Raw genomic sequence first — 71,896 nt, 5'->3', positions numbered from 1 at the left:
GGAGGTCCCGGCTGCAGGCCACCCACACGCTCGCCGAGGAGATGGAGACCGCCCTGCGGGAGAAGCAGACGGAAGAGGACATCCGGAAAATCGAGGCGCTGCTGAGCCTCCCCAGGAACCCGCCCTCGGCGGGGGCGGCGGAAAAATCCTAGGCCCATCCCGGGACCCACCGGACTCGGCCGGCCCACCCGAGGCCGGGGGACTGGCCGGCGGGCGGTCACTCCGGGGCCACGGGAGGAGAAAGTTGAAGCAACGCCCCATTTCCCGCTCCCGGTGAGTCAGGCGGCCCCCTCGAACGTCCCCGGGGTCCGGCCGCGCCGCGTGGTGCCAAGTCGCCGGCCGTGCCTCTCCTCCCCACCCGCCGCCGCCACCCGAACAAAACAGCCGATGCGATTTCCTTTATGAAAAGCGTGTTTCCTGTCGACCAGAAGAGCGGCCGTCGGGGGTGGGGGGCAGCGGGGGGTCCCCCTTCCCGTCGGAGCCCGCCGCCTCCGCGTCCGGAAACGGCCACCCGCGAGCGGGTCCCGCCCGCGGGGAAGGGGGTCCCATCGGGAGGCAACTCTCGGTTCCCTTTTTCGGGCCTTCGGCGGACGGGGGAGGAACCACGGGGCCGACTTCAGGCCTGAGTCAGCGGGGGACTGGAGAGATGCCCGGGATTTTCGGGGTCGGCCGAAGGAGGAGGGGGCGGACCCCCGCTGCCCATCAGGAGTGACCCCTCGCCACCGCTCAGAGGGCGGAGACCGTGCCACGCACAGCGGACGCCAGTGCTCCACAAATATCAATGAAGACGGGACACCCCCTCCCACGCGGCGGGTGGGACACCCCTAAACCCACCGAAACCTCCTCCCCCCCCACTCCTTTTTTTTAAATGGCATTTATTAAGCACTGTTCTAAGCACTGGGGAGGTAACAAGGTGATCAGGTTGTCCCACATGGGGCTCTCACTCTTCATCCCCATTTTCCAGATGAGGGAACTGAGGCCCTGAGAAATGAAGTGACTTGCCCAAAGTCACCCAGCTGACATTTAATAATAATAATAATAATGGCATTTGTTAAGCGCTTACTATGTGCAAAGCACCGTTCTAAGCGCTGGGGAGGTTACAAGGTGATCAGGTTGTCCCACGGGGGGCTCCCAGTCTTCATCCCCAGTTTCCAGATGAGGGAACTGAGGCCCTGAGAAATGAAGTGACTTGCCCAAAGTCACCCGGCTGACATTTAATAATAATAATAATGGCATTTGTTAAGCGCTTACTATGTGCAAAGCACCGTTCTAAGCTCTGGGGACGTAACAAGGTGATCAGGTTGTTCCACGGGGGGCTCCCAGTCTTCATCCCCAGTTTCCAGATGAGGGAACTGAGGCCCTGAGAAATGAAGTGACTTGCCCAAAGTCACCCAGCTGACATTTAATAATAATAATAATAATGGCATTTGTTAAGCGCTTACTATGTGCAAAGCACCGTTCTAAGCGCTGGGGAGGTTACAAGGTGATCAGGTTGTCCCACGGGGGGCTCCCAGTCTTCATCCCCAGTTTCCGGATGAGGGAACTGAGGCCCTGAGAAATGAAGTGACTTGCCCAAAGTCACCCAGCTGACATTTAATAATAATAATAATGGCATTTGTTAAGCGCTTACTATGTGCAAAGCACCGTTCTAAGCGCTGGGGAGGTAACAAGGTGATCAGGTTGTCCCACGGGGGGCTCCCAGTCTTCATCCCCAGTTTCCAGATGAGGGAACTGAGGCCCTGAGAAATGAAGTGACTTGCCCAAAGTCACCCAGCTGACATTTAATAGTAATAATAATGGCATTTGTTAAGCGCTTACTATGTGCAAAGCACCGTTCTAAGCGCTGAGGAAGGTAACAAGGTGATCAGGTTGTCCCACGGGGGGCTCACAGTCTTCATCTCCATTTTCCAGATGAGGGAACTGAGGCTCAGAGAAATGAAGTGATTTGCCCAAAGTCACCCAGCTGACAACTAATAATAATAATAATGGCATTTATTAAGCGCTTACTATGTGCAAAGCACTGTTCTAAGCGCTGGGGAGGTAACAAGGTGATGAGGTTGTCCCACGGGGGGCTCCCAGTCTTCATCCCCATTTTCCAGATGAGGGAACTGAGGCTCAGAGAAATGAAGTGACTTGCCCAAAGTCACCCAGCTGGCAATCAATAATCAATCAATCGTATTTATTGAGTGCTTACTGTGTGCAGAGCATTAAGCACTTGGGAAGTACAAGTCAGCAACACATACAGACAGTCCCTTAATGGCATTTATTAAGCACTTACTATGTGCAAAGCACCGTTCTAAGTGCTGGGGAGGTAACAAGGTGATCAGGTTGTCCCACGGGGGGCTCACAGTCTTCATCCCCATTTTCCAGATGAGGGAACTGAGGCCCTGAGAATAATAATAATGATGGCATTTGTTAAGCGCTTACTATGTGCAAAGCACTGTTCTAAGCACTGGGGAGGTTACAAGGTTGTCCCACGGGCGGCTCACAGTCTTCATCCCCATTTTACAGTTGAGGTAACAGGCACGGGGAAGTTAAGTGACTTGAAGTGACTTGCCCAAAGTCACCCAGCTGACATTTAATAATAATAATAATGGCATTTATTAAGTGCTTACTATGTGCAAAGCACCGCTCTAAGCGCTGGGGAGGTAACAAGGTGATCAGGTTGTCCCACGGGGGGGCTCCCAGTCTTCATCCCCATTTTCCAGATGAGGTCACTGAGGCCCAGAGAAGTGAAGTGACTTGACAGTTGGGATTTGAACCCATGACCTCAGACCCCAAAGCCCGGGCTCTTTCCACTGAGCCACGCTGCTTCCCGAGGGCCGCGTCCCTGGCCGAGTTTTTCTCCACAGGACCAGCCCGGGGCCCGGCGTCGGTCCCGAGTATGCCGGTGGCCGGCGTTCGTGCCCACTCTGTGCCACGCGCTCAGAGCGCTGTTATCGGTTGTGAAATTGGCCACAACGCCTGTCCCCCACGGGGTTCGCCGTCTGACTCATTCCCGTTGACCAGATGAGGAAACTGAGGCCCGGGAGGGGGTGACACGTTTTAGGATCGAGGACTCAGTACATTCAATTTCCCAAGTGCATTTCGAGGGGCTTTTTGTTCAGCGGTATTAAGCGCTTATTAGAGAAGCAGCGTGGCTCAGTGGAAAGAGCCCGGGCTTTGGAGTCAGAAGTCATGGGTTCGAATCCCGACTCCGCCACGTGTCTGCTGTGTGATCTTGGGCAAGTCGCTTAACTTCTCTGGGCCTCAGTTACCTCATCTGTAAAATGTGGATTAAGACCGTGAGCCCCCCGTGGGACAACCTGATCACCCTGTATCCTCCCCAGCGCTTAGAACGGTGCTTTGCACATAGTAAGCGCTTAACAAATGCCAATTATTATTATTCTTCTTATTATTATTCAGTCAGTCAGTCGCATTTACGCAGAGCACTGTACTAAGCGCTCGGAAAGAACAGCGGGCTCACGGTCTAGGAGGGCGGGCTTATCAGTCATCGAGCACTGTTAGGAACACTGAAGTCGATCCAAGTTTATCGGGTCGGACGCAATCAATCAATCGTATTCGTTCATTCATTCAGTCGTATTTATTGAGCGCTTACTGTGCAGAGCACTGTACTAAGCGCTTGGGAAGTACAAGTTGGATGATGATGGTATTTGTTAGGCGCTTACTATATGGGAAGCACTGTTCTAAGTGCTGGGGGGGATGCAAGGTGATCGGGTTGCCCCACGTGGGGCTCGCCATCTTCATCCCCATTTTACAGATGAGGTAAATGAGGCACAGAGAAGTGACTTGCTCAGGGTCACACAGAGGGCCATCGGCAGAGCCGGAATCAGAGAAGCAGTGTGGCTCAGGGGGTGGAGCCCTGGCGTGGGAGCCAGAAGGACCTGGGTTCTAATCCTGCTCCGCCCCATTCATTCATTCAATCGTATTTATTGAGCGCTTACTGTGTGCAGAGCACCGTACTAAGCGCTTGGGAAGTCCAAGTTGGCAACATCTAGAGACGGTCCCTACCCAACGGGGGGCTCACGATCTAGAAGGGGGAGACAGACAACAAAACAAAACTTATTAACAGAATAAAATAAGTAGAATAAATGTGTACAAGGAAAATAAATCACAGCCTTCGTCCCACATGGCGACCACAGTCGAAGTCGGCGCGAGGAGGTTTTGATCAGCCCGCACCCTCCGCTCCTCCACCGCTAATCTCCTCACTGTACCTCGTTCTCGCCTGTCCCGCCATCGACCCCCGGCCCACGTCCTCCCCCGGGCCTGGAATGCCCCCAATCCCTCTGCCCCTCCGCCCAGCTCGCTCTCTTCCTCCCTTCAAGGCCCTGCTGAGAGCTCACCTCCTCCAGGAAGCCTTCCCAGACCGAGCCCCTTCCTTCCTCTCCCCCTCATCCCCCTCTCCATCCCCCCATCTTACCTCCTTCCCTTCCCCACAGCACCTGTATATATGGATATATGGTTGTACATATTTATTACTCTATTTATTTTTTTATTTTACTTGTACATTTCTATCCTATTTATTTTATTCTGTTGGTATGTTTGGTTCTGTTCTCTGTCTCCCCCTTTTAGACTGTGAGCCCACTGTTGGGTAGGGACTGTCTCTATGTGTTGCCAATTTGTACTTCCCAAGCGCTTAGTACAGTGCTCTGCACATAGGAAGCGCTCAATAAATACGATTGATTGATTGATTGATTCATTCATTCATTCATTCAATCGTATTTATTGAGTGCTTACTGTGTGCAGAGCACCGTACTAAGCGCTTGGGAAGTCCAAGTTGGCAACATAGGCAGTCCCTACCCAACAGCGGGCTCACAGGCTAGAAGGGGGAGACAGAGAACAGAACCAAACTTATCAACAGAATAAAATAAGTAGAATAAATGTGTACAAGGAAAATAAATCACAGTCCTCGTCCCACATGGCGACCACAGTCCAAGTCGGCGCGAGAAGGTTTTGATCCCCTTTCGCAGATGAGGTAACTGAGGTACAGAGAAGTGAAGTGTCTTGCAGAAAGTTCACACGGGAGGAAACCGACAGAGGCGGGATCTCCAACTCCCGGGCCGGGGCTCTTTCTGCTAGGCCTTTCTGCTTCTCTTTTATTTTATTTTCAATGGGAGGCCTGGTCCCCCACCCGGAGAGGAAATCCTCCAAACCTCTTCCCTTTACTCTCATTCATTCATCTAATCGTATCTATTGAGCGCTTCCCGTGCGCGGGGCACCGTACAAGAGAAGCGGCGTGACTCAGTGGAAAGAGCCCGGGCTTCGGAGTCGGCGGTCCGGGGTTCAAATCCCGGCCTCACCGATTAGCTGTGTGACGTTGGGCAAGTCACTTCTCTGTTACAAGCGCTTAGTACGGTGCTCTGCACATAGTAAGCGCTCAATAAATACGATTGATTGATTGATTGTTACTTCATCTGTAAAGAAGTGCAAGCGCTTAGTAATAATAATAATAATAATGATGGTGATGGCATTTATTAAGCGCTTACTATGTGCAAAGCACTGGTCTAAGCGCTGGGGAGGTTACAAGGTGACCAGGTTGTCCCAAATAATAATAATAATGATGATGATGATGGCATTTATTAAGTGCTTACTATGTACAAAGCACTGTTCTAAGCGCTGGGGAGGTTACAAGGTGACTAGGTTGTCCCAAATAATAATAATGATGATGATGATGGCATTTATTAAGCGCTTACTATGTGCAAAGCGCTGTTCTAAGCACTGGGGGGGATACAAGGCGATCAGGTTGTCCCGCGTGGGGCTCACAGTCATCATCCCCATTTTACAGATGAGGGCAACTGAGGCTCCGAGAAGTTAAGTGACTTGCCCAAGGCCACACAGCAGACACGTGGTGGAGCCGGGATTCGAACCCATGACCTCTGGCTCCAAAGCCCGTGCTCTTTCCACTGAGCCACGCTGCTTCTGTATGAAGACTGTGAGCCCCCCGTGGGACAACCTGGTCACCTTGTAACCTCCCCAGCGCTTAGAACAGTGCTTGGCACATAGTAAGTGCTTAATAAATGCCATCATCATCATTATTATTATTATTTGGGGCAACCTAGTCACCTTGTAACCTCCCCAGCGCTTAGAACAGTGCTTTGCACGTAGTAAGCGCTTAATAAATGCCATCATCATCATTATTATTATTATTTGGGGCAACCTAGTCACCTTGTAACCTCCCCAGCGCTTAGAACAGTGCTTTGCACGTAGTAAGCGCTTAATAAATGCCATCATCATCATTATTATTATTATTTGGGGCAACCTAGTCACCTTGTAACCTCCCCAGCGCTTAGAACAGTGTTTTGCACATAGTATGCACTTAATAAATGCCATCATCATCATTATTATTATTATTTGGGGCAACCTAGTCACCCTGTAACCTCCCCAGCGCTTAGAACAGTGCTTGGCATGTAGTAAGCGCTTAATAAATGCCATCATCATCATTATTATTATTTGGGACAACCTGGTCACCTTGTACCCTCCGCAGCGCTTAGAACAGTGCTTTGTACATAGTAAGCGCTTAATAAATGCCATCATCATCATTATTATTATTATTTGGGACAATCTGGTCACCTTGTAACCTCCCCAGCGCTTAGAACAGTGCTTTGCACTAGTAAGCGCTTAATAAATGCCATCATCATTATTATTATTATTATTATTATTACTAAGCGCTTGCACTGCTTCCCATCGACCCCACTCCCGCCCGGCCTCCTGCAGGGAAGCCTTGCCCCCCGCTCTTCCTGGACCCCGGGCGGGAGCAGGGCGATGGCTCTTTTTTAGGATTTCCCCCAATTTCACCCGAGTCCCGTCCTCCGATCAATTTTTTCATTTTCTTCCCAAGTCAGAGCGAAACCCAAAGTAGTTCCCCCCCCCCGGCTCCCTCCCGAGCCGTAGTTTTTTTGTCGAAAGGGTCAATCTCTTCCGAACGTTTCCTCCGCCCGCAGGCGACCCGTGAATCCAGGCCGATGGGGCCCAAATCAATCAGTCAATCAATCAATCGCATTTATTGAGCGCTTACTGTGTGCAGAACACTGGACTAAGTGCTTGGGAAGTACAAGTACCAGGCCGACCCGGGGAAGGTTGGGTGATTTTTGGATGTTCGGCCCGCAGGCGACCCGTGAATCCAGGCCGATGGGGCCCCGATCAATCAATCAATCGCATTTATTGAGCACTTACTGTGCGCAGAGCACTGTACTAAGCGCTTGGGAAGTACAAATACAAGTACCAGGCCGACCCGGGGAAAGTTGGGTGATTTTTGGATGTTCGGCCCCCAGGCGACCCGTGAATCCAGGCCGATGGGGCCCCGATCAATCAATCAATCGCATTTATTGAGCGCTTACTGTGTGCAGAGCACTGGACTAAGCGCTTGGGAAGTACAAGTACCTGGCCGACCCGGGGAAGGTTGGGTGATTTTTGGATGTTCGGCCCGCAGGCGACCCGTGAATCCAGGCCGATGGGGCCCCGACCAATCAATCAATCGCATTTATTGAGTGCTTACTGTGTGCAGAGCACTGTACTAAGCGCTTGGGAAGTACAAGTACCAGGCCGACCCGGGGAAAGTTGGGTGATTTTTGGATGTTCAGCCCGCAGGCGACCCGTGAATCCAGGCCGATGGGGCCCCGATCAATCAATCAATCGCATTTATTGAGCGCTTACTGTGTGCAGAGCACTGTACTAAGCGCTTGGGAAGTACAAATACCAGGCTGACCCAGGGAAGGTTGGGTGATTTTTGGGTGTTCGGCCCCCAGGCGACCCGTGAATCCAGGCCGATGGGGCCCCGATCGATAAATCAATCGCATTTATTGAGCGCTTATTGTGTGCAGAGCACTGTACTAAGCGCTTGGGAAGTACAAGTACCAGGCCGACCCGGGGAAGGTTGGGTGATTTTTGGATGTTCGGCCCGCAGGCGACCCATGAATCCAGGCCGATGGGGCCCCGATCAATCAATCAATCGCATTTATTGAGCGCTTACTGTGTGCAGAGCACTGTACTGAGCGCTTGGGAAGTACAAATACAAGTACCAGGCCGAGCCGGGGAAAGTTGGGTGATTTTTGGATGTTCGGCCCACAGGCGACCCGTGAATCCAGGCCGATGGGGCCCCGATCAATCAATCAATCGCATTTATTGAGCGCTTACTGTGTGCAGAGCACTGTACTAAGCGCTTGGGAAGTACAAATACAAGTACCAGGCCGAGCCGGGGAAAGTTGGGTGATTTTTGGATGTTCGGCCCGCAGGCGACCCGTGAATCCAGGCCGATGGGGCCCCGATCAATCAATCAATCGCATTTATTGAGCGCTTACTGTGTGCAGAGCACTGTACTGAGCGCTTGGGAAGTACAAATACAAGTACCAGGCCGAGCCGGGGAAAGTTGGGTGATTTTTGGATGTTCGGCCCACAGGCGACCCGTGAATCCAGGCCGATGGGGCCCCGATCAATCAATCAATCGCATTTGTTGAGCGCTTACTGTGCGCAGAGCACTGTACTGAGCGCTTGGGAAGTACAAATACAAGTACCAGGCCGACCCGGGGAAAGTTGGGTGATTTTTGGATGTTCGGCCCCCAGGCGACCCGTGAATCCAGGCCGATGGGGCCCCGATCAATCAATCAATCGCATTTATTGAGCGCTTACTGTGTGCAGAGCACTGGACTAAGCGCTTGGGAAGTACAAATACAAGTACCAGGCCGAGCCGGGGAAAGTTGGGTGATTTTTGGATGTTCGGCCCGCAGGCGACCCGTGAATCCAGGCCGATGGGGCCCCGATCAATCAATCAATCGCATTTATTGAGCGCTTACTGTGTGCAGAGCACTGTACTAAGCGCTTGGGAAGTACAAATACAAGTACCAGGCCGACCCGGGGAAGGTTGGGTGATTTTTGGATGTTAGAAATGTTTCCTACGGGGGTTTCCCTCCTTCCTCTGCGGTGAAAAGTCTGGAGTTTCCTTGGGTAACTCACGCCGGGGTTGGGTTCTCTCGAAACCCGTCTGAAATCCCATCTTTTCCAAGAGACCTTCTTCAGTTCGCTTCTCCCCTCCCCTGAGTGCCACCTCAGCCCCGTCCTCCCATCCAAGCCCTTGGATAATAAGAATAACGGCATTTATTAAGCGCTTACTATGTGCGCGGCGCTCATTCATTCATTCAGTCGTATTTATTGAGCGCTCACTGTGTGCAGAGCACTGGACTGAGCGCTTGGGAAGGACAAGTGGGCAACGTCTGGAGACGGTCCCTACCCAACGGCGGGCTCACGGGCTAGAAGGGGGAGACGGACAACAAAAGAAAACATATTAATAAAATAAATAGAATAAATATGTACAAATAGAATAGGGTGATAAATTCGTACAAACGTGAGCCGAGAAACATTAACAAAATAAAATAAGTAGAATAAATATGTACAATATATGTACAAATATGTAAATATATATAAATATAATATATAAACATAATATAATATACAAATATATATAATATATAAGAATATAATATAATAGAAATATGATATAATAGAAATATAAATATATATGTAAATATAAATATGTAAGTATATGTACAAATATGTAAATATGTACAAATAAAATGTTGCCAATTTGTACTTCCCAAGCGCTTAGTACAGTGCTCTGCACATAGTAAGCGCTCCATAAATACGATTGATGATGATAATAATAATAGTAATAAATAGTAATGATAGTAATAGATTCGTACAAACATGAGCCGTGAAACATGAGCCGATGAGGGGGCCGGGGGCACAGCACTGTTCTAAGCACTGGGGAGGTTACAAGGTGATCAGGTGGCCCCACGTTGGGCTCACGGTCTTCATCCCCATTTTCCAATCAATCAATCAATCAATCAATCGTATTTATTGAGCGCTTACTGTGTGCAGAGCACTGGACTAAGCGCTTGGGAAGTCCAAGTTGGCAACATATAGAGACGGTCCCTACCCAACAGTGGGCTCACAGTCTAAAAGATGAGGTCACTGAGGCCCAGAGAAGTGACTTGACACATCTGACAAGTGGCGGAGCTGGGATTCGAACCCGCAACCCGGGCCCGGGCTCTAGAGAAGCAGAGTGGCTCAGTGGAAATCAGTCAATCAATCAATCAATCAATCAATCGTATTTATTGAGCGCTTACTGTGTGCAGAGCACTGGACTAAGCACTTGGGAAGTACAAGTTGGCAACATCTAGAGGCTGGGCTTTGGAGTCAGAGGTCACGGGTTCGAATCCCGGCTCCGCCACTTGTCAGCTGGGTGACTTGGGGCAAGTCACTTCACTTCTCTGGGCCTCGGTTACCACATCTGTAAAATGGGGATTAAGACGGTGAGCCCCCCATCAGCTGGGTGACTTTGGGCAAGTCACTTCACTTCTCTGGGCCTCAGTGACCACATCTGTCAAATGGGGATGAAGACTGTGACCCCCCCCGTGGGACCACCTGATCACCTTGTAACCTCCCCGGCGCTTAGAACAGTGCACATAGTAAGCGCTTAATAAACGCCATCATTATTATTATTATTATTTCCACTGAGCCGCGCTGCTTGAAACCCCCCAGGACCCCCACAGACCACCTACGATAACGGTATCTGTTCAGCGCTTACACTGTGCTGAGCGCCGGGGTGGATCTAAGACCGTCGGGCCCCACGTGGGGCCCCGCTGCAGGTAAGGGAACTGAGGCACAGAGACATCGTGACTTGTCCGAGGTCACACAGCAGTCAATCCATCAATCAATCGTATTTATTGAGCGCTTACTGTGTGCAGAGCACTGGACTAAGCGCTTAGCGGTAGAGCCCGTGTTAGAGCCCCAGGACCTTTGGATCCTGGGCCACACCACACTAGACCACACCATTTCCCTTATCTTCCCCACGAATCTCACGCGTACGCTATCACTACCGTCTGTCTGCAATTTAATTCACAACAGCGTCTATCCAGTGCTTAGAACAGTGCTCTGCACATAGTAAGCGCTTAATAAATACCATCATTATTATTATTATTATTATTTAGCAGACAGATCCAGGAGAAACAGATCGGACTGTTCCCACACAGCCTAGGAGGGAGGGAGGGAGGGCAGGGATCCGGCCCCCAGTGCTTTGCACATAGTAAGCGCTTAACAAATACCATCGTTATTATTATATTAAGCGGAGGAGGAAACTGAGGCCCAGAGAGGGCGAGGGGCTTCTCTAAGATAATAATATATTATTATTATATTACATCACATTATATTATATTATATTATATTATATTATATTATATTATATTATATTATATTATATTATATATCATCATATCATATCATATTATATCATATTATATTATATTATATCATATTATATTATATTATTTTATTGCATATACATATATGTATATATGTTTGTACATATTTATTACTCTATTTATTTATTTATTTTACTTGTACATATCTATCCTATTTATTGTATTTTGTTAGTCTGTTTGGTTTTGTTCTCTGTCTCCCCCTTTTAGACCGTGAGCCCACTGTTGGGTAGGGACTGTCTCTAGATGTTGCCAATTTGTACTTCCCAAGCGCTTAGTACAGTGCTCTGCACATAGTAAGCGCTCAATAAATACGATTGCTGCTGCTGCTGATGATGATAATAATAATAATAGGATTTATTAAGCACTTACTATGTGCAAAGCACCGTTCTAAGCGCTGGGGAGGCTCCAAGGTGATCAGGCTGTCCCACGAGGTCCCACGAAGGCACATAGTAAGCGCTTAATAAATGCCTTTATTATTATTATAAGAGAGGGGAGCACGTGCGGGGTAATTTAAGGGCAGAAGGAAATGCTTCTAGACCGTGAGCCCGCTGTTGGGGTGGGGACCGTCTCTAGATGTTGCCGACTTGGACTTCCCAAGCGCTTAGTACAGCGCTCTGCACACAGTAAGCGCTCAATAAATACGATTGAATGAATGATTGAATGAAATCGGCCGGCCCGTTTCTGAGCCGGGGAGACTCGCGGTTCCAATTCTCAGGACCTGGGGGTGTGCGGGGGGCAAAAATACCCCCCCCCCCAAGCATTTAGAAGAGTGCTTAGTACATAGTAAGCTGTGAGCCCACTGTTGGGTAGGGACTGTCTCTATATGTTGCCAATTTGTATTTTCCAAGCGCTTAGTAATAATAATAATAATAATGATGGCATTTGTTAAGCACTTACTACGTGCAAAGCACTGTTCTAAGCGCTGGGGGGGATACAATGTGATCAAGTTGTCCCACGTGGGGCTCCCAGTCTTAATCCCCATTTTTACAGATGAGGTAACTGAGGCTCAGAGAAGTTAAGTGACTTGCCCAAGGTCACACAGCAGACTTGTGGTGGAGCTGGGATACGAACCCACGACCTCTGACTCCAAAGCCCGGGCTCTTTCCACTGAGCCAAGCTGCTTCTCTTAGTACAGTGCTCTGCACATAGTAAGCGCTCAATAAATACGATTGATGATGATGATAGTAAGCGCTTAGCAAATACCAGCATCATCAGTCAGATAGACCGGAGTCGGGCCGGTTGAGCAGGCGTGAGGGATTTGACTTAGACCTGGAACTCCAAGCCACCGGGAAGCGGCCTGGCTCGGTTGGAAGAGCCCGGGCTTGGGAATCAGAGGTCACGGGTTCGAATCCCTGCTCCGCCAATCGTCAGCTGGGTGACTTCGGGCAGGTCGCTTCACTTCTCTGGGCCTCAGTTCCCTCATCTGGAAAATGGGGGTGAAGACGGTGAGCCCCAAGTGGGACAACCTGATCACCTTGTATCCACCCCGGCGCTTAGAACAGTGCTTGGCACATAGTGAGCATTTAACAGATGCCCTCGTTACCGACGTACTTAGGGAAGCAGCGTGGATTGGTGGAAAGAACTTGGAATTGGGAGTCAGAGGACGTGGGTTCTAATCCCGGTTCCACCGCTTGTCGGCTGTGCGACCTTGGGTAAGTCACTTCACCTTTCTGGGCCTCCGTTCCCTCATCTGTAATAATAATAGTAATAATAATGATGGCATTTATTAAGCGCTTACTATGTGCAAAGCACTGTTCTAAGCGCTTCTTCTAGACTGTGAGCCCACTGTTGGGTAGGGACCGTCTCTAGATGTTGCCAGCTTGTACTTCCCAAGCGCTTAGTGCAGTGCTCTGCCCACAGTAAGCGCTCAATAAATACGATTGATTGAATGAATGAATGAATATGTTGCCAACTTGTCCTTCCCAAGAGTTTAGTCCAGTGCTCTGAACACAGTAAGCGCTCAATAAATATGTTTGAAAGAATGAATGAATATGTTGCCAACTTGTGCTTCCCAAGAGCTTAGTCCAGTGCTCTGCACACGGTAAGCGCTCAATAAATACGATTGAATGAATGAATATGTTGCCAACTTGTACTTCCCAAGAGCTTAGTCCAGTGCTCTGCACACAGTAAGCTCTCAATAAATACGATCGAATGAATGAATGAATGAATATGTTGCCAACTTGTCCTTCCCAAGAGCTTAGTCCAGTGCTCTGCACACAGTAAGTGCTCAGTAAATACGATTGAATGAATGAATGCTCTGCACACAGTAAGTGCTCAATAAATACGATTGAATGAATGAATGAATATGTTGCCAATTTGTACTTCCCAAGAGCTTAGTCCAGTGCTCTGCACACAGTAAGTGCTCAATAAATACGATTGAATGAATGAATGAATGAATATGTTGCCAACTTGTCCTTCCCAAGAGCTTAGTCCAGTGCTGTGCACACAGTAAGCGCTCAATAAATACGATCGAATGAATGAATGAATGAATATGTTGCCAACTTGTCCTTCCCAAGATCTTAGTCCAGTGCTCTGCACGCAGTAAGCGCTCAATAAATACGATCGGATGAATGAATGAATATGTTGCCAACTTGTCCTTCCCAAGAGCTTAGTCCAGAGCTCTGCACACAGTAAGCGCTCAATAAATACGATCGAATGAATGAATGAATATGTTGCCAACTTGTACTCCCAAGAGCTAAGTACAGTGCTCTGCACACAGTAAACGCTCAATAAATACGATCGAATGAATGAATGAATATGCTGCCAACTTGTCCTTCCCAAGAGCTTAGTCCAGTGCCCTGCACGCAGTAAGCGCTCAATAAATACGATTGAATGAATGAATGAATGAAAGAATGAAGCGCTTAGGCTCCAAGAGGACCGAAAGGAGCCTTCCCTCCCCAAGGAAAAAGGAGACAACAGCCAGAGGCGTTCAGAGAGGATTTTTATTCCTACTTAAGAATGACGTCGGGCTGAAGGGCAGTTTACTCGTCAGGGGTCGAAGCATCAAATAAGGTGAAAGGTCACCGCGTCCGGCAGCCAGAAAGGAGCACCAAAGGCGTCCGCTCGCTGCCTTTCCCCCTCCAGAATCCGTTTCTAGAGCAAAGGGGTCCAGGGCGGTGGCGGATTTTGTTCGGAAAACCACCCCCGGAGGTCAGGAACCGGGAATCGGGCCCGCCGGGGGCCGGACGGGACCTTTCCGGAGCAGGCCCGGGCCCCGGGAGGGGTGGGATTCCGGGGCTCTTCGCCGTGAGAACTTCCTCCAAGCAGCAGAAAAGGCTCCCCGGGGCAGCAAACGCCAATTCAATGTGAACCAGTTGGGCGCTGGGAGCCGTGGGCCCTGCCCGACGGGGCGGCCGGACGGTCCCGGCGGAGGCCTTCCCTCCTTCCTCCATCCAGGTCCCCTCGGGAGGCCTCGACGGGAGACCCGCGTTGGGAATACCCAACCCGGCGAGGGTCCGGTCACAATCAGCGGCCGGATCCCTCTGCGGCCTCGTGCTCTCGGCCCGTCGAGGCGAGGACGGGCTTCTCCGGAGAGGCCGACATTCCTACACGGTAGGAAACGGGATCGGCCCCCACCCCGGGTCCGGCGTGGGCACCCAAAAGGGCGTCCCTGTGGCTCAGGTGGGTGTTATTGGAAGTGTCTTCTTCATCGGCGGTGCCCGTCCCCGTCCCCCCGGACCCCCTTTGCCCACCCGTCGCCCTCCGGCCGCACGGTCCGTGTTCCGGCCCCCGCTGAGGGACGGTCATCCCTGACGGTCCGAGCCACCGGCTTCCCGGACCGTCGCGGTGGGAGAAGTCCAGCGCGGGCGGAGGAGGGATCGAGGGGCGGCCCGGAGACCTCGGGGGGCGGCCGGCGTCCTGGGGACCGCTGGGACCTGGGGAGAGAAGGGACTTGTGAGAAGCAGCGCGGCTCAGCGGAAAGAGCCCGGGCTTGGGAGTCGGAGGTCATGGGTTCTAATCCCGGTTCCGCCACTTGTCTGCTGTGTGACTTTGGGTAAGTCACTTCACTTCTCTGGGCCTCAGTCACCTCCATCTGTAAAATGAGGATGAAGACTGTGAGTCCCACGTGGGACAACCTGATGACCTTGTATCTACTCCAGCGCTTAGAACAGTGCTTGGCGCATAGTAAGCGCTTAACAAATACCAACATTATTATTGTGGGTTCAAATCCCGGCTCCGCCGCTTGTCAGCCGGGTGGCTTTGGGCGAGTCACTTCACTTCTCTGGGCCTCCGTCACCTCATCTGGAAAATGGGGATGAAGACTGGGAGCCTCCCGTGGGACAACGTGATCACCTTGTTACCTCCCCAGTGCTTAGAATAGCGCTTTGCACATAGTAAGTGCTTAATAAATGCCATTATTATTGTTATTGGGAGACAGAGGTCATTGGTTCAAATCCCGGCTCCACCACTTGTCAGCCGGGTGGTTTTGGGCAAGTCACTTCACTTCTCTGGGCCTCAGTCACCTCATCTGGAAAATGGGGAAGAAGACTGGGAGCCTCCCGTGGGACAACCTGATCACCTTGTGACCTCCCCAGCGCTTAGAACAGTGCTTTGCACATAGTAAGTGCTTAATAAATGCCATTATTATTATTATTATTATTATTATTATTATTATTGGGAGGCAGAGGTCATGGGTTCAAATCCCGGCTCCGCCACTTGTCAGCCGGGTGGCTTTGGGCAAGTCACTTCACTTCTCTGGGCCTCAGTCACCTCATCTGGAAAATGGGGATGAAGACTGTGCCCCCCCGTGGGACAACCTGATCACCTTGTATCCTCCCCATCATCATCATCATCATCAATCGTATTTATTGAGCGCTTACTGTGTGCAGAGCAGTGTACTAAGCGCTTGGGAATTATCATCAATCATCATCAATCGTATTTATTGAGCGCTTAGTGTGTGCAGAGCACTGTACTAAGCGCTTGGGAATTACAAGTTGGCAACATATAGAGACAGTCCCTACCCAACAGTGGGCTCACAGTCTAAAAGAAAAAAAGGAAACGATCCGTGCTCAATAAGCACAATTGAATAAATTAATCGTAACAGGAAAACCCTTCTTAATGAAGGCTTGCCGTTAATGACGTCACCGATTTATAAGGAAATGATTCTCAGTAAGCACAACTGAATAAATTAATCGTAACAGGAAAACCCTTCTTAATGAAGGCTTGCCGTTAATGACGTCACTGATTTATAAGGAAAGATCCGTGGTTCCCCATCAACATCATTAACAAAAATCAATAGAATAGTAAATATGTCCAAATAAAATAAATTGAGTGATCAATCTGTATAAACATCTATACAGGTGCTGTGGGGAGGGGAAGGAGGTAGGGCCGGGGGGATGGGGAGGAGGAGAGGAAAAAGGGGGCTCAGTCTTGTTTAAATACTACGAGAAGCAGCGTGGCTCAGTGGAAAGAGCCCGGGCTTGGGAGTCGGAGGTCATGGGTTCAAATCCTGGCTCCGCCACTTAGCTGTGTGACCTTGAGCAAGTCACTTAGCTTCTCTGTGCCTCAGTTACCTCGTCTGTAAAATGGGGATTAAGACTGTGAGCCCCGTGTGGGACAACCTGATCACCCTGTATCCTCCCCAGGGCTTGGAACAGTGCTTTGCACATAGTAAGTGCTTAACAAATGCCATTATTATTATTATTATATATAAACACACACATACACTATATCCAGCACTTAGAACAGTGCTTTGCACATAGTAAGCACTTAACAAATACCATCATTATTATTATATACACACACTATATATATATGTATATATATCCTAGAAGGAGACAGGGATTGCTATCCCCATTATACAGATGAAGAAACTGTGGCCCAGAGAGGTCTTGGAAGTCACCCAAGTGAAGTGAAGCAGCGTGGCTCAGTGGAAAGAGCCCGGGCTTTGGAGTCAGAGGTCATGGGTTCGAATCCCGGCTCCGCCACATGTCTGCTGTGTGACCTTGGGCAAGTCACTTAACTTCTCTGAGCCTCAGTTTCCCTCATCTGTAAAATGGAGATGAAGAATATGAGCCCCACGTGGGACAACCTGATCACCTTGTATCCCCCTTCAGCGCTTAGGACAGTGCTTTGCACATAGTAAGCGCATAATAAATGCCATTATTATTATTACCCAAGGTCACACTGCTGATAGACGTCTAGTTAATAATAATAATGGCACTTATTAAGTGCAAAGCACTGTTCTAAGCGCCAGGGAGGTTACAAGGTGATCAGGTTGTCCCATGAAGGGGGGGGGCTCCCAGTCTTCATCCCCATTTTCCAGATGAGGTAACCGAGGCCCAGAGAAGTCAAGTGACTTGCCCAACGTCACACAGCCGACAGTTGGCGGAGCCGGGATTTGAACCCATGACCTCTGACTCCAAAGCCCGGGCTCTTTCCACTGAGCCACGCGGCTTCTAGTTGGGGCGTCTAGAACCAGTTTCCTATCTACCTTTCCCCGTGTGCTTTCCACCGCCTTCTCACTTCTTCCTTTTCTGCCTCAATAATCCGTTTCTCTTTCCTTTTGATGCCGTTTCCAGGAATCCCAACACTTCAGGGAAGGACCGTTTAATAACATTCCTTCAAACTGTGAGTTCATTGCGGGCAGGGAATGTTTCTGATGCTATGGAGTACTCTCCCAAGCGGCTAGTGCTTTGCACCCGGCGCTCAATAAATAGGATTATTAGTAACAATATTACTAACTCCGTGGCATTGAACCATCTCTATATGTTCCCAACTTGTACTTTCCGAGCGCTTAGTCCAGTGCTCTGCACACAGTAAGCGCTCAATAAATACGATTGAATGAATGAATGAATGAATGAACTCTCCTGGGCGCTCAGCCTGTCGTCTGGTAGGGATTGCCCCGATTTGTTGCCGAATTGTCCTTTCCCAGCGCTTAGTACAGTGCCCTGCACACGGTAAGCGCCCGATAAATACGATTGAATCATCATCAATCGTATTTATTGAGCGCTTACTATGTGCAGAGCACTGTACTAAGCGCTTAATGAATATCCGCCCACAATAAGCGCTCGATAAATACCACTTTTCATTCATTCATTCAATTGTATTTATTGAGCGCCTACTGTGTGCAGGGCACTGTACTAAGCGCTTGGGAAGTCCAAGTCGGCAACATATAGAGACGGTCCCTACCCAACAGCGGGCCCACAGTCTAGAAGATGGATTAATAGCAGTAAAAACCGTCTCCCCGGAAATCCGAGCGGGAAAACCTCTTGGATGGAAAATAATAATAATTATAAAAGACTGATCATGGTACTTGTTAAGCACTTACTATGTGCTAAGCACTCTTCTAAGCACTGGGGTAATAGGTTGGATACAGTCCCCGTCGCACACGGGGTTCACAGTCTTCACCCCCCTTCTACTGCTTCCATTAGAGAAGCAGCGTGGCTCAGTGGAAAGAGCCCGGGCTTTGGAGTCATCATCATCAATCATATTTATTGAGCGCTTACTATGTGCAGAGCACTGTACTAAGCGCTTGGGAAGTACAAATTGGCAACATATAGAGACAGTCCCTACCCAACAGTGGGCTCACAGTCTAAAAGTTGGAGGTCATGGGTTCAAATCCCGGCTCCACCACTTGTCAGCTGGGTGACTTTGGGCGAGTCACTTCTCTTCTCTGGGCCTCAGTTCCCTCATCTGGAAAATGGGGATGAAGACTGTGAGCCCCCCCCCCCCCCGTGGAACAACCTAATCACCTTGTCACCTCCCCAGCGCTTAGAACAGTGCTTGGCACATAGTAAGCACTTAATAAATACCATCATTATCATTATTATTAACCCCATTTTACAGATACGGTCACTGAGTCCCAGAGAAGTGGTAGGGACCGTCTCTCTATGTTGCCAACTTGTACTTCCCAAGCGCTTAGTACAGTGCCCTGCACACAGTAAGCGCCCAATAAATACGATTGAATGAATGAAGTGACTTGCCCGAGGCCACACAGACACGTGGCAGAGCCAGGATTAGAACCCATGTCAAGGCGAAGAGGTTTGGATTCCTTGCCCAGGAGCATGGGAAATAATAATGATGGCATTTATTAAGCGCTTACTATGTGCAAAGCACTGTTCTAAGTGCTGGGGAGTTCACAAGGTGATCAGGTTGTCCCACGGGGGGGGGCTCACACAATTTTAATCCCCATTTTCCAGATGAGGTAGCTGAGGCCCAGAGAAGTGAAGTGACTTGCCTAAAGTCACACAGCTGACAGTTGGCGGAGCCGCAATTTGAACCCGTGACCTCTAACTCCAAAGCTCGTGCTCTTTCCACTGAGCCACACTGAATAATAATAATATTAATGATAATAATGATGGTATTAAGCGCTTACTAGGTGCAAAGCACTGTTCTAAGCACTGGGGAGGTTACAAGGTGATGAGGTTGTCCCCCGGGGGGCTCACAGTCTTCATCCCCATTTGACAGATGAGGGAACTGAGGCACAGAGGGAAACCTGGAATGCCCTAGCCGAGATTCCCAGCGGCCGGGTTTGGGTTGGCCAGGAAAATGGGAAAGTTCAAAGCCTCCTTCCCCCCATGAGGTTTCTACAGCAAAATTTCTGACCTTTCGGGTTTATGTAAATCGGATTCTGCCGCCCTTGATCGCCCATTTGTGACTCAGTTTACTCAGGGGTGAAATGAGGGGCTGCCCCTCGCCAGGAGGTGTGTCAGCGTTCCCGTCAAGGCCAACGACTTCCAAGCATTTCGCATTTATTTTGCTTTAATTCTATTTGTTCTGACGACTTGACACCCGTCCGCATGTTTTCTTTTGATGGCCGTCTCCCCCTTCTAGACTGGGAGCCCGTTGAGGGGTAGGGACCGTCTCTAGGTGTTGCCAACTTGGACTTCCCAAAGCGCTTAGTACAGTGCTCAGCACACAGTAAGCGCTCAATAAATACAAAGGAATGAATGAATGGGGAGCGGGATTCCATCATCTTAGAGGCCCCGGCTGAGCCACTTCCCCCCGGGGTCCCCGGCCCAGGTCAGCTGTGTGACTTAGGGCAAGTCACTTAATAATAATAATAATAATGATGGCATTTATTAAGCGCTTACTATGTGCAAAGCACCGTTCTAAGCGCTGGGGAGGTTACAAGGTGATGAGGTTGTCCCACGGGGGGCTCACAGTCTTCACCCCCATTTTCCAGATGAGGGAACTGAGAGAAGTGAAGCGGCTTGCCCAAAGTCACCCAGCTGACAATTGGCAGAGCCGGGATTTGAACCCGTGACCTCTGACTCCAAAGGCCGGGCTCTTTCCACTGAGCCACGCTGCTTCTCCTTCTCTGTGCCTCAGCTACCTCATCTGTAAAATGGGGATGAAGACTGTGAGCCCCCCGGGGGACAACCTGATCACCTTGTAACCTCCCCAGCGCTTAGAACAGTGCTTTGCACCTCGTAAGCGCTTAATACCATCATTATTATTATTATCATTATTATTCAGCGTGGCTCAGTGGAAAGAGCACGAGCTTTGGAGTTAGAGGTCATGGGTTCAAGTCCCGGCTCCGCCAATTGTCAGCTGTGTGACTTTAGGCAAGTCAATTCACTTCTCTGGGCCTCAGTTACCTTATCTGTAAAATGGGGATTGAAATTGTGTGAACCCCCCGTGGGACAACCTGATCACCTTGTAACCTCCCCAGCGCTTAGAACAGTGTTTTGCACCTCGTAAGCGCTTAATACCATTATTATTATTATTATTATTATTATTATTATTATTCTCTGGGCCTCAGTGACCTCATCTGGAAAATGGGGATGAAGACTGTGAGCCCCCCGTGGGACAACCTGATCACCTTGTAACCTCCCCAGCACTTAGAACAGTGCTTTGCACCTCGTAAGCGCTTAATACCATTATTATTATTATTATTATTATTATTATTATTATTATTACTATTATTACTATTATTCTCTGGGCCTCAGTGACCTCATCTGGAAAATGGGGATGAAGACTGTGAGCCCCCCGTGGGACAACCTGATCACCTTGTAACCTCCCCAGCACTTAGAACAGTGCTTTGCACCTCGTAAGCGCTTAATACCATTATTATTATTATTATTATTATTATTATTATTATTATTATTATTATTATTCTCTGGGCCTCAGTGACCTCATCTGGAAAATGGGGATGAAGACTGTGAGCCCCCCGTGAGACAACCTCATCACCTTGTAACCTCCCCAGTGCTTAGAACGGTGCTTTGCACATAGTAAGCGCTTAATCAGTGCCATCATTATTATTATTATTATCTGCGTATGGTAAGCACTCAGTAAGTATGATCGATTGATGGATTGGGTGCTCTTCACTCAGGAGGCGCTCAGTAAGTACTACCGTTGTTTGATTGGGGGCTGTGAACAGGGCAGGGTGGGACCAATCAAACACTGTGAGCCCGCTGTTGGGTAGGGACGGCCTCTAGATGTTGCCACCTTGGACTTCCCAAGCGCTTAGTCCAGCGCTCTGCACACAGTAAGCGCTCAATAAATACGATTGAATGAATGAATGAGGCAGACCTCATCCAGACCTCATCCAGACCTCAGACCTCATCCAGATCCCGCCGTCGCCCCAGTCCTGGACTCGTGGGCCGCCTCCAGGAGCTCGAGGTGGGTGGAATTGGGGACCGGCGTTGTCCGCTTGCGGGCTGCGGGGAAAAAAAAAGGAAACTGAGCCGGTGGTGTCCGTGGATTTCCAAAATGAGACTGGGATTTTCATTCATTCATTCATTCAATCGGATTTATTGAGCGCTTACCGTGTGCAGAGCACTGGACCAAGCACTTGGAAAGTCCAAGTTGGCCACTTCTATTTATTCTATTTATTTATTTTATTTTGTTAATTTGTTTTGTTCTTTGTCTCCTCCTTCTAGACTGTGAGCCCTCTGTTGGCTCTAGATGCTGCCGACCTGGACTGCCCAAGCGCTTAGTCCAGTGCTCTGCACACAGTAAGCGCTCAATAAATACGATTGAATGAATGAATGAACATCTAGAGAGGGTCCCTACCCCACAATGGGCTTACAGTCTAGAAGGGGGAGACGGACAACTAAACAAAACACGTGGACAGGCCAGGGCATCTGGGACTTACCACAGCTCAACATGTATCGGGCGCTCAGCACAGCGGCCACCACGCAGATGAACACCACCGTCCCGCTCAGCAGCAGGACCACTGCATGGGAGCGCTTTGGTCCCGGGGGGTCTGGAGGGAGAAGAAGGGGAACATGAGTTCCGATCCCCCCAAACCCTCCAGGCCGCTCCGTTCAGACCCCACCACTCCCCACCCCGCTCTTCATTCCCCTGCGGTGGCCCCTCTCCGGACCCCTGGGTTAGGAGACCTTGGACAAGTCACTTCACTTCTCTGGGCCTCAGTTTCCTCCTCTGTGAAACGGGGATTGAAACTGCCAGCCCTATGAGACAAGGGACTGTGTCCAACCTGAAGACTGTGAGACAACCTGATCACCTCGTAACCTCACCAACGCTTAACGGCGCTTTGCACATAGCAAGCGCTTAGTAAATGCCATTATTATTATCATTATTGTACATTTTTTTTACTCTATTTATTTATTTTATTTGTACATATCTATTCTATTTATTTTATTTTGTTAGTATGTTTGGTTTTGTTCTCTGTCTCCCCCTTGTAGACTGGGAGCCCACTGTTGGGTAGGGACTGTCTCTGTATGTTGCCAATTTGGACTTCCCAAGCGCTTAGTCCAGTGCTCTGCACATAGTAAGTGCTCAATAAATACGATTGATGATGATGATGATGATGATAATAATGATAAGGATATTAGGAGGCCTTCCCCCTCCATGCCCCCCACTTTACCTCCTTCCCCTCCCCACAGCACCTGTATATATGTTTGTATGTATTTATTACTCTATTTATTTATCTTATTTGTACATATTTATTCTATTTATTTTATTTTGTTAATATGTTTTGTTTTGTTTTCTGTCTCCCCCTTCTAGACTGTGAGCCCACTGTTGGGTAGGGACCGTCTCTAGATGTTGCCGACTTGGACTTCCTAAGCACTTAGTCCAGTGCTCTGCACACAGTAAGCGCTCAATAAATATGATTGAATGAATGAATGAATGAATGAATGAATGATTACCCCGTATCTACCCCTGAGCTTAGAATAGTGAATGGCACAAAATAAGCTCTTAAATACCATTATCATTATATTATATTAATTATTAATCAATATGATTACCTCGTATCTACCCCTGAGGTTAGAAGAGTGATTGGCACAAAATAAGCTCCTAAATACCATTATCGTTATTATTATATTATATTAATTATTAATCAATATGATTACCTCGTATCTACCCCTGAGCTTAGAATAGTGATTGGCACAAAATAAGCTCTTAAATACAATTATCATTATTATTATATTATATTAATTATTAGTCCATATGATTACCTCGTATCTACCCCAGAGCTTAGAATAGTGATTGGCACAAAATAAGCTGTTAAATACCATTATCATTATTATTATATTATATTAATTATTAATCAGTATGATTACCTCGTATCTACCCCTGAGCTTAGCATAGTGATGGGCACAAAATAAGCTCTTAAATGCCATTATCATTATTGTTATATTATATTAATTATTCATCAATATGATTACCTCGTATCTACCCCTGAGCTTAGAATAGGGATTGGCACAAAATAAGCTAAGTACCATTATCATCATCATTATATTATATTAATTATCAATCAATAATATAAATTATGTACTATTGATAGTAATTAATAATAGAAATTATATACTATAAAATAATAATATTATGTTATTATTATATCTGCAGGAGGAACATCTGCCACCTAATAATAATAATTAGTCTTCTGGACTGTGAGCCCACTGTTGGGTAGGGACCGTCTCTATATGTTCCCAGCTTGTACTTCCCAAGCGCTTAGTACAGTGCTGTGCACACAGAGCACTCAATAAATAAATAAATAAATAAATAAATAAATAAACAAACAAATAAATGAATAAACAAATGAATAAACAAATAAATAAATAAATAAGCGCTCAATAAATACGATTGCATGAATGAATGAATAATATTGATAATGACTGTAAGCTTGTCGTGGGCAGGGACTGGGTCTGCTTATTGCTCTTTTGTATTCTCCCAAGCGCTTAGTACAGTGCTCGGCACACTGTAAGCGCTCATTACATTCGATTGACTGACTGATGAGAAAGAGCTGGAAGAGGTGCGGCCTAGTGTCTAGGGCCCAGGCCCCGGTAGTCAGAAGGCCCTGTGTCTGCTGTGTGACCTTGGCGAAGTCACTTCACTTCTCTGGGCCTCAGTTCCCTCATCTGGAAAATGGGGATTAAGATTTCGAGCCCCACGTGGGACAACCCGATCACCTTGTATCTACCCCAGTGCTTAGCACATTCATTCATTCGTTCCACCCTATTTACTGAGCGCTTCCTGTGTGCAGAGCACTGGACTAAGCGCTTGGGAAGTCCAAGTCGGCAACATGCGGAGACGGTCCCTACCCAACAACAGGAGAAGCAGCGTGGCTCAGAGGAAAGAGCCCGGGCTTGGGAGTCACAGGCCGTGGGTTCGAATCCCGATTCCGCCCCTTGTCAGCTGTGTGACTTTGGGCAAGTCACTTCGCTTCTCTGGGCCTCAGTTTCCTCATCTCTACAATGGGGATGAAGATTGCGAGCCCCACGTGGGGCAACCCGATCACCTTGCATCTATGCCAGTGCTTAGAACAGTGCTTGGCACATAGTAAGCACTTAACAAATGCCATCGTTACTATTATTATTATTAACTCTGTTGTACTGTGCTCTCCTAAGCTCTTAGTATAGTGCCCTGCACATAGTAAGCGCTCTATAATAGTAATCATGATTGTGGTATTTGTTAATCACTTACTAGGTGCGAGACACTGTACTAAGTGCTGTGGTAAATACAAGATAGTGCGGTTGGATGCAGTCCGTGTCCCCCATAGGGCTCACAGTCTTAATCCCCGGTAAATACCATTATTATTAATAATAATAATAATAATAATAATAGTACGCTTATTATGCACCAAGCACTGTCCTAAGCGCTGGAGTAGATGCAAAGTTAATTAATTAATTCATTCATTCACTCAATCGTATTTATTGAGTGCTTCCTGTGTGCAGAGCACTGGACTACGTGCTTGGGAAGGACACGTTGGCAAACATATAAAGATGGTCCCTACCCAACAACGGGCTCACAGGCTAGCAGACTAATAATTATAATAATAATGGCATTTATTAAGTGCTTACTATGTGCAAAGCACTGTTCTAAGCGCTGGGGAGGTTACAAGGTGATCAGATTGTCCCACGGGGGGCTCACGGTCTTCATCCCCATTTGACAGATGAGGGAACTGAGGCCCAGAGAAGCGAAGCGACTTGCCCAAAGTCACCCAGCTGACTGTGAGCCCACTGTTGGGTAATAATAATAATAATGATAATAATAATAATAATGGCATTTATTAAGCGCTTACTATGTGCAAAGCACTGTTCTAAGCTCTGGGTAGGGACCGTCTCTATCTGTAGCCAACTTGTACTTCCCAAGCGCTTAGTACAGTGCTCTGCACACAGTAAGCACTCAATAAATACGATCGAATGAATGAATGAAGTGGTGGAGCTGGGATTTGAACCCACGACCTCTGACTCCAAAGCCCGGGCTCTTTCCACTGGCTAATCAATCAATTGTATTTATTGAGCGCTTACTGTGTGCAGAGCACTGGACTAAGCGCTTGAGCACTGTACTAATCAGGTCGGACTCAGTCCCTGCCCGACTCGGGACTCCCAGTCTCCATCCCCATTTGACAGAGGAGGTCACCGAGGCCCAGAGAAGTGACGCGGCTCGCCCAAGGCCCCACGGCAGACAAGGGGCCGAGCCGGGATTAGAACCCGGGTCCTCCTGATTCCCAGGCCCGGGCTCCGTCGCTGGATTGACCGATGGATCGATTGCTCACTTGGACTCCAGGTGAGGTTCCTGGACACCTGAGAGGCGCCGAACCTGACGAGGCAGGCCAGGCGGAGCGGGTCCGTGCCGTTGTCCCACAGCCGGCCGGTGACACTGTAGAGGCCGCTCCGGGCGTCTTGGGAGACGCTCGTGTTGGAGCCCTGTCGGGGGGCGTCGTTGACCCACCACAGCAGCTGGGGCCTGGGGGAGCCGCCGTGAGAGGCGCAGGTGAAGGTCACCCCGCGGGGAGCCGCCTCCTCGACGACCCAGGAGATCTCGGGCTCCGAAAAGCCGGCTGGGGAGAAGACGGAGGAGGCGTCAGGGAACGTGTCCGCTCACTGTTGTGTCTCCCAAGGGCTTAGTACAGTGTCCGGCACTCAGTCGGCGCTCAGTAAATACCACTGACCTTGTCCTCTCTTATCTCGCCTCGCCGCTCTCCTGCTACAACCCAGCCCGCCAACCTACTCCCCATCGCGCTACCTCGTCCAGCTCATCGTTCATCCGTTCGATCGTATTTATTGAGCGCTCACTGTGTGCAGAGCACTGGACTAAGCGCTTGGGAAGTCCAAGTCGGCAACATAGAGAGACGGTCCCTACCCAACAGCAGGCTCATCCCGGGCCTGTCTCCCACATCCCGCCTCTGGCCTGGAATTCCCCAGGCCCTTTCGTATCCGACGGACGATAATAATAAAGCCTTATTAAAAGCCCGTCTCCTCCCAGAAGCCTTCCGTGACCGAGCCCCTTCTTTCCTCTTCTCATTCATTCATTCAATCATATTTATTGAGCGCTTACTGTGCGCAGAGCACTGTACTAAGCGCTTGGGAAGTCCAAGTTGGCAACATATAGAGACGGTCCCTACCCAACAGTGGGCTCACAGTCGAGAAGGGTTCTCCCACCCCTTTCTGTGTCGCCCTGACTCCCTCCCTTCATTCACTGCCCTCGCCAGCCCCACACCATTCATTCATTCATTCAATCGTATTTATTGAGCGCTTCCTGTGTGCAGAGCACTGGACTAAGCGCTTGGGAAGTCCATGTTGGCAACATCTAGAGACGGTCCCTACCCAACAGTGGGCTCACAGTCTAGAAGAGTGGGCTCACAGTCTCACTTCTGTCCCCATCCATCATTTATTTATATTAAAGATTCCCCCTCTATCAATCAATTATATTTATTGAGCGCTTACTGTGTGCAGGAGCACTGTACTAAGCACTTGGGAAGTCCAAGTTGGCAACATATAGAGATGGTCCCTACCCAACAGTGGGCTCACAGTCTAGAAGAGTGGGCTTACAGTCTCACTTCTGTCCCCATCCATCACTTAATTATATTAAAGTCCTTTTCCTCCTCTATCAATCAATCAATTGTATTTACTGAGCGCTTCCTGTGTGCAGAGCACTGGACTAAGCGCTTGGGAAGTCCAAGTTGGCAATGTCTAGGGACGGTCCCTACCCAACAGTGGGCTCACAGTCTAGAAGAGTGGGCTCACAGTCTCACTTCTGTCCCCATCCATCATTTATTTATATTAAAGTCCTTTTCCCCCTCGATCAATCAATCAATTGTATTTACTGAGCGCTTACTGTGTGCAGAGCACTGGACTAAGCACTTGGGAAGTCCAAGTTGGCAACATATAAGTCCCTACCCAACAGTGGGCTCACAGTCTAGAAGGGGGAGACAGAGAACAAAACCAAACATATTAACAAAATAAAATAAATAGAATAGATATGTACAAGTAAAATAAATAAATAAATAAATAAATGGAGTAATAAATATGTACAAACATATATACATATATACATTTCCCAAGCAAACAATTCCCCAGAAGGCACACGATGCTTTCCGGATTTGGGAGAATGCGTAAATGTGTCTGTTATATAGAGGTGCCGCGTGGCTTAGCGGAAAGAGCCCGGGCTGGGGAGTTAGAGGTTGTGGGTTCTAATCCCGGCTCTGCCACTTATCAGCTGGGTGACTTTGGGCAAGTCACTTTGCTTCTCTGCGCCTCAGTTCCCTCATCTGGAAAATGGGGTTGAAGACTGTGAGCCCCACGTGGGACAACCTGATCACCTTGTGTCTTCCCCAGCGCTTAGAACAGTGCCTGGTACATAGTAAGAGCTTCATAAATGCCATTATTATCATTATTTTTATTATATAGTTCTATTGTCCTCTCCCAGCGCTTAGAACAGTGCCTGGTACGTAGTAAGAGCTTCACAAATGCCATTATTATCATTATTTTTTATTATATAGTTATATTGTCCTCTCCCAGCGCTTAGAACAGTGCCCGGCACATAGTAAGAGCTTCACAAATGCCATTCTTATCATTATTTTTTATTATATAGTTCTATTGTCCTCTCTCAGCGCTTTGAACAGTGCCCAGCACATAGTAAGAGCTTCACAAATGCCATTCTTATCATTATTTTTTATTATATAGTTCTATTGTCCTCTCCCAGCGCTTAGAACAGTGCCCGGCACATAGTAAGAGCTTCACAAATGCCATTATTATCATTATTTTTATTATATAGTTCTATTGTCCTCTCCCAGTGCTTAGAACAGTGCCTGGCACATAGTAAGAGCTTCACAAATAATAATAATGGCATTTATTAAACGCTTACTATGTGCAAAGCACTGTTCTAAGCGCTGGGGAGGCTACAAGATTATCAGGTTGTCCCTCACGGGGCTCACAGTCTCAATCCCCATTTTACAGACGAGGTAACTGAGGCACAGAGAAGTGAAGTGACGTGCCCAAAGTCACACAGCTGACAATTGGCGGAGCCGGGATTTGAACCCGTGACCTCTGACTCCAAAGCCCGGGCTCTTTCCTACGGAGCCACGCTGCTTCTCTAAGCAAATGCCATTATTATCATTATTTTTATTATATGGTTATATTGTCCTCTCCCAATCAATCAATAGTATTTATTGAGCACTTACTGTGTGCAGAGCACTGTACTAAGCGCTTGGGAAGTACAAGTTGGCTCCCAGCGCTTAGAACAGTGCCTGGCACATAGTAAGTGCTTCACAAATGCCATTATTATCATTTTTTTTATTATATAGTTCTATTGTCCTCTCCCAGCGCTTAGAACAGTGCCTGGCACATAGTAAGAGCTTCACAAATGCCATTATTATCATTATTTTTATTCTATAGTTATATTGTCCTCTCCCAATCAGTCAATCAATCGTATTTATTGAGCGCTTACTGTGTGCAGAGCACTGTACTAAGCGCTTGGGAAGTACAAGTTGGCTCCCAGCACTTAGAACAGTGCCTGGCACATAGTAAGCGCTTCACAAATGCCATTATTATCATTATTTTTTATTATATAGTTCTATTGTCCTCTCCCAGCGCTTAGAACAGTGCCTGGCACATAGTAAGTGCTTCACAAATGCCATTATTATCATTATTTTTAATTATATAGTTCTATTGTCCTCTCCCAATCAGTCAATCAATCATATTTATTGAGCGCTTACTGTGTGCAAAGCACTGTACTAAGCACTTGGGAAGTACAAGTTGGCTCCCAGCGCTTAGAACAGTGCCTGGCACATAGTAAGAGCTTCACAAATGCCATTATTATCATTATTTTTATTATATAGTTATATTGTCCTCTCCCAATCAATCAATCATATTTATTGAGCGCTTACTGTGTGCAGAGCACTGTACTAAGCACTTGGGAAGTACAAGTTGGCGCCCAGCGCTTAGAACAGTGCCTGGCACGTAGTAAGCACTTCACAAATGCCATTATTATCATTATTTTTTATTATATAGTTCTATTGTCCTCTCCCAGCACTTAGAACAGTGCCTGGCACATAGTAAGCGCTTCACAAATGCCATTATTATCATTATTTTTAATTATATAGTTCTATTGTCCTCTCCCAATCAGTCAATCAATCATATTTATTGAGCGCTTACTGTGTGCAAAGCACTGTACTAACCACTTGGGAAGTACAAGTTGGCTCCCAGCGCTTAGAACAGTGCCTGGCACATAGTAAGAGCTTCACAAATGCCATTATTATCATTATTTTTATTATATAGTTATATTGTCCTCTCCCAATCAATCAATCATATTTATTGAGCGCTTACTGTGTGCAGAGCACTGTACTAAGCACTTGGGAAGTACAAGTTGGCACCCAGCGCTTAGAACAGTGCCTGGCACATAGTAAGAGCTTCACAAATGCCATTATTATCATTATTTTTATTATATAGTTATATTGTCCTCTCCCAATCAATCAATCATATTTATTGAGCGCTTACTGTGTGCAGAGCACTGTACTAAGCACTTGGGAAGTACAAGTTGGCGCCCAGCGCTTAGAACAGTGCCTGGCACGTAGTAAGAGCTTCACAAATGCCATTATTATCATTATTTTTATTATATAGTTATATTGTCCTCTCCCAATCAATCAATCATATTTATTGAGCGCTTACTGTGTGCAGAGCACTGTACTAAGCACTTGGGAAGTACAAGTTGGCGCCCAGCGCTTAGAACAGTGCCTGGCACATAGTAAGAGCTTCACAAATGCCATTATTATCATTATTTTTATTATATAGTTATATTGTCCTCTCCCAATCAATCAATCATATTTATTGAGCGCTTACTGTGTGCAGAGCACTGTACTAAGCACTTGGGAAGTACAAGTTGGAGCCCAGCGCATAGGACAGTGCCTGGCACATAGTAAGCGCTTCACAGATGCCATTATTATCATTATTTTTACTATATAGTTATATTGTCCTCTCCCAGCGCTTTGAACAGTGCCTGGCACATAGTAAGCGCTTAACAAATGACATTATTATTATTATATAGTTCTATTGTCCTCTCCCAAGCGATTAGTACAGTGCTCTGTACCCAATAAGCACACAATAAATACGATTGATTGGTGGATCGATTGGTCAGTCCACGTAGGAGATGGGCAAGTCACTCATTCTCCGGGCCCAGCGCCTAGAACAGTGCTTTGCACATAGTAAGCGCTTAATAAATGTTATTATTATTATTATTATTATTATTATTATGTGTGTAATTCCCCTTTTTTATTGGTCGCCATTTCATCTGCTCCACCGTTGGCCATTCCAGCCATGACGTTAGCTTAGTAAGCGCTTAGTACCGTGCTCTGCACACAGTAAGTGCTCAATAAATACGATTGAAATGATGTTTTCAATTAATCCGTGGTATTTAATAATAATAATGGCATTTATTGAGTGCTTACTATGTGCAAAGCTCTGTTCTAAGCGCTGGGGAGGTTACAAAGTGATCAGGTTGTCCCTTGGCGGGGCTCACAGTCTTCATCCCCATTTTCCAATTGAGGTCGCCGAGGCCCAGAGAAGTGACTTTCCCAAAGCCACCCAGCCGACAGTTTACGGAGTCAGGATTTGAACCCATGACCTCGGACTCCAAAGCCTGGGCTCTTTCCACTGAGCCACGCTTCTTCTCTAACTGAGCGCTTACCGAGTGCAGAGCGCTGTACTCAATACAACAGAATTAGTAGGCAAGTTCCCTGCCCACAGCGCTCTTACAGTCCGTAGACTTTCCTCTCCTCATCGAAGGAAATTCCCTTGCTCGCACTCTCCTTCCCGCCCGGAATTCCCACCTATTTCACCTCCGGCAGGGAAGCAGCGGGGCCTAATGGAAAGAACCAGGGCCTGGGAATCAGAGGATCTGAGTTCTAGTCCCGGCTCCTCCAGAAACCAAGCGTCTCTCTGAGGCTCAAGTGAATAATAATGATGATAATTCATTCATTCATTCAATCGTATTTATCGAGCGCTTACTGTGTGCAGAGCACTGGACTAAGCGCTTGGGAAGTCCAAGTTGGCAACATATACAGACGGTCCCTACCCAACAGTGGGCTCACAGTCTAAAAGTCTAATGATGATAATGATAATGGTGATGTTTGTTAAGCGCTTACTTTGTGCCAGGCACTGTACTAAGCGCTGGGGTGGAGACAAGCAAATCGGGTTGGACACAGTTTAGACTACAAGGTCATCATCATCATCATCAATCGTATTTATTGAGCGCTTACTATGTGCAGAGCACTGTACTAAGCGCTTGGGAAGTACAAATTGGCATTGCATTGCATTGCATTGGTCATTAGAGAAGCAGCGTGGCTCAGTGGAAAGAGCCCGGGCTTGGGAGTCAGAGGTCGTGGGTTCTAATCCCGGCTCCCGCCAATTGTCAGCTGTGGGACTTTGGGCAAGTCACTTCACTTCTCTGGGCCTCAGTGACCTCATCTGTCAAATGGGGATGAAGACCGTGAGCCCCCCGTTGGACAACCTGATCGCCTTGTAACCTCCCCAGCGCTTAGAACAGTGCTTTGCATGTAGTAAGCGCTTAATAAATGCCATTATTATTATTGTGGGTAGGGAACGTGTCTGTTAATTCTGTGGCATTGTCCTCTCCTCTTAGTACGGGGCTCTGCACACGGGCAGCACTCAGGAAATACCACCGATGGATCGATCGCTCACCTGGGCTCCAGGTGAGGTTCCGGGACACCTGAGAGGCGCCGAACCTGACGAGGCAGACGAGGCGGAGCGGGTCCGTGCCGTTGTCCCACAGCCGGCCGGTGACACTGTAGAGGCCGCTCCGGGCGTCTTGGGAGACGCTCGTGTTGGAGCCCCGTCGGAGGGCGTCGTTGACCCACCACAGCAGCTGGGGCCTGGGGGAGCCGCCGTGAGAGGCGCAGGTGAAGGTCACCCCGCGGGGAGCCGCCTCCTCGACGACCCAGGAGATCTCGGGCTCCGTGAAGTCGGCTGGGGACAAGGCGGAGGAGGCGTCAGTTGGGGGGGGAGAGGGAGCGAGGCTGGCGCCTGGGCCTGCTCCTTGGCTCAGGCCCTTCCTTCACGCCCACTTTCCGGGAAAGCAGCATTTCACCGGCTTTATACCTGAATGGCACGCTTTAGATTAGACCACGGCACTCTCCGCCTTTGAAGCCCTCCTGAAATCCCACCTCGTTTCGTTTCTTCCTCCTCCTCCTCCTTCTCCTTCTCTTTCTCCCTTTTGCTTCTCCTCCTCCTTCTGCTCCTCCTCCTTCTCCTCCTTCTTTTCCTTCCCTTCCTTCTCCTCTTCCTGCTCCTTCTCCTCCTTCTCCTCCACCTCCTTTCCCCTTTTGCTTCTCCTCCTCCTCCCTTCTCCTTCTCTTTCTCCCTTTTGCTTCTCCTCCTCCTTCTCCTCTTCCTCCTCCTCCTCCTCCTCCTTTTCCTTCCCTTCCTTCTCCTCTTCCTGCTCCTTCTCCTCCTTCTTCTCCACCTCCTTCCCCCTTTTGCTTCTCCTCCTCCTCCCTCCTTTACTTCTCCTCTTTCTTCTCCTCCCTCTTCTCTTCCTCCTCTTTTCCTCCTCCTCCTCCTTCCTCCTCATCCTTTTTCTTCTCTTCCTCCCCACCTTTGCTTCTCATCCTTCTCCTCCTCCTTCTCTTCCTGCTCCTCCCCCTTTTGCTTCTCATCCTTCTCCTCCTCCTTCTCTTCTTCCTCCTGCTCTTTCTCATTCTCCCTTTTTACTTCTCCTCCTCCTTTTCCTTCCCTTCCTTCTCCTCTTCCTTCTCCTTCTCCTCCTCCTTCTCCACCTCCTTCCCCCTTTTGCTTCTCCTCCTCCCCCCTCTTTGCTTCTCCTCTTTCTTCTCCTCCTCTTCCTCTTCCTCTTTTCCTCCTCCTTCCTCCTCATCCTTCTCCTCCTCCTCCTTCTCCTTCTCCTCCTCCCCCTTTCACTCCTCCTCCTCCTCCTCCTCCTTTTCCTTCTCTTCCTTCTCCTCTTCCTGCTCTTTCTCCTCCTTCTTCTCCACCTCCTTCCCCCTTTTGCTTCTCCTCCTCCTCCCCTTTGCTTCTCCTCTTTCTTCTCCTCCTTCTTCTCTTCCTCCTCCTCTTTTCCTCCTCCTCCTTCCTCCTCCTCCTCCTTCTTCTCCTCTTCCTCCCCGCCTTTGGTTCTCCTCCTTCTACTCCTTCTGCTCTTTCTCCTCCTTCCTCTCCACCTCCTTCCCCCTTTTGCTTCTCCTCTTCCTCCCCACCTTTGCTTCTCCTCTTCTTCTCCTCCTCCTTCTCTTCCTTCTCATCCTTCTTCTTCTCCTCTTCCTCCCTGCCTTTGCTTCTCCTCCTTCTCCTCCTCCTTCTCCTCTCATCCTTCTCTTCTCCTCCTCCTCCTCCCCCCTTTGCTTCTCCTCCTCCTCCTCTTTCTCTTCCTCCTCCTTCTTCTCCTGTCATCCTTCTCTTCTCCTCCTCCCCTCCTTTGCTTCTCATCCATCTTCTCCTCTTTCTCTTCCTCCTCCTCCTCCTTCTTCTTCTCCTCCTCCCCCCACTTTGCTTCTCATCCATCTCTTCCTCTTTCTCCTTGTCTTCCTCCTCATCATCCTTCTTCTCCTCCTCCCCCCCCCCACCTTTGCTTTTCCTCCTCTCCCTCCTTTTCCAGGCAGCTTTCCCTGATTCATTTTCTTCACCCCAGATCTCCTTCTCCCAGCCCCACCTCATTCCTTCTGTACTCACAGCATCCATGGCACCCAGGTGTGAATCCACGGACATTCTCCACCATTTCACCATTTATACCTTTCTTTCCATTCTCTTTCCCTCCTAGAATAATTGTGGCGTTTGTTAAGTGCTTACTACATGAAGCACTGTACTAAGCCCTGGGGTAGATAATCCCACAGAGGGCTCACAGTTTTAAGTAGGAGGGAGGACAGGTTTTGCGTCTGCTTTTTCCAGACGAGGGAACTGAGGCCCCGAGAAGCAAAGTGACTGGCTCGAGGTCACCCAGGACAAGTGGCGGAGCCGGGATTAGAACCCACGACCTTCTCACTCCCGGGCCCGGGCTCCAGCCACTATGCCAAACTGGGAAGGGGAAAGGACGCAGGGAGCAAGTCGGGGCGATGCAGAAGAGAGAGGGAGAAGAAGATATTTACAAGCGATAGCTCTGAAATCTGGCATGTTTCAGCCACCAGCTTGGAAAATATTGTATTCCCGGTTTTTTCACATGAGTGGAAAGCCCATAAATTTAAGAAATCGAAGTAATAATGAATGATTTATGCTTCTAAAGCAGGCTTACAATTCAACTCGCTTTATGGTTGCGTTGAGGGTTTCCCTTCTCTAGTCCCTTCAATTCAGCAGAGACAGAAAAGGATTGATGTTTCTGGGATTTGATTGCCAATCTTGGGAAGGTGGTGTTTCTTTTTTTGTTTTTTTTTTGATATTATGTCTTTTTTTGATAATAATAATGATAATAATGATGGCACTTGTTAAGCGCTTACTATGTACAGTGCTCTGCACACAGTAAGCGCTCAATAAGTACGATTGATGATGTGCCAAGCACTGTTCTAAGCGCTGAGGAGGATACAAGGTTATCAGATTGTCCCACGGGGGGCTCACAGTCTTAATCCCCATTTTACGGATGAGGGAACTGAGGCCCGGAGAAGTGAAGTGACTTGCCCAAAGTCACACAGCTGGCATTGATGGTATTTGTTAAGCGCCTACTATGTCCAAAGCACTGTTTAAAGCACTGAAGCACTGTTCTAAGCGCCATTTCATAGCAATATAAGTCTTTGATTAAAAAAAATCAATTCCAGTGCCCAAGTACATTTGTGGGTGTCATTTCTAGCCTGTGAGCCCGTTGTCGGGTAGGGACGGTCTCTATACGTTGCCGATTTCTACTTCCCAAGCGTTTAATCCAGTGCTCTGCACACAGTAAGCTCTCAATAAATACGATTGAATGAATGAATGAATATATGTTTGTATGTATTTATTACTCTATTTTATTTGTACGTATTCTATTTATTTTATTTTGTTAATATGTTTAATTTTGTTCTCTGTCTCCCCCTTCTAGACTGTGAGCCCGTTGTTGGGTAGGGACCGTCTCTATACGTTGCTGATTTCTACTTCCCAAGCGCTTAGTCCAGTGCTCTGCACACAGTAAGCGCTCAATAAATACAATTGAATGAATGAATGAATATATGTTTGTACGTATTTATTACTCTATTTTATTTATATGTATTCTATTTATTTTATTTTGTTAATATGTTTTGTTTTGTCCTCTGTCTCCCCTTCTAGACTGTGAGCTCACTGTTGGTTAGGGACCGTCTCTATATGTTGCTGATTTCTACTTCCCAAGCGCTTAGTCCAGTGCTCTGCACACAGTAAGCGCTCAATAAATACGATTGAATGAATGAATGAATATATGTTTGTACATATTTATTACTCTATTTTATTTGTACGTATTCTATTTATTTTATTTTGTTAGTATGTTTTGGTTTGTGCTCTGTCTCCCCCTTCTAGCCTGTGAGCCCGCTGTTGGGTAGGGCCCGTCTCTAGATGTTGCCAACTTGCACTTCCCAAGCGCTTAGTCCAGTGCTCTGCACACAGTAAGCGCTCAATAAATACGATTGAATGAATGAATAAATATGAGTGAATGAATGAGGAAAAGGGGGCTCAGTGTGGGAAGACTTCTTGGAGGAGATGGGCCTTCGATACTCATTCAGTCGTATTTATTGAGCGCTTACAGTGTGCAGAGCACTGTACTAAGCGCTTGGGAAGTTCATTCAGTCATTCCATCATATTTATTGAGCGCTTACTGTGTGCAGAGCACTGTACTGAGCGCTTGGGAAGTTCAAGTGGGCAACGTATAGAGACGGTCCCTACCCAACAACTGGCTGACAAGTCTCGAAGATGTGGCTTCGAAGGTGGCGGGGGGTGGAGGGGACGGATCGCCACCGCTTCTCACTCACCTACGACCTCCAGCCTGACCTCGGCCCCGTGGATGCGCTCGTAGTGGCCGTCCTTCTTCTTCTTCTGGACAATGCACTCGTAAGGGCCGCTGTCCGACACCCGCAGCGGGAGGATGATGAGGGACAGGTTGTGGGCCCGGTCGAACGCGGTCCGGTTCTCGTACTCGGGGTCGATGAACTCCTTGTTGGCGTCCATGGCCACCTTGCCGTTCTTCTGCCAGTAGATGCGGTGTTGGCCCAGCTGGGCCTCTGGGACCCCGAAGCAGCAGGAGAGGGTGGCCGCGCCGCCCACCCGCTGGCTCACCGTCCTCGGGCACGCTGCTGGGCGGTAATAATAACGATAATGGCGTTTATTAAGCGCTTACTACGTGCAAAGCACCGTTCTAAGCGCTGGGGAGGTTACAAGGTGATCAGGTGGTCCCACTTGGGGCTCACAGTCTTCATCCCCATTTGACAGATGAGGGAACTGAGGCACAAAGAAGTGAAGTGACTTGCCCAAAGTCACCCAGCTGACAAGTGGCGGAGACGGGGTTTGAACCCATGACCTTTGACTCCAAAGCCTGGGTTCTTTCCACTGAGCCATGCTGCTTCTCTAGCCATGCTGGCATTTGTTAAGCACTTACTATATGCCAAGCACTGTCCTAAGCACTGGGGGGATACATGGTGATCAGGTTGTCCCACATAATAATAATAATAATAATGATGGCATTTGTTAAGCGCTTACTATGTGCCAAGCACTGTTCTAAGCGCTGGGGGGGGGGGATACAAGGTGATCAGGTTGTCTCACATAATAATAATAATAATAATGATGGCATTTGTTAAGCGCTTACTATATGCAAAGCACTGTTCTAAGCACTGGGGGGATATAAGGTGATCAGGTTGTCCCACATAATAATAATAATAATAATAATGATGGTATTTGTTAAGCGCTTACTATGTGCCGAGCACAGTTCTAAGCGCTGGGGGAATACAAGGTGATCAGGTTGTCCCACATAATAATAATAATAATGATGGCATTTGTTAAGTGCTTACTATGTGCCAAGCACTGTTCTAAGCGCTGGGGGGATACAAGGTGATGAGGTTGTCTCACATAATAATAATAATAACAATAATAATGATGGCATTTGTTAAGGGCTTACTATATGCAAAGCACTGTTCGAAGCACTGGGGGGATATAAGGTGATCAGGTTGTCCCACATAATAATAATAATAATCATGATGGCATTTGTTAAGCACTTACTATGTATGAAGCACTGTTCTAAGCGCTGGGGGGATACAAGGTGATCAGGTTGTCCCACATAATAATAATAATAATGATGGCATTTGTTAAGCACTTACTATATGCCAAGCACTGTTCTAAGCGCTGGGGGGATACAAGGTGATCAGGTTGTCCCACATAATAATAATAATAATGACGGCATTTGTTAAGCACTTACTATATGCCAAGCACTGTTCTAAGCGCTGGGGGGATACAAGGTGATCAGGTTGTCCTACATAATAATAATAATAATGACGGCATTTGTTAAGCACTTACTATATGCCAAGCACTGTTCTAAGCGCTGGGGGGATACAAGGTGATCAGGTTGTCCCACATAATAATAATAATAATGATGGCATTTGTTAAGCACTTACTATATGCCAAGCACTGTTCTAAGCGCTGGGGGGATACAAGGTGATCAGGTTGTCCCACATAATAATAATAATAATGATGGCATTTGTTAAGCACTTACTATATGCCAAGCACTGTTCTAAGCGCTGGGGGGATACAAGGTGATCAGGTTGTCCCACATAATAATAATAATAATGATGGCATTTGTTAAGCACTTACGATATGCCAAGCACTGTTCTAAGCACTGGGGAGGGATACAAGGTGATCAGGTTGTCCCACATAATAATAATAATAATAATTATGGCACTTGTTAAGCATTTACTATGTGTGAAGCACTGTTCTAAGAGCTGGGGGGATGAAAGGTGATCTGGTTGTCCCACATAATAATAATAATAATGATGGCATTTGTTACCTGTATATATGTATATATGTTTGTACATATTTATTACTCTATTTATTTTACTTGTACATATCTATTCTATTCATTTTATTTTGTTAGCATGTTTGGTTTTGTTCTCTGTCTCCCCCTTCTAGACTGTGAGCCCACTGTTGGGTAGGGGCCGTCTCTAGATGTTGCCGACTTTTGTACTTCCCAAGCGCTTAGTCCAGTGCTCTGCATACAGTAAGCGCTCAATAAATACGATTGATTGATTGATTGATTAAGCATTTACTATATGCCCAGCACTGTTCTAAACACTGGGGAGATACAAGTTGATCAGGTTGTCCCACATAATAATAATAATAATAATAATAATAATGATGATGGCATTTGTAAAGCACTTACTATATGCCAAGCACTGTTCTAAGCACTGGGGTGATATAAGGTAATCAGGTTGTCCCACATAATAATAATAATAATAATGATGATGGCATTTGTTAAGCGCTTACTATGTGCCAAGCACTGTTCTAAGCACTGCGGGGATACAAGGTGATCAGGTTGTCTCACATAATAATAATAATAATAATGGCATTTGTTAAGCGCTTACTATGTGTGAAGCACTGTTCTAAGCACTGCGGGGATACAAGGTGATCAGGTTGTCACATAATAATAATAATAATAATAATAATGGCATTTGTTAAGCGCTTACTATGTGTGAAGCACTGTTCTAAGCGCTGGGGGGATACAAGGTGATCAGGTTGTCCCACATAACAAAAATAATAATGATGGCATTTGTTAAGCGCTTACTACGTGCCAAGCACTGTTCTAAGTGCTGGGGGGATACAAGGTGATCAGGTTGTCCCACATAATAATAATGATGGCATTTGTTAAGCGCTTACTATGTACGAAGCACTGTTTTAAACACTGGGGGGATACAAGGTGATCAGGTTGTCCCACATGGGGCTCCCAGTCTTCATCCCCATTTTCCAGATGAGGGAACTGAGGCCCAGAGAAGTGAAGTGACTTGCCCAAAGTCACACAGCTGACAGTTGGCAGAGCCGGGATTAGAACCCACGACCTCTGAATCCCAAGCCTGGGCTCTGTCCTCTGAGCCACGCCGCTTCTCTAGTAATAATGCCAAGCACCAGGGTGGGTACCGGCAAATCGGGTTGGACCAAGTCCCTGTCCTGCAACGGATTTAAGGAGTTAATCCCCTTCTGACGGATGAGGGAACTGAGGCACGGTGAAGTGACCCGCCCAAGGTCACACGGCAGACAAGTGGCGGCTCGCTGAGTCCCAGGCCGGTGGTCTATCCGCTAGGCCGTGCTGCTTGTGGGTGGGGATCTTAGAAAAGCAGCCTGGCTCAGTGCAAAGAGCCCGGGCTTTGGAGTCAGAGGTCACGGGTTCAAATCCCAGCTCCGTCAACTGTCAGCTGGGTGACTTTGGGCAAGTCGCTTCACTTCTCTCAGTTCCCTCATCTGGAAAATGGGGATGAAGACTGTGAGCCCCCCGTGGGACAACCTTGTAACCTCCCCAGTGCTTAGAATGGTGCTTTGCACATAGTAAGCGCTTAATAAATGCCATTATTATTATTATTATTGAGGAAGCAGCGTGGCTCAGCGGAAAGAGTCCGGGCTTTAGAGTCAGAGGTCATGGGTTCAAATTCCGCCTCCGTCAATTGTCAGCTGGGTGACTTTGGGCAAGTCGCTTCACTTCTCTGGGCCTCAGTTACCTCATCTGTAAAATGGGGATTAAGACCGTGAGCCCCCCGTGGGACAACCTGATCACCTTGTAACCTCCCCAGCGCTTAGAACAGTGCTTTGCACAGACTAAGTGCTTAATAAATGCCATCGTTATTGTTATTATTATCTTGGGGACCCCAGGATGAGGGAGTCGGGGGGGATCTTGTCCCTCAGGACCCTCTAGACCGTAAAATCCTTGTGGGCGGGAAAAGTGTCTGTTCTACTGTTTTTTGTTCTCCCCCAAGCAGTTGAGTGGAAAGAGCCCGGGCTTGGGAGTCAGAGGTCATGGGTTCTAATCCCGGCTCCGTCTCTTGTTGGCTGCGTGACTTTGGGCGAGTCATTTCTCTGTGCCTCAGTTCACTCATCTGGAAAATGGGGATTAAGATTGTGAGCCCCATGTGGGACAACCTGACCACCTTGTATCCCCCCAGGGCTTAGAACAGTGCTTTGCATATAGTAAGTGCTTAACAAATACCTTCATTATTATTATTATTATTATTATTATTATTATTACTCTGAACACAGTAAGCGTTCAGTAAATTCAGTTGACTCAGGGACGGCAGGATGAGGGGGTGGGGGGATCAGGGCTCTCAGGGACCCCAGGATGAGGGAGGGGGGGATCAGGGCCCTCAGAGACCCCAGGATGATGGAGAGGGGGGTGGCCAGGGACCTCAGAGACCTCTGGATAATAATAATAATAATAATGGCATTTATTAAGAGCTTACTATGTGCAAAGCACTGTTCTAAGCGCTGGGGAGGTTACAAGGTGATCAGGTTGTCCCACAGGGTGCTCACAGTCTTAATCCCCATTTTCCAGATGAGGTTACTGAGGCCCAGAGAAGTGAAGTGACTTGCCCAAAGTCACCCAGGTGACAATTGGCGGAGCCGAGATTTGAACCCACGACCTCTGACTCCAAAGCCTGGGCTCTTTCGCCTGAGCCACACTGCTTCTCAGTGAACTGACTTGAATAATAATAATTATAATAATGGCATTTATTAAGTGCTTACTACGTACAAAGCACTGTTCTAAGCACTGGGGAGGTTACAAGGTGATCAGGTTGTCCCACGGGGGGCTCACAGTCTTCATCCCCATTTCACAGATGAGGGCACTGAGGCCCAGAGAAGTGAAGTGACTTGCCCAGGATCACCCAGCTGACAAGTGGCAGAGCCGGGATTCGAACCCATGACCTCTGACTCCAAAGCCCGGGCTCTTTCCACTGAGCCACGCTGCTTCTTCATTGATTGATTATTGATTGATTGAACCATACAGGGCCCAGGAGAGCCACAGATGGAGAAGCAGCACGGCCTAGTGGAAAGAGCCTGGGGCCTGGGAATCTGAGGAGCTGGGTTCATTCATTCATTCAATCGTATTTATTGAGCGCTTACTGTGGGCAGAGCACTGGACTAAGCGCTTGGGAAGTACAAGTTGGCAATCAATCAATCAATCGTATTTATTGAGCGCTTACTGCATGCAGAGCACTGTACTAAGCGCTTGGGAAGTCCAAGTTGGCAACATATAGAGACGGTCCCTACCCAACATTGGGCTCACAGTCTAGAAGGGAAAATAATGGCATTTCTTAAGCGCTTACTATGTGCAAAGCACTGTTCTGAGCGCTGGGGGATACAATCAATCAATCAATCAATCGTATTTATTAAGCGCTTATTGCGTGCAGAGCACTGTACTAAGCGCTTGGGAAGTCCAAGTTGACAACATATAGAGACAACAACGGGCTCACAGTCTAGAAGGGAAAATAATGGCATTTGTTAAGCGCTTACTATGTGCAAAGCACTGTTCTGAGCGCTGGGGGGATACAAGGTGATCCGGTTGTCCCGCGTGGGGCTCACAGTCGTCATCCCGCTTTTTAACAGATGAGGTCACGGAGACTCCGAGAAGCGAAGTGACTTGCCCAAGGTCACACAGCAGGCATGTGGCGGAGCCGGGATTCGAACCCACGCCCTCTGACTCCAAAGCCCGGGCTCCGTCCACTGAGCCGCGCCGCTTCTCCACACATAGAGCCCACTGTTGGGTAGGGACCGTCTCTATGTGTTGCCAACTTGTACTTCCCAAGCGCTTAGTACAGTGCTCTGCACACAGTAAGCGCTCAATAAATATGATTGATGATGATGATGATATAGAGATGGTCCCTGATCACCTTGTATCCCCCCCCCCGGCGCTTAGCACAGTGCTTTGCACGTAGTAAGCGCTTAATAATAATAATAATAATAATGGCATTTGTTAAGCGCTTACTATGTGCAAAGCACTGTTCTAAGCACTGGGGGGGGTACAAGGTGATCAAGCTGCCCCACGTGGGGCTCACAGTTTTAATCCCCATTTTTATGGATGAGGGAACTGAGGCTCAGAGAAGTGAAGTGACTTGCCCAAGGTCACACAGCAGATTTGCGGCAGAGCCGGGATTCGAACAAATCCCACCGTTAAACAGTGGGCTCCCGGCCTACTCCCAGCCCTGCCAGTCGCCTGCTGTGTGACCTTGGATAAGTCACTTCGCCTCCATCTCCATTTCCATTTCCATTTCCATTTCGCGTCCATTTCCTCATCGGCCAAACGGGGATTCAGTCCCCGGTCCCCCCCCCGCCGCCCACCCGCGTGGTGCGGCGACGCGGGGCCCGGCTGGGATTTTCCTCCTCGAAGCCAGCGCGAGGTTGGGCGCTTCCCACATAGGAAGCGCCCGCCCGAGACCGCCATTTCGACGGCCAGGGCCCCGGGGGCCGCCCCCGCCCTCCCAAAGGAAGCCCCCCGGGACCCTGAAATCACAACCGAAAGCTTGGAGAGCCGGAGGGGCGCGCGGAGGCGGCGCCTGAAATGCCCCCGGCAAACACCGGCCCAGGGAGGCCCGGGCCTGAATCACAGAGGAACCAAAACCGGCCCGGGCGAGGCGGCCGGGGGCCCTGGAAACCCCCACCGACGTCACCCCGGCCCGGCTGGAGGTCTCGGGGCGGCCCGGAGAGTTCCCGGCACCCCGGCCCCACCCGGCCGGGCCCACCCGCAACCCCCAGTCCCATGACGTTGGGCTATTTCAAGGCCGCAAACCCCCTCTCCGCGTCCTGGGCCTCAATGGAGGGGCAGGGGGAGGACGGCTGAGTACCCCGGATCTAAGGAGCGGGTGGGGGTCCCCTCTCCCACCCCTCTGATCTCAAAAATCCCTGTTAAGAACGACGGTATCGGTTAAGCGCCTACTATAATAATAATAATGATGGCATTTATTAAGCGCTTACTACGCGCCAAGCACCGCTCTAAGCGCTGGGGAGGTTCCAAGGCGATCAGGTTGTCCCACGGGGGGCTCCCAGTCTTCACCCCCATTTTCCAGATGAGGTCCCTGAGGCCCAGGGAAGTGAAGTGCTCGGCACGCAGTAAGCGCTCAATAAGTACGACTGAGTGAATGGATGAAGCGACGCGGTTCCAAGCGCTGTTTTATAGATGGAGGCACGGAGAAGGGAAGTGACGCCGTTCCAAGCGCTGGAGGGGGATACAAGGTGATCAGGTTGTCCCACGTGGGGCTCACGGTCTTCATCCCTTCTAGACCGTGAGCCCGCTGTTGGGTAGGGACCGTCTCTAGATGTTGCCAGCTTGGACTTCCCAAGCGCTTAGTACAGTGCTCTGCACACAGGAAGCACTCAATAAATACGATTGAATGAATGAATGAATCCCCATTTTCCAGATGAGGCCACTGACTGTGAGCCCGCTGTTGGGTAGGGACCGTCTCTAGATGTTGCCAACTTGGACTTCCCAAGCGCTTAGTCCAGTGCTCTGCACACAGTAAGCGCTCAATAAATACGATTGAATGAATGATAAATACGATTGAATGAATGAATGAATGAATCCCCATTTTCCAGATGAGGCCACTGAGGCCCAGACTGTGAGCTCGCTGTTGGGTAGGGACCGTCTCTCTATGTTGCCAGCTTGTGCTTCCCAAGCGCTTAGTCCAGTGCTCTGCACACAGTAAGCGCTCAATAAATACGATTGAATGAATGAATGAATGAATGAATGAATCCCCATTTTCCAGATGAGGCCACTGAGGCCCAGACTTTGAGCCCGCTGTTGGGTAGGGACCGTCTCTAGATGTTGCCAACTTGGACTTCCCAAGCGCTTAGTCCAGTGCTCTGCACACAGTAAGCGCTCAATAAATACGATTGAATGAATGATAAATACGATTGAATGAATGAATGAATGAATCCCCATTTTCCAGATGAGGCCACTGAGGCCCAGACTGTGAGCCCGCTGTTGGGTAGGGACCGTCTCTCTATGTTGCCAGCTTGTGCTTCCCAAGCGCTTCGTCCAGTGCTCTGCACACAGTAAGCGCTCAATAAGTACGATTGAATGAATGAATGAATGAATGAATCCCCATTTTCCAGATGAGGCCACTGAGGTCCAGACTTTGAGCCCGCTGTTGGGTAGGGACCGTCTCTAGATGTTGCCAGCTTGGACTTCCCAAGCGCTTAGTCCAGTGCTCTGCACACAGTAAGCGCTCAATAAATATGATTGAATGAATGAATGAATGAATAATAATTATTATTATTGTTATTAATACAGCGCTCGGCACATAGTGTTTAACAAATACCACAGTGATTATTATTGCGTTATTGGACAGGTAGATGGATTAAGGGACTCTCATTGCCTGCTGGGTGACCTTGGGCAAGTCTATGGTATTGTCCTCTCCCAACCACCCACAGTGATAATAATAATTATGGTATTTGCTAAGCGCTTACTATGTGCCAAGCACTGTTCTAAGCGCTGGGGGAGATACAAGGTAATCAGGTTGTCCCACGTGGGGCTCACAGTCCCCATTTGACAGATGAGGGGACTGAGGCCCAAAGAAGTGAAGCGGCTTGCCCAAGGTCACACAGCAGACAAATGGAGGAGCCGGGATCAGAACCCACGACCTCTGATTCCCAAGCCCGGGCTCTTTTTTTTTTTTTGATGGCATTTATTAAGCGCTTACTATGTGCCAAGCACTGTTCTAAGCGCTGGGGAGGTTACAAGGTGATCAGGTTGTCCCATGGGGGGCTCACGGTCTTAATCCCCATTTGACAGATGAGGGAACTGAGGCCCAGAGAAGTGAAGTGACTTGCCCAATTTCTATTTATTTTCCATGAATTTCCAATTCCATGAATGAATAAATAAGCGAATAATAATAATAACGGTATTTGTTAAGCGCTTACTATGTGCCAAGCACCGTTCTAAGCGCTGGGGAGGTTACAAAGTGATCAGGTTGTCCCACGGGGGGGCTCGCAGTCTTCATCCCCATTTGACAGATGAGGGAACTGAGGCACAGAGAAGTGAAGTGACTTGCCCAAAGTCACCCAGCTGACAGTCGGCGGAGGCGGGATTTGAACCCATGACCTCTGACTCCAAAGCCCGGGCTCTTTCCATTGAGCCACGCTGCTTCTTTCCATCGAGCCACCCTGCTTCATCACTACAGTAATTACTACAGTGGTAGTACAGTGCTCTGCGCACTGTAAGTGCTCAATAAATACCATTGGCCGATTGATCTCTGGGCCTCAGTTTCCTCATCTGGAAAATGGAGAGTCAATACCTGTTCTCCTCCCCCTTAGACTGAGAGCCCCATCCGTGGTAGGGATTATGTCTGACCTGATTATAAGAGAGGCGGCGTGGCTTAGTGGAAAGAGAGCGGGCTTGGGAGTCGGAGGATGTGGGTTCTAATCCCACCACTGCCACTTGTCTGCTGTGTGGCCTTGGGCAAGCCACTTCACTTCTCTGGGCCTCAGTCCCCTCATCTGTCAAATGGGGACTGTGAGCCCCACGTGGGACAACCTGATTACCTTGCATCTACCCCAGCGCTTAGAACAGTGCTTGGCACATAGTAAGTGCTTAGCAAATACCAGAATTATGGTCATTGAACTTCTCTGTGCCTCAGTTCCCTCATCTCTGAAATGGGGATTAACACTGTGAGCCCCACGTGGGACCACCTGATTACCTTGAATCTGCCCCAGCGCTTAGAACAGGGCTCGGCACATAGTAAGCACTTAACAAATACCATCATTACTACTACCACTACTAATAATAATGGCATTTATTAAGCGCTTACTGTGTGCAAAGCACTGTTCTAAGCGCTGGGGAGGTTACAAAATGATCAGGTTGTCCCACGGGGGGGCTCACAGTCTTCATCCCCATTTTCCAGATGAGGGAACTGAGGCACAGAGAAGTGAATAATAATAATAATAATAATAATGGCATTTATTAAGCGCTTACTATGTGCAAAGCACTGTTCTAAGCGCTGGGGAGGTTACAAAGTGATCAGGTTGTCCCACGGGGGGGCTCACAGTCTTCATCCCTATTTTCCAGATGAGGGAATTGAGGCACAGAGAAGTGAATAATAATAATAATAATAATGGTATTTGTTAAGCGCTTACTATATGCAAAGCACTGTTCTAAGCGCTGGGGAGGTTACAAGGTGATCAGGTTGTCCCATGTCGGGCTCACAATCTTAATCCCCATTTTCCAGATGAGGGAACTGAGGCCCAGAGAAGTGAAGTGACTGGCCCAAAGTCACCCAGCTGACAATCGGCGGAGCCGGGATTTGAACCCGTGACCTCTGACTCCAAAGCCCGGGCTCTTTCCCACTGAGCCACGCTGCTTCTCTATTATCTTATGTCTCAGTATTTGGCCCACGGTCAGTGCGTACTAATAACAATAATAGCAATAATAATAACGGTGGTATCTATTAAGCACCGACAATGAGCCAGGCCTGTACTAAATACAAGGTAATCGGGTTGGACACAGTCCCTGTCCCACATAGGACTCCCAATCCTAATCCCCGTTTTCCAGATAATAATAATAACGATGGCATTTATTAAGCGCTTACTATGTGCAAAGCACTGTTCTAAGCACTGGAGAGGTTACAAGGTGATCAGGTTGTCCCATGGGGGGCTCACGGTCTTAATCCCCATTTTACAGATGAGGGAACTGAGGCCCAGTGAAGTGACTGGCCCAAAATCACCCAGCTGACAATCGGCAGAGCCGGGATTTGAACCCGTGACCTCTGACTCCGAAGCCCGGGCTCTTTCCCACTGAGCCACGCTGCTTCTCTATTATCTTATGTCTCAGTATTTGGCCCACGGTCAGTGAGTAATAATAATAATAATAGCAATAATAATAACGGTGGTACGGGGATGACAGGTGGGACATCCTGATCACCTTGTAACCTCCCCAGCGCTTAGAACAGTGCTTTGCACATAGTAAGCGCTTAATAAATGCTACCATTATTATCAAGCACTGGCAATGAGTACTAAATACAAGGAAATTGGGTTGGACCCAGTCCCTGTCCCACATAGGACTCCCAATCCCAATCCCCGTTTTCCAGATGAGGCCCAGAGAAGCCAAGTGACTTAGCCAAGGTCACACGGAGCAGGAATTACGGGTCCTTCTGAGTCCCAGGCCTGGGCGCGATTCGCTAGGCCACGCTACTTCTCCACCAACGCCACCATTATTACGGTTACCGCTGCCAACTTGTACATCCCGAGCGCTTAGTACAGCGCTCTGCACACAGTAAGCGCTCAATAAATACGATCGATTGATTAGCCGGCTCGTGCCCAGCCGCGGATTCTTCCTCCGGAGGATCAGGTCCGGCATAAAGGAATCTTTCTTGCCAGTGGCCGAGCTGGAACTGAAATCGGGATCCCCGTGGCGGCGTCCCGTGAGCCACGGCTCCCGTAAGTCCCGGAATAATAATTATAGTAATAGCCGCGGTCTTTGTTAAGCGCCTACTATGTGCCAGGCGCTATACTAAGCGCTGGGGTGGATACAAGTTCGAATCCCGGCTCCGCCAATTGTCAGCTGTGGGACTTGGGGCAAGTCACTTCATCATCATCATCATCATCAATCGTATTTATTGAGCGCTTACTCTGTGCAGAGCACTGTACTAAGCGCTTGGGAAGTACAAATTGGCTACATATAGAGACAGTCCCTACCCAACAGTGGGCTCACGGTCTAAAAGACTTCACTTCTCTGGGCCTCAGTTCCCTCACCTGGAAAATGGGGATGAAGACCGTGAGCCCCCCCCGTGGGACAACCTGATCACCCTGTAACCTTCCCAGCGCTTAGAACAGTGCTTTGCACATAGTAAGCGCTTACCAAATACCCTCATCATCATCTGAAAAATGAAAAATGCCTCCCTTTTAGACCGCGAAGCCCTGTGTGGGACGGGGACTATGTCTAGTCTGAGTATTGCAACCACCCCGGCGCTTAGAACAGTGTAAGGAACGTAGTGAGCGTTGAACAAATACCGCCATTGCTATGATTATTTGGGGGAGCACTTAGTACAGTGCTCTGCACATAGTAAGCGCTCAATAAATACGATTGATGATGATGAGTTGAGAAAACAAATATTTCTGTAAATACCGGTGTCCCCGAGACTGTAAATTCCCGGTGGGCAGGGAACGTGTCTACCACACTGACTGCATTGTCCTCTCCCCATCGCTCAGTACAGAGCTCGGCACCCAGTAAGCACTCAATAAATACAATTCATTCAATCGTATTTATTGAACCGAGATTCGAAGCCAGGCCCTTCTGACCCCCAGGGCCCGGGTTCTAAACCGCACGCTTCTCCGTTCTTAAGGGCAGATGGTTTGATCTCCTGTTGCCCTCCCATTCATTCAATCCTATTTATTGAGCGCTTACAGTGTGCGGAGCACTGTACTAAGCGCTTTGGAAGTCCAAATCGGCAACCTATAGAGACGGTCCCTACCCAACAAGGGGCTCACAGTCTAGAAGGGCGAAACAAGTAGACTTGATTGATGGATTTAAGCTCCGAATAAGTCTGAGGAGACTCAAGAGAGGAAGCTACGTGTGGGAAGGGAGGTAGATGTCTTTTTTACGGTATTTGTTAGGCAGGCACTGTACTGAACGCTGGGGGAGACGCAAGCTAACCAGGTTGGACCCGGTCCCTGTCCCACACTCACTGTCTTCAACCCCGTTTTCCAGACGAGGGAACCGAGACCCAAAGAAGAGAAGCGACTTGCCCGAGGTCACCCACGGTAAGCGCTCAATAAATACGATCAATCAATCAATCGTATTTATTGAGCGCTTACTATGTGCAGAGCACTGTACTAAGCGCTTGGGAAGTACAAATTGGCAACACATAGAGACAGTCCCTACCCAACAGTGGGCTCACAGTCTAAAAGGGGGAGACAGAGAACAGAACCAAACATACCAACAAAATAAAATAAATAGGATAGAAATGTACAAGTAAAATAAATAAATAAATAAATAAATAAAGTAATAAATATGTACAACCATATATACATATATACAACTGAATGAATGGATGAACGATGAGCGATGGAGCGGGGGACGAGAACCCAAGGTCACACACGGTAAGCGCTCAATAAATACGATTGAATGAACGGATGATAGACCGTGAGCCCGCTGTTGGGTAGGGACCGTCTCTGGATGTTGCCAACTTGGACTTCCCCTTCATTCATTCGTTCATTCAATCGTATTTATTGAGCGCTTCCCGTGTGCAGAGCACTGGACTGAGCGCTTGGGAAGTCCAAGTTGGCAACATATAGAGATGCTCTTCCGATCCCAAGAAGTCTTAAACAGTCTGCACCCAAGCGCTTGGCAAGGTGCTGTGCACACCGTGAGCGCTCAATAAATACGATCGAATGAATGAATCAATCAATCAATCGTATTTATTGAGCGCTTACTGTGTGCAGAGCACCGGACTGAGCGCTTGGGAAGTCCAAGTTGGCAACATATAGAGATGGTCTTCCGATCCCAAGAAGTCTTAAACAGTCTGCACCCAAGCGCTTGGCAAGGTGCTGTGCACACCGTGAGCGCTCAATAAATACGATCGAATGAATGAATGAATCAATCAATCGTATTTATTGAGCGCTTACCGTGTGCAGAGCACCGGACTGAGCGCTTGGGAAGTCCAAGTTGGCAACATCTAGAAACGGTCCCTACCCAACAGCGGGCTCACAGTCGAGAAGGGGGGGACAGAGAACCAAACAAAACATATTAACAGAATAAAATAAATAGAATAAATAAATAATAATAGATAAAGAGACAGTCTTTTAGACTGTGAGCCCACTGTTGGGTAGGGACTGTCTCTATATGTTGCCAACTTGGACTTCCCAAGCGCTTAGTACAGTGCTGTGCACACAGTAAGCACTCAATCAATACGATTGATTGATAAAAAGAGAAAAGTAGTCAAATAAAAGCTCCACATATTTAAATGATTTCTTTTCGTTATAAATCTGAGGCAGTCGGCTCACTGATAACAACATCCTTCAGATAAAACCCGAACTTGCACGGCCTTTCATTTGATCTGATATTTGCCGATAGGCGAGTTCCCAGTCTGCTATCTGCCCAAATGCCAAGGCCCCTAATCTAGAACACGAAACATCTGTGTCTGGCAACAAAAGGGAGGCTCTCGGCTAAAAACAGATTAAAAATGAAAAGTTTCATAAAACAAATTACTTTGGAGGACCTACTTTGATTCATAAGATCGATGTACTGGCTCCTTCCTATCCCAAGAAGCCTTAAACAGTCTGCACCCAGTGCTCTGCACACAGTGAGCGCTCAATAAATACAATCGAATGAATGAATGAATCAATCAATCGTATTTATTGAGCGCTTACCGTGTGCAGAGCACTGGACTAAGCGCTTGGGAAGTCCAAGTTGGCAACATCTAGAGACAGTCCCTACCCAACAGCGGGCTCACAGTCTAGGAGGGGGAGACAGAGAACAAAACAAAACGTATTAACAGAATAAAATAAATAGAATAAATGAATAATAATAGATAAAGGGACAAAAGTAGTCAAATGAAAGCTCCACGTATTTAAATGATTTCTTTTCATTATAAATCTGAGGCAGTCGGCTCACTGATAACAACAACCTTCAGCTAAAACCTGAACTTGCACGGCCTTTCATTTCATCTGATATTTGCCGATAGGCAAGTTCCCAGTCTGCTATCTGCCCAAATGCCAAGGCCCCTAATCTAGAACACGAAACATCTGTGTCTGGCAACAAAAGGGAGGCTCTCGGCTAAAAACAGATTAAAAATGAAAAGTTTCATAAAACAAATTACTTTGGAGGACCTACATTGATTCATAAGATCGATGTACTGGCTCCTTCCTATCCCAAGAAGCCTTAAACAGTCTGCACCCAGTGCTGTGCAAACGGTGAGCGCTCAATAAATACTATCGAATGAATGAATGAATGAATCAATCGTATTTATTGAGCGCTTACCGTGCGCAGAGCACTGGACTAAGCGCTTGGGAAGTCCAAGTTGGCAACATATAGAGACGGTCCCTACCCAACAGCGGGCTCACAGTCTAGAAGGGGGAGACAGAGAACAAAACATATTAACAGAATAAAATAAATAGAATAAATAAATAATAATAGATAAAGAGACAAAAGTAGTCAAATGAAAGCTCCGCGTATTTAAATGATTTCTTTTCGTTATTAATCTGAGGCAGTCGGCTCACTGATAGCAACATCCTTCAGATAAAACCTGAACTTGCACCGCCTTTCGTTTCATTTGATATTTGCCGATAGGAGAGTTCCCAGTCTGCTATCTGTCCAAATGCCAAACACTAAACTTCTGTGCCTGGCAACGAAAGGGAGGCTCTCGGCTAAAAACAGATTAAAAATTAAAAAAGTTTCATAAAACAAACTTACTTTGGAGGACCTACATTGATTCATAAGATTGATGTACTGGCTCCTTCCTATCCCAAGAAGCCTTAGACAGTCTGCACCCAGTGCTCTGCAAACGGTGAGCGCTCAATATGATCGAATGAATCAATCAATCGTATTTATTGAGCGCTTACCGTGTGCAGAGCACCGGACTGAGCGCTTGGGAAGTCCAAGTTGGCAACATTCATTCATTCAATCGTGTTTATTGAGCGCTTACTGTATGCAGAGCGCTGGATTAAGCTTGGCAACATTCATTCAGTCAGTCATTCATTCGTATTTATTGAGCGCTTACCGTGTGCAGAGCGCCGGATTAAGCGCTTGGGAAGGCCAAGTTGGCAACATTCATTCATTCAGTCATTCATTCGTATTTATTGAGCGCTTCCTGTGTGCAGAGCGCTGTATTAAGTGCTTGGGAAGGCCAAGTTGGCAGCATTCATTCATTCAGTCATTCATTCGTATTTATTGAGCGCTTCCTGTGTGCAGAGCACTGGATTAAGCGCTTGGGAAGGCCAAGTTGGCAACATTCATTCATTCAGTCATTCATTCGTATTTATTGAGCGCTTCCTGTGTGCAGAGCGCTGTATTAAGCGCTTGGGAAGGCCAAGTTGGCAACATTCATTCATTCAGTCATTCATTCATATTTATTGAGCGCTTCCTGTGTGCAGAGCACTGGACTAAGCGCTTGGGAAGTCCAAGTTGGCAACATATAGAGACGGGCCCTGCCCAACAGTGGGCTGGAATGAATGATGGAGCAGGGGACGAGAATCCAGGTCCTTCCGAATCCCAGGCCCGAATCCCAGACCGCACTACTTTTCAGCATCCGGATTCCTCTAGAAAATGCCAACTGTCCGCCCGGCCGACTCCTGGGCAACTCCCGGTCTCTGGCCCAAAGCGGGGAGGCAGGGGATGGGCGGGGGGGGCCCAAGCAGCGGGGAATGGGGGCATCATCATCATCATCATCATCAATCGTATTTATTGAGTGCTTACTGTGTGCAGAGCGCTGTACTAAGCGCTTGGGAAGGACAAGTTGGGGAAGTCCAAGTTGGGGAAGTCCAAGTTGGCGCCTACCTGAGCCGAGGCCCCCCGTGAGGGTCAGCAGCAGGAAGCAGGAGAGCAGGGGGTGAGCGGACCGGGCCTGCCGGGGCCCCTCCATCGCCTTCCCGCACCGGGCCCAGCTGACGGGAAAACCGGCAGACGATCAGAAAACTCCCGGGAGAGGGGCCACCCACCATCCGGTCCCCCTGGGTCAACTTTCCCAAACCTACGTGGGAGTTAATAATAATAATAATAATAATGGCATTGGTTAATCAATCAATCGTATTTATGGAGCGCTTGCGGTGTGCAGAGCACTGGACTAAGCGCTTGGGAAGTCCAAGTTGGCAACATACACAATCAGTCAATTGTATTTATTGAGCACTTACGGTGTGCAGAGCACTGTACTAAGCACTCGGGAAGTCCAAGTTGGCAACATACAGAGACAGGTCCTACCCAACAGTGGGCTCACAGTCTAGAAGTTAAGCGCTTACTATGTGCAAAGCACTGTCACGCGGGAGTTAATCATAATGATGATGGCATTTGTTAAGCGCTTACTATGTGCAAAGCACTGTCATGTGGGAGTTAATAATAATAATAATGATGGCGTTTGTTAAGTGCTTACTATGTGCAAAGCACTGGCACGTGGGAGTTAATGATAATAATGATGGCATTTGTTAAGCGCTTACTATGTGCAAAGCACTGTCACACGGGAGTTAATAATAATAATGATGGCATTTGTTAAGTGCTTACTATGTGCAAAGCACTGTCACGTGGGAGTTAATAACAATAATGATGGCATTTGTTAAGCACTTACTATGTGCAAAGCACTGGCACGCGGGAGTTAATAATAATAATGATGGCATTTGTTAAGCGCTTACTATGTGCAAAGCACTGTCACGTGGGAGTTAATAACAATAATGATGGCATTTGTTAAGCGCTTACTATGTGCAAAGCACTGGCACGCGGGAGTTAATAATAATAATGATGGCATTTGTTAAGCGCTTACTATGTGCAAAGCACTGGCACGCGGGAGTTAATAATAATAATAATGATGGCATTTGTTAAGCGCTTACTATGTGCAAAGCACTGGCACATGGGGGTTAATGATAATAATGATGGCGTTTGTTAAGTGCTTACTATGTGCAAAGCACTGTCACGTGGGAGTTAATAATAATAATGATGGTGTTTGTTAAGCACTTACTATGTGCAAAGCACTGTCATTTGGGAGTTAATAATAATAATGATGGTGTTTGTTAAGCGCTTACTATGTGCAAAGCACCGTTCTAAGCGCTGGGGGAATATAATGTCATCAGGTTGTCCCACGTGGGGCTCACGGTCAATCCCCATTTTCCAGATGAGGTCACTGAGGCTCAGAGAAGTGAAGTGGCTTGCCCAAGGTCCCCCAGCAGACATGCGGAAGGGTTGGGGAAGCAGCGTGGCTCAGTGGAAAAGAACACGGGCTTTGAAGTTGGAGGGCGTGGGTTCAAATCCCAGCTCTGCCAATTGTCAGCTGGGTGACTTTGGGCGAGTCACTTCACTTCTCTGCACCTCAGTTCCCTCATCTGTAAAATGGGGATTAAGACCGTGAGCCCCCCGTGGGACAATCTGTTCACCTTGTAACCTCCCCAGCGCTTAGAACAGTGCTTTGCACATAGTAAGCGCTTAATAAATGTTAAAAAAAAAAGTCAGAGGTAGTGGGTTCAAATCCCAGCTCTGCCAATTGTCAGCTGGGTGACTTTGGGCCAGTCACTTCACTTCTCTGCGCCTCCGTGACCTCATCTGGAGGGTTAAGACCTGCGAGCCCCCCATGGGACCCCCTGATCACCTTGTAACCTCCCCAGTGCTTAGAACAGTGCTTTGCACCTAGTAAGCGCTTACTAAATGCCATGATTATTATTATTATTACTATGTGGCGGAGCCGGGATTCGAACCCGTGACCTCTGACTCCAAAGCCCGGGCTCTTTCCGCTGCCCGTGGGAGTTGGCCGGAGAAGGAGGTCCAGGGGCCTGGTGGCTTAGTCCAGTGCTCTGCACACAGTAAGCGCTCAGTAAATACGATTGATTGATTGATTGATTGATTGAAGGGGTCAAGGGTCAAGGGTGAGGTCCAGAGGAGCGGACTCACCGGCTGAGAGCTTGCTAGACGGTCTTGCTCCTCTTTCGTCTCCGTCCTCCCCACGCGGGGGGTTTCTGCCCCTCTGCGTCCTTCCCCTCCACCGCCCCGGCCCAGAAGAGTGAGGGTTTCCTCGCACCGTGGGCTTTTTAACGGGAATGGCCTCACCCGCCTCCTTCCTTCCTCTACTTCCTCTTCCCCTAGCGTGGGGGAATCGCCACCGAGCGGTTCCCCTGGGTGCGGGGCCCGGGGCCGACGGCGGCCGGGGTGTGGGACGGGCCCCTTCTACACTGTGAGCCGCTGTCGGGTAGGGACCGCCTCTATATGTTGCCAACTTGGACTTCCCAAGCGCTTAGTACAGTGCTCTGCACACCGGAAGCGCTCAATAAATAGGATGGAATGAATGGGAGGGCACCAGGAGATCAAACCATCTGCCCTGCCCCTTCTAGACTGTGAGCCCGCTGTCGGGTAGGGACCGTCTCTATATGTTGCCAATTTGGACTTCCCAAGCGCTTAGTACAGTGCTCTGCACACCGTAAGCGCTCAATAAATACGATGGAAAGAATGGGAGGGCAACTGATCAAACCATCTGCCCTGCCCCTTCTAGACTGTGAGCCAGCTGTCGGGGAGGGACCGTCTCTATATGTTGCCAACTTGGACTTCCCAAGCGCTTAGTACAGTGCTCTGCACACAGTAAGCGCTCAATAAGCCCACTGTTGGGTAGGGACTGTCTCTATATGTTGCCAATTTGTACTTCCCAAGCGCTTAGTACAGTGCTCTGCACATAGTAAGCGCTCAATAAATACGATTGATGATGAATAAATAGGATGGAATGAATGGGATGGCAACAGGAAATCAAACCATCTGCCCTGCCCCTTCTAGACTGTGAGCCCGCTGTTGGGTAGGGACCGTCTCTATATGTTGCCAACTTGGACTTCCCAAGCGCTTAGTACAGTGCTCTGCACACCGTAAGCGCTCAATAAATAGGATGGAATGAATGGGAGGGCAACAGGAGATCAAACCATCTGCCCTGCCCCTTCTAGACTGTGAGCCCGCTGTCGGGTAGGGACCGTCTCTATATGTTGCCAATTTGGACTTCCCAAGCGCTTAGTACAGTGCTCTGCACACCGTAAGCGCTCAATAAATACGATGGAAAGAATGGGAGGGCAACTGATCAAACCATCTGCCCTGCCCCTTCTAGACTGTGAGCCCGCTGTCGGGTAGGGACCGTCTCTATATGTTGCCAACTTGGACTTCCCAAGCGCTTAGTACAGTGCTCTGCACACCGTAAGCGCTCAATAAATACGATGGAAAGAATGGGAGGGCAACTGATCAAACCATCTGCCCTGCCCCTTCTAGACTGTGAGCCAGCTGTCGGGGAGGGACCGTCTCTATATGTTGCCAACTTGGACTTCCCAAGCGCTTAGTACAGTGCTCTGCACACAGTAAGCGCTCAATAAGCCCACTGTTGGGTAGGGACTGTCTCTATATGTTGCCAATTTGTACTTCCCAAGCGCTTAGTACAGTGCTCTGCACATAGTAAGCGCTCAATAAATACGATTGATGATGAATAAATAGGATGGAATGAATGGGATGGCAACAGGAAATCAAACCATCTGCCCTGCCCCTTCTAGACTGTGAGCCCGCTGTTGGGTAGGGACCGTCTCTATATGTTGCCAACTTGGACTTCCCAAGCGCTTAGTACAGTGCTCTGCACACCGTAAGCGCTCAATAAATAGGATGGAATGAATGGGAGGGCAACAGGAGATCAAACCATCTGCCCTGCCCCTTCTAGACTGTGAGCCCGCTGTCGGGTAGGGACCGTCTCTATATGTTGCCAATTTGGACTTCCCAAGCGCTTAGTACAGTGCTCTGCACACCGTAAGCGCTCAATAAATACGATGGAAAGAATGGGAGGGCAACTGATCAAACCATCTGCCCTGCCCCTTCTAGACTGTGAGCCCGCTGTCGGGTAGGGACCGTCTCTATATGTTGCCAACTTGGACTTCCCAAGCGCTTAGTACAGTGCTCTGCACACCGTAAGCGCTCAATAAATAGGATGGAATGAATGGGAGGGCAACAGGAGATCAAACCATCTGCCCTGCCCCTTCTAGACTGTGAGCCCACTGTCGGGTAGGGACCGTCTCTATATGTTGCCAATTTGGACTTCCCAAGCGCTTAGTACAGTGCTCTGCACACCGTAAGCGCTCAATAAATAGGATGGAATGAATGGGAGGGCAACAGGAGATCAAACCATCTGCCCTTAAGAACGGAGAAGCGAGTGGTTTAGAGCCCGGGCCCTGGGGGTCAGAAGGGCCTGGCTTCGAATCCCGGCTCCATTGTGTGACCTTGGGCAAGTCTCTTCGCTTCTCTGGGCCTCATTTTCCTCATCTGGAAAATAATAATAACGATGGCATTTATTAATAATAATAATAATAATAACAATAATAATAATGGTATTTGTTAAGCACTTACTATATGCAAAGCACTGTTCATTCATTCATTCAATCGTATTTATTGAGCGCTTGCTGTGTGCAGAGCACTGGACTAAGCGCTTGGGAAGCTAAGCGCTGGGGAGGTTACAAGGTGATGAGGTTGTCCCACGGGGGGCTCACGGTCTTCATCCCCATTTTCCAGATGAGGGAACTGAGGCCCAAGAAAGTGAAATGACTTGCCCAAAGTCACCCAGCTGACAAGTGGCGGAGTCAGGATTTGAACCCATGACCTCTGACTCCAAAGCCCGGGCTCTTTCCACCGAGCCACGCTGCTTCCCCTATCCACTCCAGAGCTTAGTACAGTGCTTGGCACATAGTAAGCGCTTAACATATACCAATAAAAAAAAGAGAGCGAAATCAATCAATCAATCAATCAGTCGTATTTATTGAGCGCTTACTGTGTGCAGAGCACTGTACTAAGCGCTTGGGAAGTAGAGGGGAACCCCAGAACTGAGATTTCAGGGTTCAGGATGGAGACTAGAGTCCCCCTTCTAGCCTGTGAGCCCGTTGTTGGGTAGGGACCGTCTCTCTATGCTGCCGACTTGTGCTTCCCAAGCGCTTAGTCCAGTGCTCTGCACACAGTAAGCGCTCAATAAATACGAGTGAATGAATGAATATATATATATATATATATATATCTGTAATTTATTTATTTATATTAATGTCTGTCTCCCCCTCTAGACTGTGATCTCACTGTAGGCAGGGAATGTGTCTGATATACTGTCCTCTCCCAAGCGCTTAGTCCAGTGCTCTGCACACAGTAAGCGCTCAATAAATACCATTGAATGAATGAATGAATAAATGAATCTCTCTCTCTCTCTCTCTCTCTCTATATATATCTATATATCTGCAATTTATTTACTTATATTAATGTCACTCTCCCCCTCTAGACTGTGATCTCACTGTAGGCAGGGAATGTGTCTGATATACTGTCCTCTCCCAAGCGCTTAGTCCAGTGCTCTGCACACAGTAAGCGCTCAATAAATACCATTGAATGAATGAATGAATCTATCTCTATAGATAGATAGATGGATAGATGGATGATAGATAGATATCTGTAATTTATTTATTTATATTAATGTCTGTCTCCCCCTCTAGACTGTGGGCATGGAATGTGTCTGATATATTGTCCTCTCCCAAGCCTTAGTACAGTGCTCTGCACACAGTAAGTGCTCAATAAATACTATTGAATGAATTAATGAATCTATCTATATGGATAGATAGATAAATATCTGTAATTTATTTATTTGTATAAATGTCTGTCTCCCCCTCTAGACTGTGGGCATGGAATGTGTCTGATGTATTGTCCTCTCCCAAGCGCTTAGTACAGTGCTCTGCACACAGTAAGTGCTCAATAAATACTATTGAATGAATTAGTGAATCTATCTACCTATCTAGATGTATAGATAGATAGATAATCTGTAATTTATTTATTTATATTAATGTCTGTCTCCCCCTCTAGACTGTGGGCATGGAATGTGTCTGATGTATTGTCCTCTCCCAAGCGCTTAGTACAGTGCTCTGCACACAGTAAGTGCTCAATATAGACCATTGAATGAATGACTGAATCTATCTATCTATATGTAGATAGATAGATAGATATCTGTAATTTATTTATTTATATTAATGTCTGTCTCCCCCTCTAGACTGTGGGCATGGAATGTGTCTGATATATTGTCCTCTCCCAAGCGCTTAGTACAGTGCTCTGCACACAGTAAGTGCTCAATATAAACCATTGAATGAATGACTAAATCTATCTATCTATATGTAGATAGATAGATAGATATCTGTAATTTATTTATTTATATTAATGTCTGTCTCCCCCTCTAGACTGTGGGCATGGAATGTGTCTGATATATTGTCCTCTCCCAAGCGCTTAGTACAGTGCTCTGCATACAGTAAGCACTCAATAAATACCATTGAATGAATTAATGAATCTATCTATCTACATGTATAGATAGATAGATAGATAGATAGATATCTGTAATTTATTTATTTATATTAATGTCTGTCTCCCCCTCTAGACTGTGGGCATGGAATGTGTCTGATATATTGTCCTCTCCCAAGCGCTTAGTACAGTGCTCTGCACACAGTAAGCGCTCAATAAATACCATTGAATGAATGAATGAATCTATCTATCTACATGTATAGATAGATAGATAGATAGATAGATAGATAGATATCTGTAATTTATTTATTTGTATTAATGTCTGTCTCCCCCTCTAGACTGTGGGCATGGACTGTGTCTGATATATTGTCCTCTCCCAAGCACTTAGTACAGTGCTCTGCACACAGTAAGCGCTCAATAAATACCATTGAATGAATGAATGAATCGATAGATAGATAGATAGATAGATAGATAGATAGATAGATATAGATAGATAGATAGATATCTGTAATTTATTTATTTTTATTAATGTCTGTCTCCCCCTCTAGACTGTGGGCATGGAATGTGTCTGATATATTGGCCTCTCCCAAGCGCTTAGTACAGTGCTCTGCACACAGTAAGCGCTCAATAAATGCCATTGAATGAATGAATGAATCTATCTATCTATATGTAGATAGATAGATAGATAGATAGATAGATAGATAGATCTGTAATTTATTCATTTATATTAATGTCTGTCTCCCCCTCTAGACGGTAATCTCACTGTGGGCACGGAATGTGTCTAATATATTGTCCTCTCCCAAGGGCTTAGTACAGTGCTCTGTACTAATATTATTATTATTGTTATTATTATTATTATTATTATTATTACAGAAGGCCCATCTCCTCCCAGAGGCCTTCCCTGACTGCGCTCTCCTTTCCTCTTCTCCCACTCCCTTCTGCGTCATCCGGACTCGCTCCCTTTCTTCATCCCCCTGTCCCAGCCCCACACCGCTTATGTCCACATCCTTCATTTATTTCTTTCTCTTCATGTCTGTCTCCCCTGCTACTACTAATAATGATAATAATACTGATGGTATTTAATAAGCGCTTACTATGTGCCACTGTTCTAAGCGCTGGGGTAATAATAATAATGATGATGGCATATATTAAGCACTTACTATGTGCCAAGCACTGTTCTAACCGCTGGGGAGGTTACAAGGTGATCAGGTTGTCCCGCGGGGGGCTCACAGCCTTCATCCCCATTTTACAGATGAGGGAACTGAGGCCCAGAGAACAATAATAATAATAACAACAGTAATAATAATAATATTTGTTAAGCGCTTGCTAGGTGCGCTTAGAATACGCTTGGAAAGTGCTTGACACATAGTAAGTGCCTAACGAATACTGCGTGGCTCAGTGGAAAGAGCCCGGGATTGGGAGTCAGAGGTCGTGGGTTCTAATCCTGACTCCTTCACTTACCTGTGTGACTTTGGGCAAGTCACTTCACTTCTCTGAGCCTCAGTGATCTCATCTGGAAAATGGGGATTAAGACTGTGAGCCCCACGTGGGACAGCCTGATCAGCTCGTATCTACCCCAGTGCTTAGAACAGTGCTCGGCACATAGTAAGCGCTTAACAGATACCATTATTATTATTATTATTGTCTGTCTCCCCCTTCTAGACTGTGAGCCTGCTGTTGGGTAAGGACTGTCTCTATATGTTGCCAACTTGGACTTCCCAAGCGCTTAGTCCAGTGCTCTGCACACAGTAAGCGCTCAATAAATACAATTGAATGAATATTATCATGATTTGGGGAAGAGATAGGGCCCCCTGCCTGGCCCCTAGGTTTCCTGTCATTCATTCACTCAATCGTATTTATTGAGCGCTTACTGTGTGCAGAGCACTGGACTGAGCGCTTGGGAAGTACAAGTTGGTAGCATATAGGGACGGTCATTCATTCATTCATTCATATTTATTGAGCGCTTACTGTGTGCAGAGCACTGGACTAAGCGCTTGGGAAGTCCAAGTTGGCAACATCGAGAGCCGGTCCCTACCCAACAGCGGGCTCACAGTCTAGAAGGGGGAGACAGACAACAAAACAACACATATTAACAAAATAAAATAAATAGAATAAATATGTACAAGGAAAATAAATAAATAGAGTAATAAATACGTACATTCATTCATTCATTCAATCGTATTTATTGAGTGCTTACTGTGTGCAGAGCACTGGACTAAGCGCTTGGGAAGTCCAAGTTGGCAACATATAGGGACGGTCCCTACCCAACAGTGGGCTCACAGTCTAGAAGGGGGAGATGGACAACAAAACAACACATATTAATAAAATAAAATAAATAGAATAAATATGTACAAGGAAAATAGAGTAATAAATACGTACATTCATTCATTCTTTCAATCGTATTTATTGAGCGCTTACTGTGTGCAGAGCACTGTACTAAGCACTTGGGAAGTACAAGTTGGCAACATATAGAGACAGTCCCTACCCAAAAGCGGGCTCACAGTCTAGAAGGGGGAGATGGACAACAAAACAACACATATTAATAAAATAAAATAAATAGAATAAATATGTACAAGGAAAATAGAGTAATAAATATGTACATTCATTCATTCATTCAATCGCATTTATTGAGCGCTTACTGTGTGCAGAGCACTGTACTAAGCGCTTGGGAAGTCCAAGTCTAGAAGGGGGAGATTGTGAGCCCACTATTGGGTAGGGACCGTCTCTATATGTTGCCAACTTGGACTTCCCAAGCACTTAGTGCAGTGCTCTGCACACAGTAAGCGCTCAATAAATACGATTGATTGATTGATTGATTGAGACGGACAACAAAATAACACGTATTAACAAAATAAAATAAATAGAATAGGAAATACGTACAAGTAAAATAGATAGAGTATATACGTATATATGGTTGTACATATTTATTACTCTATTTATTTATTTATTTTACTTGTACATATCTATCCTATTTATTTTATTTTGTTGGTATGTTTGGTTTTGTTCTCTGTCTCCCCCTTTTAGAGTGTGAGCCCACTGTTGGGTAGGGACTGTCTCTAGATGTTTCCAACTTGTACTTCCCAAGCGCTTAGTCCAGTGCTCTGCACACAGTAAGCGCTCCATAAATACGATTGATTGATTGATTGATTGAGACGGACAACAAAATAACACGCATTAACAAAATAAAATAAATAGAATAGGAAATACGTACAAGAAAAATAGATAGAGTATATATGTATATATGGTTGTACATATTTATTACTCTATTTATTTATTTATTTTACTTGTACATATCCATCCTATTTCTTTTATTTTGTTGGTATGTTTGGTTTTGTTCTCTGTCTCCCCCTTTTAGAGTGTGAGCCCACTGTTGGGTAGGGACCGTCTCTATATGTTGCCAACTTGGACTTCCCAAGCGCTTAGTCCAGTGCTCTGCACACAGTAAGCGCTCAATAAATACGATTGATTGATTGATTGATTGAGACGGACAACAAAATAACACGCATTAACAAAATAAAATAAATAGAATAGGAAATACGTACAAGAAAAATAGATAGAGTATATATGTATATATGGTTGTACATATTTATTACTCTATTTATTTATTTATTTTACTTGTACATATCCATCCTATTTCTTTTATTTTGTTGGTATGTTTGGTTTTGTTCTCTGTCTCCCCCTTTTAGAGTGTGAGCCCGCTGTTGGGTAGGGACTGTCTCTATGTGTTGCCAATTTGTACTTCCCAAGCGCTTAGTCCAGTGCTCTGCACATAGTAAGCGCTCAATAAATACGATTGATGATGATGATGATGATAGAGTAATAAATCTATAATAAATCTGTCAGACTGCTGAGGCGGGGTGGCAACTCCCACAAGTCTAGCCAGGCTCCTGCTTGCTGTTTCAGGCCCTTGGGGATCCCCCTCCTCGCCCTGCCGGGCAGCGATGACCACAGACCCTAAAAACCTCATCATCCCTTCTCAAAGCCTGAGAAGCAGCCTGGCCTTATGGTTAGAGCGTGGGCCTGGGACTCAGAGGTCGTGGGTTCTAATCCCGCCTCCGTCACTCGCCAGCTGGGTGACTTTGGGCGACTCACTTCACTTAGAGAAGCAGCGTGGCTCAGGGGAAAGAGCCCGGGCTTTGGAGTCAGAGGTCGTGAGTTCAAACCCCGGCTCCGTCAACTGTCAGAGGGGTGACTTGGGGCAAGTCACTTCACTTCTCTGAGCCTCAGTTCCCTCATCTGGAAAATGGGGATGAAGACTGGGAGCCCCCCGTGGGACAACCTGCTCACCTTGTAACCTCCCCAGAGCTTAGAACAGTGCTTGGCACATAGTAAGCGCTTAATAAACGCCATTATTATTAGTAGTAGTAGTCTCTGGGCCTCAGTTCTCTCATCTGTCCAATGGGTATGAAGACTGTGAGCCCCACGTGGGACAACCTGATCACCTTGTAACCTCCCCAGCGCTTAGAACAGGCCTTTGCACATAGTAAGCGCTTAATAAATGCCATCATTATTGCTATTATTATTCTCTGGGCCTCAATTCTCTCATCTGTCAAATGGGGATGAAGACTGTGAGCCCCCCATGGGACAATCTGATCACCTTGTAACCTCCCCAGTACTTAGAACAGTGCTTTGCACATAGTAAGCGCTTAATAAATGCCATTATTATTATTATTATTATTATTATTATAATTCTCTGGGCCTCAGTTCCCTCATTTGTCCAATGGGTACGATGACAGTGAGCCCCCCGTGGGACAACCTGATCACCTTGGAACCTCCCCAGTGCTTAAAACGGTGCTTGCACATAGTAAGCGCTTAATAAACGCTATTATTATTATTATTATTCTCTGGGCCTCAGTTCTCTCATCTGTACAATGGGTATGAAGACTGTGAGCCCCACGTGGGACAACCTGATCACCTTGTAACCTCCCCAGTGCTTAGAACAGTGCTTTGCACATAGTAAGCACTTAATAAATGCCATTATTGTTATTATTATTATTCTCTGGGCCTCAGTTCCCTCATCTGTCCAATGGGTACGAAGACGGTGAGCCCCCCGTGGGACAACCTGATCACCTTGGAACCTCCCCAGTGCTTAGAACGGTGCTTTGCACATAGTAAGCTCTTAATAAACGCCATTATTATTATTATTATTCTCTGGGCCTCAGTTCTCTCATCTGTACAATGGGTATGAAGACTGTGAGGCCCCCCCGTGGGACAACCTGCTCACCTTGTAACCTCCCCAGCGCTTAGAACGGTGCTTTGCACATAGTAAGCGCTTAATAAATGCCATCGTTATTATTATTACTCTCTGGGCCTCAGTTGTCTCATCTGCACAATGGGGATGAAGACTGTGAGCCCCACGTGGGCCCAGACCTGATTCCCTTGTACCCACCCCAGTGCTTGGAACAGTGCACATCGTAAGCGCTTAACAAATACCAACATTATTATTATTAATGTAGATGAGGTTTAGGGAAAGTTTGGGGAAGTTTTTCATGGAAAGTGAGTCGGGTGGCAGTGTGTTTTGGGTCTTCCCTCCCTGCCCCCGGGCCCGGCTAGAAATAGGCAGTTCTCGGAAGTGTGCAGGGGGGATGACGGTGCCCCAGGGTCCGGGCTTGGCTGCCCCTGCAGGTGCCCCCCATCCCAAATGCCCCCCATCCCAAATGTCCCCCCATCCCAAATGTCCCCCCATCCCAAAGGTCCCCCATCCCAAATGCCCCCATCCCAAATGTCCCCCCATCCCAAATGCCCCCATCCCAAATGCCCCCCATCCCAAATGTCCCCCATCCCAAATGTCCCCAATCCCAAATGCCCCCATCCCAAATGTCCCCCCATCCCAAATGTCCCCCCATCCCAAATGCCCCCCATCCCAAATGCCCCCATCCCAAATGCCCCCCATTCCAAATGTCCCCATCCCAAATGCCCCCCATCCCAAATGTCCCCCCATCCCAAATGTCCCCCATTCCAAATGTCCCCCCATCCCAAATGCCCCATCCCAAATGCCCCCATCCCAAATGTCCCCCATCCCAAATGTCCCCATCCCAAACGTCCCCCATCCCAAATGTCCCCCATCCCAAATGCCCCCATCCCAAATGTCCCCCCATCCCAAATGCCCCCATCCCAAATGCCCCCATCCCAAATGTCCCCCATCCCAAATGCCCTCCCATCCCAAATGCCCCCATCCCAAATGTCCCCCCATCCCAAATGCCCCCAAACCAAATGCCCCCATCCCAAATGCCCCCCACCAAAAATAAAAAATAAAAAATGCAGTGACACCCAGAGGCCGCCAGGCGGCGCTGGGCAGGCGGCAACCGGAATAATAATAATAATAATAATAATAATAATAATAATAATAATAATAATAATAATAATTTTGGTATATGTTAAGTGCTTACTATGTGCAAAGCACTGTTCTAAGCGCTGGGGGGATACAAGATGATCAGGTTGTCCCACGGGGGGCTCACAGTCTTCATCCCCATTTGACAGATGAGGGAACTGAGGCCCAGAGAATAATAATAATAATTCTGGTATTTGTTAAGCTCTTACTATGTGGAAAGCACTGTTCTAAGCGCTGGGGGGATACAAGATGATCAGGTTGTCCCACGGGGGGCTCACAGTCTTCATCCCCATTTGACAGATGAGGGAACTGAGGCCCAGAGAATAATAATAATAATTCTGGTATTTGTTAAGCGCTTACTATGTGCAAAGCATTGTTCTAAACGCTGCAGGGGGGGGGGTGTACAAGTTGATCAGGTTGTCCCACTGGGGGCTCATAGTCTTCAACCCCTTTTGACAGATGAGGGAACTGAGGCCCAGAGAATAATAATAATAATTTTGGTATTTGTTAGGCGCGTACTGTGTGGAAAGCACTGTTCTAAACGCTGGGGGGGGGGGGTGCAAGGTGATCAGGTTGTCCCACTGGGGGCTCATAGTCTTCAACCCCATTTGACAGATGAGGGAACTGAGGCCCAGAGAATAATAATAATGACATTTGTTAAGTGCTTATTACGTGCAAAGCACTGATCTAAGCGCCGGGGTGGGGGTGCAAGGTGATCAGGTTGTCCCACGTGGGGCTCACAGTCTTCATCCCCATTTGACAGATGAGGAAACTGAGGCTCAGAGAAGTGAAGTGACTTGCCCAAGGTCACACAGCAGACAGGTGGAGGAGTCGGGATTCGAACCCATGACCTCTGACTCCAAAGCCCGGGCTCTTTCCACTGAGCCACGCTGCTTCTTGTATAATAATAATAATAATAATGGTATTTGTTCATTCATTCATCCAGTCGTATTTATTGAGCGCTTACTGTGTGCAGAGCTCTGGACTAGATGGTAAGCCTGCTGTTGGGTAGGGACCGTCTCTAGATGTTGCCAACCTGGACTTCCCAAGCGCTTAGTCCAGTGCTCTGCACACAGTAAGCGCTCAATAAATACGACTGAATGAATGAATGAATGAATGAATGAATGTACTAAGCGCTTGGGAAGTCCAAGTCTGCCACAGACAGAGACGGTCCCTACCCAACAACGGGCTCACAGTCTAGAAGGGGGAGACAGGCAACAAAACAAAACATATTAACACAATAAAATAAATAGAATAAATATCAATCAATCAATCAATCGTATTTACTGAGCGCTTACTGTGTGCAGAGGACTGTACTGAGCGCTTGGGAAGTACAAGTAGCGCTTGGGAAGAATTATAGCTAGATGTACATCATTAACAAAATAAATAGAATAGTAAATATGGACAAGTAAAATAGAGTAATAAATCTATATACAACTGAATTCATTCATTCAATCGTATTTATTGAGCGCTTACTGTGTACAGAGCATTGGGCTAAGCGCTTGGGAAGTACAAGTAGTGCTTGGGAAGTACAAGTAGCGCTTGGGAAGAATTATAGCTAGATGCACATCATTAACAAAATAAATAGAATAGTAAACATGGACAAGTAAAATAAATAGAGTAATAAATCTATACACAACTGAATTCATTCATTCAATCGTATTTATTGAGTGCTTACTGTGTGCAGAGCACTGGACTGAGCACTTGGGAAGTACAAGTAGCTCTTGGGAAGAATTATAGCTAGATGCACATCATTAACAAAATAAATAGAATAGTAAGTATGGACAAGTAAAATAAATAGAGTAATAAATCTATACACAACTGAATTCATTCATTCAATCGTATTTATTGAACACTTACTATGTGCAGAGCACTGGACTAAGCGCTTGGGAAGTACAAGTAGCTCTTGGGAAGAATTATAGCTAGATGCAGATCATTAACAAAATAAATAGAATAGTAAATATGGACAAGTAAAATAAATAGAGTAATAAATCCATACACAACTGAATTCATTCATTCAATCGTATTTATTGAGCGCTTACTGTGCACAGAGCACTGGACTAAGCGCTTGGGAAGCACAAGTTGGCAACATCTAGAGACGGTCCCCACCCGACAGTGGTCTCACAGTCTAGAAGGGGGAGACAGAGAACAAAACCAAACCTATTAACAAAATAAAATAAATAGAATAAATATGTACAAGTAAAATAAATAAATAAATAGAGTAATAAATATGTACAAACATATATACATATGTGTGTGTATATATATATATTAATTCAATCATTCAATCAATCAATCCTATTTATTGAATATTTATTGGTTCGTGAACCAGCTGCTCAGCTCTCCTCATCTGTGGCCTGGTTTGATCTGAGGGGAATTCTAGTCCCAAGATTCCTTCACTTCTCTGTGCCTCAGTTCCCTCATCTGTAAAATGGGGATGAAGACTGTGAGCCCCCCGTGGGACAAGCTGATCACCTTGTATCCCCCCCAGCGCTTAGAACAGTGCTTGGCAGTGTGTATATGTATATATGTTTGTACATATTTATTACTCTATTTATTTATTTATTCATTTTACTTGTACATATCTATTCTATTTATTTTATTTTGTTAGTATGTTTGGTTTTGTTGGGTAGGGACTGTCTCTAGATGTTGCCAACTTGGACTTCCCAAGCGCTTAGTACAGTGCTCCGCACACAGTAAGCGCTCAATAAATACGATTGATTGATTGGCACATAGTAAGCGCTTAATACATGCCATCATAAATGCCTCCATGGGGGGGCGCTGTGCGCATGCGCGGGGATCGCGGCCGCTTGCCCCCACGGGGAGCGGTGTGCGCGTGCGCGGCAGCCCCCTACCGCTATACGGGGGGGGGCGTTGTGCGCGTGCGCAGGGCTCGCGGCGTGGGCGGCGTTGTGCGCTTGCGCGGGTCCGGAAGAGAGGTTTCTGGGAAATGTAGTCCGGAGCCGCGCGGGACTACGTTTCCCACAATGCTCGGCGGTCGCGGGTCGCCTCAGAGGCTAAGCGGCCTGGCCTTTCCCCTCAGCCCTCAGAAAGGGGATGGCATAATAATAATAATAATAATGATAATAATAATATCATTTGTTAAGCGCTTACTATGTGCCAAGCACTGTTCTAAGCCCTGGGGAGGTTACAAGGTAATCAGGTTGTCCCATGGGGGGCTCACAGTCTTCATCCCCATTTAACAGATGAGGGAACTGAGGCCCAGAGAATAATAATAATAATAATGGCATTTGTTAAGCGCTTACTATGTGCCAAGCACTGTTCTAAGCGCTGGGGGAGATACAAAGTGATCAGGTTGTCCTACGTGGGGCTCACAGTCTTCATCCCCATTTAACAGATGAGGGAACTGAGCCCCAGAGATTAATAATAATAATGGCATTTGTTAAGCGCTCACTATGTGCCAAGCACTGTTCCAAGCTCTGGAGGAGATACAAGGTGATCAGGTTGTCCCACGTGGGGCTCACAGTCTTCATCCCCATTTAACAGATGAGGGAACTGAGGCCCAGAGAATAATAATAATAACAATGGCATTTGTTAAAAGCTTACTATGTGCCAAGCACTGTTCTAAGCGCTGGGGGAGATACAAAGTGATCAAGTTGTCCCACGTGGGGCTCACAGTCTTCATTCCCATTTAACAGATGAGGGAACTGAGCCCCAGAGATTAATAATAATAATGGCATTTGTTAAGCGCTTACTATGTGCAAAGCACTGTTCCAAGCGCTGGGGGAGACACAAGCTGATCAAGTTGTCCCACGTGGGGCTCACAGTCTTCATTCCCATTTAACAGATGAGGGAACTGAGCCCCAGAGAATAATCACAATAATGATAGTATTTGTTAAGCGCTTACTATGTGCCAAACACTGTTAAGAGCGCTGGTGGGGTGGGGGGATACAGGGTGATCAGGTTGTCCCATGGAGGGCTCACAGTCTTAATTCCCATTTTCCAGATGAGGTCACTGAGGCACAGAGAAGTGAAGTGACTTGCCTCAAGTCACACAGTGGATGAGTGGCGGAGCGGGGATTAGAACCCGTAACCTCCGACTCCCAAGCCCGGGCTCTTCCTGGGAGAGAAGAAGTAGAGAAGTAGCGTGGCTTAGTGGAAAGAGCCCGGGCTTTGGAGTCAGAGGTCATGGGTTCAAATCCCTACTCCGCTGCTTGTCAGCTGTGTGACTTTGGGTAAGTCACTTCACTTCTCTGGGCCTCAGTTCCCTCATCTGGAAAATGGGGATGAAGACTGTGAGCCCCCTGGGGGACAACCTGATCACCTTGTAACCTTACTCAGCGCTTAAACAGTGCTTTGCACATAGTAAGCACTTAATAAATGCCATCAGTATTATTATTATTATTAATAATTGTCAGCTGGGTGACTTTGGGCAAGTAACTTCATTTCTCTGGGCCTCAGTTCCCTCATCTGGAAAATGGGGCTGAAGACTGGGAGCCCCCCGTGGGGCAACCTGATCACCTTGTACCCTCCCCAGCCAAGCAGCGTGGCTCAGTGGAAAGAGCCCGGGCTCTGGAGTCAGGGGTCATGGGTTCGAATCCCGGCTCTTCCACTTGTCTGCTGGGTGACTTTGGGCAAGTCACTTCATTTCTCTGGGCCTCAGTTCCCACCTCTGTCAAGTGAGCCCCCTCTGTGGGACAACCTGATCTCCTGGGAACCTCCCCAGCGCTTAGAACAGTGCTTGGCACATAGTAAGCGCTTAATAGCCAACTTGGATTTCCCAAGCGCTTAGTACAGTGCTCTGCACACAGTAAGCGCTCAATAAATACAATTGAATGAATGAATGAATAATAAATGCCATTATTATTATTAGAACGGTGCTTTGCACATGGTAAGTGCTTAATAAATATTATTATTATTATTCCCACAGAGCCACGCTGCAGTAGACGACGGCCCCAGGCTGTCCACCATGTGCACGGTGGTTCTGGAGAACTGTTTGGCCGCCGTGGTCCTCAGCGCGGCCGGGGATGCCCCGGGCTTCCGCAGCGGGCGCCGGGAATTCACGCGGGACGGCGAGGCCATCCGCCGGGAGCTGGCCCGGCTGGGCGGCCCGGACGCCGTCGACGTTTGGGTAGGGACCGTCTCTATATGTTGCCAACTTGTACTTCCCAAGCGCTTAGTCCAGTGCTCTGCACGCAGTAAGCGCTCAATAAATACAATTGATGATGACGGCCGGGTGGAAGGTCAGCGACGACACGCAAATTCGTGAAGCGCTCCATATTTTTTCCCTTCAAGGCCCTGCTGAGAGCTCACCTCCTCCAGGAGGCCTTCCCAGACTGAGCCCCTTCCTTCCTCTCCCCCTCGTCTCCCTCTCCATCCCCCTCCATCTTACCTCCTTCCCTTCCCCACAGCACCTGTATATATGTATATATATTTGTACATATTTATTACTCTATTTATTTTACTTGTACATATCTATCGTATTTATTTTATTTTGTTAGTGTGTTTGGTTTTGTTCTCTGTCTCCCCCTTTTAGACTGTGAGCCCACTGTTGGGTAGGGACTGTCTCTAGATGTTGCCAATTTGTACTTCCCAAGCGCTTAGTACAGTGCTCTGCACATAGTAAGCGCTCAATAAATACGATTGATTGATTGATTGATTGATCACGCACCTGGCCGAGGCCCTGGTAGCTGCCGGGAGAGACCCCGACGTCATCCGGACCGTCTTCCTGCTGGCCAAGAACTACAAGGATTGCATGGGTGACATGGAAAACCGGGCCCCAGTTAACCCCCTCCCCGCCACGGGCGGAGGCGCGAGGCCCAGCGGACCCCCGACTCCATTTGGAAGAAGC

General features: G+C 47.5%; 3 protein-coding genes across 3 annotated transcripts in view; 1 reads left to right on the top strand and 2 right to left on the bottom strand.

The window, feature by feature from the left end:
• The window catches only part of TIMMDC1 (translocase of inner mitochondrial membrane domain containing 1), a 14,217-nt gene extending 14,038 nt beyond the window's left edge, over positions 1 to 179 (top strand). Inside the window, exon 8 of the mRNA XM_038758362.1 lies at positions 2 to 179. Within this exon, the coding sequence (XP_038614290.1) occupies positions 2 to 152 (151 nt within the window). The 3' untranslated portion in view covers positions 153 to 179. The remainder of the gene's footprint in view (position 1) is intronic.
• Positions 180 to 14,987: 14,808 nt separating this feature from the next.
• On the bottom strand, positions 14,988 to 34,642 carry LOC119938137 (tyrosine-protein phosphatase non-receptor type substrate 1-like). Its single transcript, XM_038757842.1, has 6 exons — positions 34,569 to 34,642; positions 32,585 to 32,955; positions 26,164 to 26,448; positions 22,294 to 22,404; positions 21,758 to 21,856; positions 14,988 to 15,127 (listed from the first exon to the last, which is right to left on the bottom strand). Exons 1-5 carry the CDS (start codon positions 34,640 to 34,642, stop codon positions 21,759 to 21,761), a joined length of 939 nt encoding a protein of 312 aa, XP_038613770.1. The 3' UTR covers positions 14,988 to 15,127; position 21,758.
• A 2,166-nt stretch (positions 34,643 to 36,808) lies between these two features.
• On the bottom strand, positions 36,809 to 71,016 carry LOC119938136 (T-lymphocyte activation antigen CD80-like). The gene is made up of 4 exons (XM_038757841.1): positions 70,982 to 71,016; positions 68,851 to 69,057; positions 53,292 to 53,398; positions 36,809 to 37,134 (listed from the first exon to the last, which is right to left on the bottom strand). Exons 1-4 carry the CDS (start codon positions 71,014 to 71,016, stop codon positions 36,809 to 36,811), a joined length of 675 nt encoding a protein of 224 aa, XP_038613769.1.
• Positions 71,017 to 71,896: the final 880 nt, after the last annotated feature.

The sequence above is a fragment of the Tachyglossus aculeatus genome, chromosome 16 (genome assembly GCF_015852505.1).
Source record: "Tachyglossus aculeatus isolate mTacAcu1 chromosome 16, mTacAcu1.pri, whole genome shotgun sequence".
NCBI classification, from domain to species: Eukaryota; Metazoa; Chordata; class Mammalia; order Monotremata; family Tachyglossidae; genus Tachyglossus; species Tachyglossus aculeatus.
Note: the sequence above shows the minus strand (reverse complement) of the source record. Positions and strands in the feature narration are given on the sequence as shown.

What these genes read in the sequence shown, in the direction of transcription:
- LOC119938137 (XM_038757842.1), bottom strand. Translation starts at nt 34,642, where the DNA reads ATGGTGAAATGGTGGAGAATGTCCGTGGATTCACACCTGGGTGCCATG. An exon ending in GTGAGTACAGAAGGAATGAG is followed by an intron (nt 32,956 to 34,568) that starts GTGGGGCTGGGA and finishes GTGGGCGTGAAG; the next exon opens with GAAGGGCCTGAGCCAAGGAG. An exon ending in GAACCTCACCTGGAGCCCAG is followed by an intron (nt 26,449 to 32,584) that starts GTGAGCGATCGA and finishes TCTTCTCCCCAG; the next exon opens with CCGGCTTTTCGGAGCCCGAG.
- LOC119938136 (XM_038757841.1), bottom strand. Translation starts at nt 71,016, where the DNA reads ATGGTGGACAGCCTGGGGCCGTCGTCTACTGCAGC. An exon ending in GGGCCGTCGTCTACTGCAGC is followed by an intron (nt 69,058 to 70,981) that starts GTGGCTCTGTGG and finishes TGGGAAACGTAG; the next exon opens with TCCCGCGCGGCTCCGGACTA. An exon ending in CACAGCGCCCCCCCATGGAG is followed by an intron (nt 53,399 to 68,850) that starts GCATTTATGATG and finishes TTTTCCCGTCAG; the next exon opens with CTGGGCCCGGTGCGGGAAGG.